This window comes from Durio zibethinus, chromosome 4 (genome assembly GCF_047325235.1).
Source record: "Durio zibethinus cultivar Kanyao isolate XHJ-2024 chromosome 4, ASM4732523v1, whole genome shotgun sequence".
NCBI classification, from domain to species: Eukaryota; Viridiplantae; Streptophyta; class Magnoliopsida; order Malvales; family Malvaceae; genus Durio; species Durio zibethinus.
This window is the reverse complement of record NC_143165.1, coordinates 31,581,103-31,653,191: the sequence shown is the minus strand read 5'-3', so window position 1 is coordinate 31,653,191 and position 72,089 is coordinate 31,581,103. Positions and strand designations below refer to the sequence as shown.

General features: G+C 30.3%; 2 protein-coding genes and 1 long non-coding RNA gene across 3 annotated transcripts; 2 read left to right on the top strand and 1 right to left on the bottom strand.

Moving 5' to 3' along the window:
- The first annotated feature begins 22,997 nt into the window (after positions 1 to 22,997).
- Positions 22,998 to 25,206, top strand: LOC111288020 (polygalacturonase 1 beta-like protein 3). The gene is made up of 2 exons (XM_022878763.2): positions 22,998 to 23,097; positions 23,210 to 25,206. The coding sequence occupies exons 1-2, from the start codon at positions 23,041 to 23,043 to the stop codon at positions 25,034 to 25,036; spliced, it is 1,884 nt and encodes a 627-aa protein (XP_022734498.1). The 5' UTR covers positions 22,998 to 23,040; the 3' UTR covers positions 25,037 to 25,206.
- A 19,969-nt stretch (positions 25,207 to 45,175) lies between these two features.
- LOC111288638 (transcription factor bHLH168-like) lies at positions 45,176 to 46,664 on the top strand. The gene is made up of 3 exons (XM_022879602.2): positions 45,176 to 45,477; positions 45,571 to 45,897; positions 46,411 to 46,664. The coding sequence occupies exons 1-3, from the start codon at positions 45,358 to 45,360 to the stop codon at positions 46,486 to 46,488; spliced, it is 525 nt and encodes a 174-aa protein (XP_022735337.2). The 5' UTR covers positions 45,176 to 45,357; the 3' UTR covers positions 46,489 to 46,664.
- A 315-nt stretch (positions 46,665 to 46,979) lies between these two features.
- Positions 46,980 to 48,259, bottom strand: LOC149519330 (uncharacterized). Its single transcript, XR_016341276.1, has 2 exons — positions 47,950 to 48,259; positions 46,980 to 47,645 (listed from the first exon to the last, which is right to left on the bottom strand). It is a non-coding gene; the product is annotated as an uncharacterized LOC149519330 (long non-coding RNA).
- Between the last annotated feature and the right edge of the window lie 23,830 nt (positions 48,260 to 72,089).

The window sequence follows — 72,089 nt, the reverse complement described above, 5'->3', positions numbered from 1 at the left end:
GTGTATATGGTTCATGTATGGTGTGGATAATGTCTTTAAAATGTTTAAACTCGATAGAATTTTGCATAGCTCTGGAGCCCTCTCCTCTATAGAAAATGCAAGAAACGTGGTCTTCATGACTCTTTTGGTCTGGGCTGGGAATCTGAAACTGATCGAATTGGATACCTACCCAGAAAGCAGGAAACATGTACAGAAAATGCGTGCTCCTCTCTCTCTTACTGTGTCTTCTGAATGATGATTGTCCAATATCAACTCACTAGAAAGCCTGATCAATGGGAACAATGCTCTGCTGGAAAAGAAACAATTAGGCAATCAATATCAAAAAGAGCGATTGGAGCAACCCTTTTTTCTGTTAGTTGAATCTTTTCCAAATTCAGCCTTTAAGTCTTTACCTAATGATAACGATATGTCCAGTGTTCTTTGCGAGGAATGGCATTGCATGTGAGAGCACATGAGGTACATTAAGAAGCTAACGGAAACTTTGAGTTAAACGTCCTTAATCATTCAAACAACTTCATGTTTTTTATTTTCTTTTAATTTCTTCTACAACCATTTTTCATTCTTCCATCGAGAAAAATCCCTTAGAAAGGTTGAGAATCTTTGTCGTTTTCGAAAAGGGAATATCAGTTTTAGCACTAAATCCACAAACATCACATTGAAATTATTGTTTGTTATTAATCACAATCAAAGATATTTGCCTTTAAAAAAAAAAACATTCAAAGATATTTTATATACTTGCTTAACCTTTTAGTATTTCTAATGACAGCTATGAGTCAGAACATGCTCCCTGCAATATGTATTTCCTTTCAACAGCAATCATCTCTACAAGAATGTGGTCAACCCAACTTAAAGATTTTTCTATTAATTTTTTGTTATTCATTTTTTTCAACTCTTGGACCGGCTTAGGTTCTTGGATTACAACATTTTTTAAGCAGTTTAAGCTCTTAAATATTAATTATCTGTGAAAATGAAGTTCTATTCAATTAACAAATAATTAAAGGGAAAAAATAAGTACGACTAAATACAAATATCTGATGAAAGGAGGGGTGTATTTTGTATTTCAGCCTTACTTTTTACCAGCAATTTAATTATCTCTCTGATCTCTGTCCAATTAATAATATCTAAATTATTCTAATTATTCTAATTTGGGATGAATGTCAGATATAAATATGTTTTGGACAAAAGTATAATTAATTATTGTTAAATGCTTTCATTTGTTTAAAGGGTCGAATTTTTATATTACTTTTGTTGAATATGCATTAAACACGAGTACTCAAGAAAAATGAAAAGTTAGAATTATATTAAGTATGAGGATCCTTCTTGTAGGTAATTTTTAAGGATAATAACGATTCAGATCGGATTAAATTTGTTTAAAATTTTTGAATAATGCATAACATTGTAAATTTTAAAATTTGATTCAAATCTGAATCAATTTTTTTTTTTTAAATTGATCCCAGCCAATTCATATTCTACCAGTTTTGTTCTATTTTATTCATTGATTTTTTAAATTTAATGTTTTATCTTTATATATTATTTTAATATAATTTTAATATATTTAAATAAATTTTAAAAATAATTATTTTTATTTTATAAAATTTAAATTATATATAAAAATTAATAAAAATATATAATTCTATTTTATTTTATTTATTTATTTTTTATTTTCTAATCCAAAATATTTATATTTATATTTATATTTAATTTTTAAATTTAATTTAAATCGAAAAAAATCAATTCAGTATATTTTTCTATTTTTTTTTCACACAAAATTACTGCTGATCATATTAGAATTGGTTGAGAGTAAAACAAGTGGCATCCTTTTACACACAGATGCAGACAATTTTGGAGGACCATATTATAAACGGAAGAACATGACTATCCGCAGGGTCTTGGGGGTTTATCTATTCGACATCGGTGGGTCTGGTATGGCTTCGAACTTGTCAACTAGCTACTCATGTTCCGGGCACATGGTTTACAGACATGAAATAATGTAGTCCATTGGTTTGAAAAGGCAGTTTAAAAAATAAAAATAAAAACACCATTTGAAAGTAATGCTATGATATGATTATACGACAATTTGACAATATTGAAAGTAGGAATCAGCTTCCTCTTTTTCCATTTCTTCCTTCTCTTAATCTTTTTGAGTTGGTGGCGAAAGAAAAATACATCAAGCCGTTTGTCTGGTATCACCCAACCCTTTTCTTAGCAAAAGAAAATTGGAATTTCATTAAACCAATTGATATATATATATTTAGTTTTCCATCTCGTTGTGTATTTATTAGGTTTTCATCTCCCAGTCAAACTGTTTTCGTCCAGAGAAAATTGAAATGTTAAGAATTTTCTTGGAGACATAGATAGACCACCTAAATTTTTTAATATATCTTCATGCTCTATCTATGGTGTAGTATATTCAAACTTGGGTATATGATCAAATTTTATATCCTTCTAAATGAATGAATTAAAAGAGTGGAAAGTGTTGCTAATTCCTTCTTATATAAAAACAAAAGAGTCTTTGTCACTAACAAGGGCACGTGAACCAAAAAATTAGTGACATGAAAATTAAGTGGGATTTTGAAATTGATTTTTTTTTTTTATAAATATAATAATTTTAAACAGCTATGATAACGAAATGAGAAAAAAATATGAAAATGATATATGATTTAAAAGTTTAATAAAAATTATATATAAATTTGATAAATATAAAAAAATATTTCATATTTAATATGTTTATATAAATTATAATATAATAATTTTTATGTTTGACACATATTTTCATAAAATAGATCCGATACAAACATATAAAAAATCAAAATTAAAAAAAGAAAAAAGAAAATAAAGAGAGAAATTATACGCAGTTTTCGGGGGATGTCTTTGATGGAAGGAAAACAACAAGATTGTGTGATAAAGATAAGGTAGGGGAACAGTGAAGCTGCTCCCAAAGGGCACTAAAACAATGCAACAATTTCTTTGGACTCATTGGAATATAGTAGTTTATAGTTTTTTTTTTCTTTGCACTTCTCATATACCACACAATAACATAACATAGAACACACACAATTTAAAACATATTATTTATCTATTTTCTTTTTCTACTTATTTTTTCAAATATTTAAATGGTTTTTTTTTTTTTAGCAGCATACATAAATACATGGTAGGATTTTGTTTGGACTTGGATAAGAGATAGAAGATAAGTTCACATGACAATAGTTTGCTATTAGCTTGTTCTTTGTGGGCTCTTGATGAAACTGTATATGAGAAATACGAAAATGGAATAGAAAATTAGCAATAGAAAGGGAAATAGAAAGACATTAGTGGAGAAGACTTTTCTAGTTAGTTTTTCTTAACTAAGTTCTTCATATTTATCAATTTTCTTTCTCTTTTTAAATAACAATCACTCGTGTTCATTGCAGATATCTATTTTTAGCCGGGCTCAATTGGGCTCGTTTTGGTTCGGGCTCAACTAGGCTCATTTTGGTTTAACACAACTAAGGCCATTACAGCTTTGATCCAATTAGATTTTATTATTATTATTATTATTATTATTGTTGTTGTTGTTGTTGTTGTTGTTGTTATTATTATTTTTATTTTTCTATTTTTTTCTACTTAATCTGCACATGAATGAAGATCAAGATCATACTGTTTTTGGGTCAACACAGAATCAAAGTAATACTGCTAAAATTTTGCACCTAAAATCTCGTCTAGACAGAATGCAATCCTAAGTATTAAGCCTAGGATTGATTCTGTTCATTTCTCAAATTGATCCTAGGTTGCTTATAAATTAGACCTATTCTATTAAGTAAGAACACATAGAAGACAGACATAAAAACAAAGAGAAAATCATTGAAAGAAGTTTGGAGAAATTTCGAGCAGAAAGGGTTCTAGAATTTGGTCTTAGGATTTTGGGGTTAATTTATGATTCTAGGAGTGAACTTAGGTTTCTAGGATGAGTTCGGGATTGTAGAAGGTTCATGGAAGGTTTAGAATCATCTGCGAATTTTTTTGAATTTTTTTTTGAATTTTTTTGAATTTTTCTGGGTTTAGTTGAATTTTCTGACGAAGCATGAATTTTTCAATGAAGTTTTCGACAACCGGTTGAATTTTTTTATCATATTCCAGCCAACTTTCCAAAAATCGGTGCTTTTTCAATTTTATGTTGAATTTTTTGGTATTTTTTTCACAAATCGGTGGGCTTTTCGATCCAGTTAAAGTTTTCGACAGAGATTTCTAGAAAGAAGGCTAAGCTTCTCGATCTAGAGAGAGAGATGGCAGAAGGAATTATGAAGCAAAGGTGTTAGAATTGACTTATATAGCTACTTCAAATGACATCGTTTTGGCAAGTCAGGATCCACACGTCGACCCGAAGACCCATGCGTTGACCCGTGTCCTGACCCAACCCGATTGTAGGTTTTTCTTTTTTTATTTTTATTTTATTTTTTGATTTGATTTGATTTTATTTTATTTCTAACCCATTTTCTTTATTTTATTATTTTCTTTAAAAAAAACAAATGAACTAAAAAATAAAACATTTTATTTCTACCATTGATATCTTTTTTTGAAAAATATATTTTAAAAAAAATTTAAAAAAAAGGAAAAAAATATCTTGAAAATAATGTTTTCAAAATAATAAATAAATGAACAAAAATTTTAAAAGGGTTTACTATTCTAATAAAATTCATAAGTTATCTGGTAAATGATAAAAATGAGCAAGGCTTGGATAATTCGAAATCAAACTGGTATTATCCCTTAGATGGGCTCTTTGGGGGTGTTACAACCTTCCTCATGCATAACTGACTTTCAAATCTAATCTTTATTTTACAGATCAGCTTCAATCAGGTAGTCAATCACACCTAACCGAAAAAGATTTGTGGCAACTCATTTTCATTCCAAGTCTAGCGATAGGTCCATGGATCTATACGTTATGACAGCTTGGTGACTCCAATAAGGACATATTAGAAAGTCAAGCTAGTAAAAGATTTCTTATTATCCAGGCCTTGTCTAACAAATTTGAAATTACCTATTACCATTGCTTATATATGCTTTATTATTGTTTATTTATCTGCCCTATTATTCAGTATTTATATTTGACTAAATATCTGCTTATTATATCTATCATTCATTTGCATGTGCACAATATAAGCCTTCCACCCGAGCTCTATCTTTAGGAAGGAGTGAAGTACCTATGCCCTCATAAGATTTCATGTCTCCGTATGGGCCTGCGAAATAGTCTCACTTAGATTGAACCTTTTCCACTTGAAGCCTATGATGGGTGAGGATTGGGGTGCTTTACTAGTCTGTAATACACCGTGATGTAGGGAACAATTTGAGAACCTTTTAGAAATGACCCAAACCACATATAGTTGACTTTAGAAGCCCAACCATAGATAGAGCCTTATTTCCTACCTTTTGTAGATAATCCAAAATTTTAGGTCATGTTGTTATCTTAACTGTTATGTTTTCCCTATATTGAAATGACTAACTAATTTTTTTTGTCTTCTTTTATTTCTTTTTGCACACATTCATGAACATGTTCACAGATTGCATAGTAATCTTACCCCAAAGATATTTGAACAAAAATCTTCATGGATTCCATAGAACGTCAGGTTTATGCCTCATCTATGCTGTTCAAATGTGATTCTCCCATAGAGGTAAAGATTGAATAAAAAAAGAGACAGTTGAAAGAAGGAGATTGTTTGCCACCTGGTCATGTCCCTACACTACCAAGAGAAGTCCACCTACTCCTCAAGCACAATAACTTGAAAAACTTATCAGACATATGGAATGGTATGACTTTTTCAAGGCAAGAGGCTTTTTGTGGGAAGTTTGGACATATAGCATATTTCTTGTTAGTGGAGGTTAACTACTCACTTAGTAGGGCAACGGTACAATTTTGGGATCCCTCATACTGATGTTTCATCTTTAATAAGGTTGATCTAGTAACAACAATTAAGGAGTACTCAACTTTGATGGGTATGCATCTATTGTATCCAGACAGAATATACATGAAAAAAATATAAATCAGGGAGTCACAAGAAGCTGAGTCAAATGTTAGGGGTAGGAAATGAGACTATAGATTCATGCATTCGAGAGAAAGGTGATCACAAAGGTATTTCGTAGAGGGATCTTTGGGATTTCATTATCAAGCATCCAAATGATAACTAAGGAATGAATGCATTTGCTCTAGCCATATATGGGTTGGTCATTTTTCCCAAGTCTTAAAACACATTGAAATAGAAGTGGTGGATCTATTTGAGTAGATTGAGAGAGGTTGTAACCCTTCACCAGTTATCTTGGCAAAAACTATCAAATCCCTAAGTTTTTATAGGTAGATGGATAATATACGTTTCATAGATTGCATACCTTTATTATATGTATAGATAAAGAGCCATTTTGAATTCAAGAAAAGTGCCTTTATCAAACTTTATCTTTACACTCGGAGTCTGATTAGAGAATTCTATCAAAGTACTTGGCCAGAGATAAAACTAAAAAAAAGTGAAAATATTTGCTACAATGACTCACAGCTAGTCAAGTAAGATGGTTAGCTCCATGGATAGGCAAAGAACCTATGCTATACCAATGTGGAGATTAGATAGGGGTCCTACTTCTAGGCATATGAAGGTTAACAAGTTATGCCCGATTAATGGTAAGAAGGTAGCATAGAGCTGAACAATTTATTTTTATGACCTGTAACCTCGACCAGTTCGACTGCTCATATAAGGAACCTAAAACCTTCTAAAAGATTGATAACATGATTAAAACTTGGAAGAAGCTTAAGAGAGTAAGCCCAAGGCCATTCACTAATCGAGTTACTCAGGGGTATTTGGTTTAGAGAAATAAGAAAGGTCAATAGATTGCACTTAGGCCTCGGGATCATCACGTACCAATGAGTCAAGAATTTGATAAAAAACTTTTGAAATTAAAGCATGAGATGGAAAAAGAAAAATTGAGACAAAAGGTCTTGAAGCTGCAGGAAGAAAAAGACCAATGGCAAAACAAAGTAGAAAAACTAAAGGTCCAAGCCCATATAATTTTCAAAGAATATAACAAGGCCCAAAAAGTTGTTAAAGAACGAGATGATGCCCTAAAAGAGCTGAAAGAGTTACAACAGGAACATAAGAGGTTGTGTATATAGGTACAAGCTAAAAAAATAAACAATACTGAGTTGGCTTGTGAAAATGAAGAGTTGAAAGAAGAGCGTGACTACATAGAAAGTGCTTTCATAGAGGTTGAGTAGGAGAACTAATGACTTTCAGACCACATTCTGACTTTGACATCAAAGTTGAATGAATAGAAAAATCATGTCAGGTTCTTTACAAAAAGGCATAAAAAATTATCCCATCAGGTGTGGTACGACAAAAAAGAAGAGTTAGGAAGACAGAGATACATAAAATACCTCACTGCTCAAATAGGCAAGGTTGTGATCCAAGTAGGCAAGATGGTAGAAAAGGTTGAGAATTTGAAAGCTTTGATCACACTAGTAGGGAAGCATGGACAGAAATTGTTAAACTTTATTGAGGAAGCTAAGGACCAATATGAGCAAGTTAGACATTTTTATAAAAAAATAGTAATAGGTTTGATGTAAAACAGACTTTTATGGAATAAATGAAAGTTTCTTTTCATTGGATCTTTTTCAAGGGGTAAATATTTTCCTTTTACTTTCTATTTTCTTTTATTTGCATCACATTCACTCATGCATTCATTATCATTGGATCCTTAATTATGGTACTAAGGTGCAAAAATAGCTACTCATCAATACGATACTCGAGCTCGAGCTAGAAAAATGGAATAGGATAATACAAGTCACTTTGAAAGGATAAAGAAAGCCTAAGAAGCATTAAAGAAAAAATTAAGTCAAATTATGGAGGCCCTGAAAAAGATAAATAAGAGAAAATCAGTAAAAAAAGATAATTCATAGAAAGCTACTAATTCGGCATATCCTTCAGGCTTCGACCCATCACAAAATCAAATTATACTATTTTTTTAACCTCAACAAATAACTTTTTCGAAGTATAATTACCTAGGAATGACCTATCCACCAAGTCATGAGAATGTCCAAAGCTATGATAATCCTGTCTTTGCTGAAAAAGTAGTTGAGCCCATTCAAATCCCTACTACAGATGAGGTAAATGAGAAAGAAAAGCCATAGGCAGTTATACCTTTGAAAAATTCTAAAACTAATCAGGCTATGAATAGGCTCGAAAAAAGACTAAAGGCTATAGAGGGATAGATTTCTATGGATCCATGGATGCAGTGGGACTTTGCCTAGTACCAAATATAGTGATGCCACCAAAATTTAAAGTACCAGAGTTTGAAAAGTATGACGGTACCAAGTGTCTTATCATGCATATTACTATGTATTATCATAAAATGGCTGCACATGCCAGTAACAAGAAATTTTTTATGCATGTGTTTCAAGATAATTTGACTGGATCTATGGTAAGATGGTATGTTTAATTAGATAAGATTCATATCAAGACTTGAAAGGATCTGACCAAATCTTTTATTAATCAGTACCGGTATATCATTGACATGGCTCTCGATCGTTTCTCTTTATAAGAAATGGAAAATAAGGCATCTAAATCTTTTAAGTAATATACTCAAAGGTGATCGAATGTGGTTGCCCAGGTACAACCCCCTTAATAGAGAAGGAAACTATCATGCTATTTATGAGCACTCTAAAGTTACCTTATTATGAGAGGATGATCGAAAATGGGACTAAAAACTTTGCAAACATGGTGATTTCAGGAGAGATCATCGAAAATGTCATCAATAATGGTAAGCTTAAAAGAGGTGAATTTAAAAAAAAAACACCTAAAAAGAAAGAAAACGAGACTCAAGTTGTGAGTCTTAAAGGACAGCAATTTAGAAGCTACACTCGACCTACTTACCCTACATACCATCACACAGTAAATCAAACTTTTACATCTCTTCACCAATCAACTACTCGACCATCTTATCTATATTCTTCAAGATCCTCTACTCACTTAGTCAACACCATAAGTAATACCAGAACCAGAGAAAGACCAACCTTTGACCCCATACCCATAAGTTATATGAAGTTGTACCAAGAGCTCTATAAAAATCACTTGATAGCCCATGTCCCTACAAAATAGCTTGAACCTCTTTACCTTAAATGGTATGATTCAAATGCCTATTACGACTACCATTTTGGGGTGGTAGGACATTCTACTGAAAACTACATTTCTTTCAAACATAGGGTACAGAATCTGATTAAAAAATTATTGATAAGCTTTGATACTAGTGAAAGTTCTGCACCTAATGTCAATGGGAATCTTTTACCTAGTCATATAGTCAATGTTTTGGACATAGGTGAAAAACATGTGAAAATGAGGGTAAAAAAGCTTAAGATACCACTTAATTAGTTATATTAAGCCTTATGTAAAACTAGAATGATACAACCAGTGGTTTCACATATTCGTATGGGAAAACACATCCCAAGTCAAACATGTAAATATCATAACGAGCCACTAGGTCATTTAATTGATGTTTGCAAACAATTTCGTGGTGAAGTTCAGAAACTAATGGATTTTCATCAAATAGAGTTATATAAAGAGTTAAGAGTATCGAAAGACGCTGAAGTGGTTATAACAGATAAGTGAGTGCCAAAACCTGTCACTATACGTTATAAAGAAAAGCCACAATCGGTCAAAAATAAGTTTATTCCCAAACTAGTAGTCATCAAAGCTTCATGCCTATTTCCTTACAAAGATAACAAAGCGATACCCTGGAATTATGAATGTGGGGTAACAATTCAAGGGCAGTAAAAAGATGTGCTAAAAGCTGAAACTGCCCGTGTAACAAAAGTATGAGGCATAACTAGAAGTGAGAGATGTTACATTCTGGAGACTTTGAATAAATAAAAAAAAGTATAAACAAACTGAACTAGAGATGCCAAAAAAAGATACATCAAAATCTATGCTTAAAAAAGAGGCCTGTGAGTTTTTGAAACGAGTCAAGCATAGTGAGTATTTTATGGTGGAGCAATTGAATAAGATGCTAGCTAGAATTTTTTTATTATTGTTTCTTCTAAACTCTGAATCGCATCGTAATGCATTGTTAAAGGTATTGAATCAAGCTTATGTGACCCATAATATTTTCGTGGAGTATGTGAATAATTTAGCAGGCAATTTAGTTATGCCACACCATATCTCTTTCAGTGATGATGAGATTTCACTGAAAGGTAGAAGAAGCACCAAGGCATTGCATGTCACTGTTAAATGTAAAAGCCATATAGTAACCAAGGTCGTTGTTGATAATGGGTTAGCCATTAATGTTATACCTATGTCTATTTTGGTGAAGTTACCCTTTAATATGTCTTTTATCCAAGATAGTCAAATGGTATTCCAAGCATTTAATGGGACTAGGTGAGAAGTATTAGGAGATGTTGAGCTACCCATACAGATTGGTCTATGTGTTTTCAATATAAAATTTCAAGTTATGAATATCTCTCTATCATACAGTTACCTATTAGAAAGACCATGGATCCACAAGACAGGTGCTGTTTCTTCTTCATTACACCAAAAAATCAAATTTAATGTAGAACAAAAATTAGTGATTGTGGCCAGAGAGAAAGATTTGCTAGTAACCCAACCCATAAATGCCCCATATGTAGAAGCAGCAAAAGAATCATTAGAATGCTCATATAGATCTTTTGAACCTATTAATGCAGTGGGTGAAGGACTTAAATTCAATCAAATTATGATTAATTAGATGGTTAACAAGGGTTGGAGTAATGGGTTTGGTCTGGACAAAAATTTTCAAGAGATAAGAGAATTCGTAAGGCTTGAGGACAATAGTGGCACAGTAAGATTGGGTTATAAGATGAAAGAAGTATTAAGCCTTAGCAAGAGGGTAAAGAATAAGTTAACGATTGCTCTCCACTTAAATGAGACTTTCACTTTTTGAGGATACATGCTTTCAAAAGCTGAAGAGGACATAAAAAAAGAACCGAAATGGGAGAAAGCTTTTGCCAAGTTATCCATTTACATGGTGGATGATGGAAGCCAAAATGAGGAAGCCATGGTTTACCCTTGCCCACCAGGATATAAAGTGCAAAATTGAAGGGTCATCAAAATGCCAATTGTTTCTGATTTTTCTTCAATGTAATCATATTTCCTAATCACTTATGCCTAAAAACATTAGGATGAGATCTTATGTTTGGTCTTTTTATTTTCATTATTTTAATAAAAGTAGGAGCATACATTTTGTTTATTTTTTCCATTTCATTCATTCCACCATCAAAATTTCTTACCAATATTTCCTATTCTATTAACTTTTAGGTCCCCCAATGAATGAAAAGATAATCATGACAATAATATGGGGTTTAACTTTGAAAAAACAATTAATACCGATGAACTCGATACTAAAAAAGATTATGAAGAATATAGTTTATCTCTGGATTAATGAGGCTAATTAAATAGGAAGATAAATCCATTGAGCCTCATTAAGAAGTGGTTAAATTGGTCAATTTTGATGATTTCAAAAAAAAAAAGAAGTCAAGATTGGCACTTCACTTTTAGTTGTTGGCCAACAGTGGTTAGAGAATTTGTTTCAAAAATTTATGGATGTCGTCGCTTGGTCCTACCAAGATATGCTCGGACTCAACACCGAAATAGTGGAGCATAAATTACCACTGAAACTAGAATGCAAACTGGTGCAACAGAAACTAAGAAGAATGAAATAAAAAATGTTGTTGAAAATCAAAGAGGAAGTTAAAAAACAATTTGATGTAGGCTTTTTGCAAGTGGCCAAATATCCTGATAGGTGACTAATATAGTACCTATCCTTAAAAAAGATGGTAAGATACAAATGTGTGTAGACTATAAAGATCTGAATAAAACTAGCCTTAAGGATAATTTTTCTCTACCTTACATTGATACTTGGTGGATAATATAGCTCAACACTTGGTATTCTCTTTCATGGATGGATTCTTTGGCTATAATCAGATAAAAATAACCTCAGATGACATGAAAAAGACCACTTTTATCACTATATGGAAGACCTTTTACTACAAAATTATACCATTTAGATTAAAGAAACATTAGGGTAACTTATCAAAGGGATATGGTGACACTCTTCCATAATATGATGCATAAAGAGATTGAGGTGTATGTGGATGACAGATTACCAAGTCCCAAAAAAAAAAAATCATGTAGTCAACCTTAAAAAGTTATTTGAAAGGTTGAGAAGGTTCTAACTTAAGTTGAATCCAACTAAATATACATTTGGAGCCAAATCAAGAAAGTTGCTGAGATTTATAGTCAGTGAAAGAGGGATAGAAGTAGATCCAGACAAAATTCAGACCATTCAAAATTTATCTCCACCAAGTACACAAAAGAAGGTTCACGATTTCTTGGGTAGATTGAATTATATTTCCTTATTCATTTCTTACCTCACTTTTAAATGTTACCCTATTTTTAAACTTTTTTGAAAAAATAATCTCGGGGAATGGAATGGACAATGCCAAGAAACCTTTAATAAAATTAAATAGTACTTATTGAACCTTCAAATATTAGCACCTTTTGTCACGAAAAAACCATTGATCCTATACCTAGTAGTACATAAAGGCTCGATGGGATGTGTGCTGGGCCAACAAGATGAATCCAGTAAGAAAAAAAAAAAGCTATTTATTATTTAAGCAAGAAATTCATAGAGTATGAGTCCAAGTATTTATCACTAGAGAAAATATGTTGTACTTTGGCTTGGATAGCTAAAAGACTCAGGTAGTACATGCTATACCATACAACTTTGCTCATAGCTAAATTGGATTCCATCATATATATCTTTGAGAAGCCTTCACTATTAAGAAGAATCATAAGAAGACAAGTGATGCTTTCTGAATATGACATAGTATATGTGAGTAAAAAAATAATAAAAAAAAGTGTTATTGTTGAATTTTTGGTAGATAGGGCCGCTGATGATTATGAGCCCATAAAGTTGGATTTCTCAGATGGGAAATTAATGGCCATCTCAGAACTAAAAAAAGATGATGATGATGAAGAAACATGGCAGATGTATTTCGATAGGACTGCTAATGCTATGGGGTATTGGATTAGAGCAATTTTGATATCCCCAACGAAACACTACTACCCTATTACATCAAAATTAAATTTCAACTGCACCAATAATGTCACTGAATATGAAGCTTATGTCATGGAGCTGCACGAGGCTTTGGAATAAAAATTTAAAATACTAAAAGTGTTTAGGGATTCAGCTCTAGTCATTTATCAATTGAAAGGTAAATAGAAGACAAGGGATTCTAAACTCATCTCTTATCATAAATACATTTTAAAGCTAAGCAAACAGTTTAAAACAATTCAGTTTGAACATTTACCTCGAGAAGAAAATCAGATTGCAGATGCCCTGACTACCTTGGCTGAATGGTACAAATTGGTGACATTACAGAGATTCAACCTATCAAATTGGATATCAAAGACATACGATATATTATGCTAACTTGGAGGAAGAAGAAAATGGCCATCCCTGGTATCATAATATTATGCGATATCTAAAGAACCAATAATACCCAGACCTAGCCATAAAAAATGATAAAAAAATATTGATAAGATTGGCCATGGGATTCTTTTTAGACTGGAAAGTTTATATAAAAAAGGTAAATACCAAGTGTTATTACATTGTGTAAGTGCATCTGAAGCTACAAAAATTATTGAGGAGGTGTACAGTTGTATATGTGGAGCACATACACATGGGCACATAATGGCAAGATAGGTTATACAGGCTGATATTACTAATTGATAATGAAAAAAGATTGCACCGATTATGCTCAAAAGTGCCATAAATGTCATATTTATGTTGACAAGATTCATGCTCCACCCAATGCTTTGCATGTCATAGCATTACCTTGGTTATTTTTTATGTGGGGCATGAATTTCATTGGCCCCATCCTACCAAAGGCTTCAAATGGGAATAGATTCATTTTTGTGATGATTGACTACTTCACTAAATGGGTTGAGGCTACCTCTTTCATAGCGGTGACTAGACCTGTGGCCTATAAATTCATTAAAAGAGAAATAATTTACAGATATGAACTTTTAAAAAGAATTATATCTGATAATACAAAAAATTTGAATAGCAAGATAATGCAAAAAGTATGTGCTGAGTTTAAGATTAACCATCATAATTCAACCCTATATCTTTCAAAAATGAATAAGGCAATGGAAGCTACAAACAAGAACATTAAAAGAATTCTAGAGAAGATGACTAAAACGTACAAAGATTGGCTACCTTTTGCTCTACATGCGTATCAAACTTTTGTACGCACCTCTACTGGGGTAACTTTTTTTTTTTTGGTTTACAAAATAAAAGCTATACTGTCAGTGAAAATAGAAATCCCATTTTTAAGGGTCCTAAGAGAAGTGGGATTAGAGGAAGCTTAATGGATTCAGAAACGTTATGAGCAATTGAACTTTATTGAGAAAAAGAAATTGATGGCCTTGTGCCATAGCCAGTTATACCAAAGAAGAATGATGAGAGCTCATGATAAAAAAGTTAGATCTCAGTAGTTCCAAGAAGGAGAGTTCGTGTTGAAAATGATTCTTTCAAGTCAACATGATAATAGAAGAAAATGGACCTCAAATTGAAAAAAGCCTTATGTGACGAAAAGAGCTTTTTTGGGATGAGCTTTGATCTTGTCAAAAATGAACAAAGATGAACTTCCTAGTCTTATTAATTCTGACACAGTAAAGAAGTACTTTGCCTAATTTTAAAAAAAATTAAAAAATAAAAAAAGGTCAAATTGAAAACCCAAAAGGGCAATTTGAACCACAAAAGAAAAGAACAAAAGAATAAAAAAATAAAAAAATAAAAATGGAGAAGTTCAAGTTGAAAACTCAAAAGGGCGACTTGGAACCAAAAGAACGATCGAAACTCTGAAAAGCAATTGGAATTGACATATCAAGGACAGTAAATTTTGAAGAGCTTTGAAGTGTTGGGACATCAAGTTTTAATTGAGTTTTTGAAAGAGATTCGAGATTTGTTGTCATAGTTATCTAATCATTTGTCTTAGGGCACTGCTACCCCAAAATAGTCTCTCATGTGCATTCTTTTCCTTCACACCATCACTTGTAATTAAGTATCAAAATAAATGAAAGCCATCTTATCACTATATAAATCCTGTACATTGCTCTTCTTCTTTATGTCTTGCCATGAATGAAAGAAATGCATAACTTGCATACTCATGCTTTGAATTTGGGATAATGATTAATAATTGAACAAAATCTTAAAAAATACATCATTTTGAAAGATTGAAGGAGATAAAGGCAAAAAATGAACAAAAAAAACAAAAAAAAACAAAAAAAAAGAAAAAAAAATTAACTTCCATGGCTATTTTTGGGATAAATAGATAGGCAAACGCAAAAATTCCTTTGCCAAAATACCTTCAGGATGATGAAAAATAGTTTCTTTGCATGCCTCCAAGTTGATAAAAGATGGTTTCTTTGCCAAATATACACCTCTAGATTAATGAAAAATAACTTTTTTGTCAAATATGAAGGGAAATTTCTTCGCTAAAGTGTATAGTGAACATGTAAAATAATATCTGATGATTTCTTTGCTAAAGGTGTATAGAAATGAGAATACAAAAGCTTTAGTACCACAATCAAAGATTCATTTGCATCCTAGATAAGGCATACATTTGCATTATCTCACTCACTTTATCTTGGCTCAATCCAGATCATTTCTTATAATTTATGATTCTGTCTCGATCATTTTTTTTACCTCAACTCAGTATTGGTTGTCTCATTTAACTTGTGGTTCTGTCCCGATCATTTGATATTGACTCAGTCAAGATCATTTCTTATGATTTATGGTTCTATCCCAATTATTTATTTTCGACCTTGACTCGATCTTGGTCGTTTTATTTTGACTTGTGATTTCATCTTGGTCACTTGATCTTGGCTCGGTCCAGATTATTTATTATAATTCATGGTTCCGTCTTGATTATTTATTCTCGACCTTGACTCGATCCTGGTTGCTTTATTTTAACTTGTGGTTTTGTCCCAGTCACCTAATCTTAGCTCAATCCAAATCATTTCTTATGATTTATGGTTTCGTTTTGATCATTTATTATTAACCTTGACTTGGTCTTGGTTGCTTTATTTTGACTTGTGGTTTCATCCCGGTCACTTGATCTTGGCTCAGACCAGATCATTTATTATGATTCATGGTTCTATCCCGATCATTTATTATGATTCATGGTTCTATCCCGATCATTTATTTTTGACCCTTGACTCGATCCTGGTTGCTTTATTTCAACTTGTGGTTTCATCCCAATAACTTGGTATTGCCTCAGTCCAGATCATTTTTTATGATTCGTGATTCTGTCCCGATCATTTATTTTTGATATCGACTCGATCTTGGTCATTTTATTTGACTCGTGGTTTAATTCTGGCTGTTCGACCTTGACTCAGTTTAGGTCATTTTTCAAACTCATGATCAGAGTGGGTGTTTAGGTCTTTGCAACATCTTTTTCTAACAAATATGTACAAAGAGAGGCGACTGTAAATGTCTATTTTGGTCCGAACCCAATTAGGCCCATTTTGGTCTAGCCTAACTAGGCCCATTATAGCTCATTCTAGTCTAATTAGATTTTTTTATTGTTATTATTGTTATTATTATTATTATTATTATTATTATTATTGTTATTTTTATTTTTATTTTTCTATTTTCTTTTCTGCTCAATCTTCATGTGAATGAAAATTAGGATCGCAATATTTTTGGGTCAACACAGAATCAAAGTAATACTGCTAAAATTTTGTATCTAAAATCTCGTCTGAAAATAATGCAATCTCAGGAATCAAGCTTGGGATTGATTCTGTCCATTTCCTGAATTAATCTTAGGTTGCCTATAAATTGGACCTATTTTGCATAACAAGAACACACAGAAGACAGACAAAAAAACAGAGAGAAAATCATTTAAAGAAGTTTGGGGAAATTTCGGGTAGAAAGGGTTTTAGAATTTGGTATTAAGATTTTAGAGTTAATTTTTTATTTTGGGAGTGAATTCAGGTTTCTGGGATGAGTTCATGATTGTAGAAGGTTCGAGGAAGTTTTAGAATCATCTGGGCAATTTTTTGGTTTTTTTAAAATTTGTTTTGAATTTTTCTAAAATTTTCTTGGTTTGGTTGAACTTTCCGACGAAGTATGAATTTTTCGATGAAGTTTCCTGCGATCAATTGAATTTTTCGATCACATTTAGGCCAACTTTCCAGAAACCGATGGTTTTTCAGTTTCCAGTTGAATTTTTTGACAACTTTTTTAAAAACCAATGGTTTTTTTTGTCTTAATTGAAGTTTTCGACAAAGATTTCTAGAGAGAAGGCAAAGCTTCTCGGTCTAAAAAAAGAGAAGGCAGAAGGAATTCTGAAGCAAAGACATTGGAATTGGCTTATATAGGTGCCTGGAACGACATCATTTTGGTAAGTCAGGATCCGCGCGTCGATCCGAAGACTTGTGGACTGAACCGCGTCCTAACTGACCCGATCATAGGTTTTTCTTTTTTCTTTATTTTTTTTTTTGATTTTATTTGATTTTATTTTATTTCTAACCCATTTTTTTTATTTTATTATTTTCTTAAAAAAAAAAACAAATGAACCAAAAAACAAAAATTTTTATCTTTGCCACTGATATCGTTTTTTGAAAAATATATTTTAAAAAATTAAAAAAAAAAAGAAAAAAATTTCTTGAAAATAATGTTTTCAAAATAATAAATAAATGAACAAAAATTTTAAAATGGTTTACTATTCTAATAAAATTTATAAGTTATTTGGTAAATGATAAAAATGAGCAAGGCTTGGATAATTCGAAATCAAATTGATACCATCCATTGGATGGGTGCTTTGAGAGTGCTACAACATTCCCCATACGCAATCGACTTTTAAATCTAATCTCTGTTTTGCTTATCAGCTTCAATCAAATGACCGATCACACTTAACTAAAAAAGATTGATGGCAACTCCTTTTCATTCCAAATTTAACTGTAGGTCAACGGATTTATATGTTATGACATTCATTTAATCAATTCAATTAATTTTAAATCTAATTATTTAAAATTAAATTAATTAATTTATATTATTTTATTTTCGTTAATTGAACCAAATTTATAAATTTTAAAAATTAATTTATTGAATTTAATTCGATCGATTCGGTTAATTTTTTTGATTAATCATATAATAAATGCATTTAAGTATGTGTATAATTTATGTATGAAATTTATTTGTATGTAGTATTTTTGGATATAGGAAGACTAAATGGAAAAAAAAAAAAACTAGAAAAAAAGTATGTGTATAATTTATGTATGAAATTTATATGTATGTAGTATTTTTTTTCCTTTCCCAATATTATTTTTTTCTGCAAGGATTTCACTTTTTTTTTTTTATATAAATCTGTACTTTGCCCTCCTTTCTTTTTAGCCAATGGTCCTCCTAATAATTTTGAAATAATAATTTAATCCACTAAGTTTACTTTTAATTTTTTTATTAATCCTTATTTGACCTCTTAATTTTTAAAAACTTTTATTTTGCAATTAAAATTTTCATACTTTTCATTTAATCTTTCAATGTTTTATTTGAATCAAAACAAATGTTTTGAGTAATTTTTTTTTTATGTATTTATATATATTTTAATAACATTGCTCTTTATATAATTAGTCCCATTTTTCTATCGACGTTTAGAACATTTGTTTTTAACTGACATGTTTGATTTATCTTCGATATAAATATAGTTCTATCAATTACAATTTTCAAAATAAGAAAATGAAATCTAATTTTCTTTGTGATGAGAAAAAACATGTATTCAATGCTAAAACGAACGTCTCAATATTTCATCATAAAATTATATTTTTATATAATTTTTTTTGTGCATATAAAATAAAATAGTACAAGAACTTTTATGCATATAAACTTTAGGCTAATTTATTTATTTTAAATTATATGAATAATTAAATGACAAAAATGATTATTAATTTATTTTTAACTTAGTTTTTGTAAAAAAAAAAAAAAAAACCTTAATTTAATGTATATTTACCTCATTTTATATTTAATCTTGAATCCATCCCTGATTTTCCCTTACAGTTATTATAATAAATAAATAAAGAATTTTCATTTGCGCAAGCAAAATAGTTGATATTTGGTCATATTGTCATTAAAATTTTTGTTGTACGTTTTTGTTTAATCATGATGTATAGTACAATATAGAGTTCAATTAAGAGTGTAAATAATACATTAGTATTCATAAGCTATTTGAGTTTTATTCGAATAAAATTCGAATTCAACTCGATTATTATTGAGTCAAACTTAAGTTCGAGTAGCTCGACTTACTGATCGAACTAGGTTTAAACATTATGATATTTAGTTCGAATAGTTCGCGAGCCTAATCGAATTTTAATAGTTAAATATATTTTTATTATTTTAATTAATAAAATATCTTAAACTCGAGTTCGAGTTCGAGCACAAATAATCAAACTTTTATCGAATATAAAAATCGAATTTATTTTTACATATTAATCGATCTTGATCAAACGATCTTAAATAGCTTAATTTTTATTTCGAATCGAGTTCGAACCAAAAAAATAAAATTTGATCGAGTTTGCATTGAATTTCGAGTCTCAAATTTCAAATCGAGTTTGAGCTCGAACTCGATCAATTATATCTCTAAATTTGACATATTAATTGCATTAGGAAGTTAATAGGGAAAGGAAATTTATAACGTTTACTGTTAAAAAAGGGGGAAGAAAGGGGGAGGGGGAAGAGAATAGTGTAGGATCGAGTAGCTATGAGTTGAAATTGAAAGGATACAAAACCAAAATAATGATCAATATTTTTGGGGTACATGTAATTATGTTTTGGTCATGAAAACGAGCAGCAAACATTTAATTCCCATAACAACTTTTACCGTTCTAAGTTCCCACGTCTTGCAGAAGGACATTGATGAACCTGCAAAAGCATGCAGGAAGAAATTAGGTTGCCCGGTATCATGGCGACCACGCAACCCCGATTTTTTTTTCTTTGTTTTTTTGGGTACATTACGATATATAAAAGTTTCTATATGGTAATAGAAGAAATGTCTTGCTCATGTTTCATTCTATTGATGTCATAAAATTTTACATTGTTATTTTTACTCTTAATAATTAGAAGTATTCAAATTTTAATTTTAATTGAATTAATTAATCGAATCGATTTAATTTAATTAATAAATTAATTATAATTTTATTTTGATTAATTATTAAAAATAATTTTAAAAAGTTTTGTTTTTTATTCATTCAATAAAGAGTTGTTTTTTGTATTTTTTTTATGTACGTGTGTGCACACTTAAAACTATAAGGAACTAGTTCTTAATTTATTGGAGCTAGGAATGTTATCTATCATAAAATTGTTGGCAATTAAAGACTTAGTTGTTGCTTGCATACAGTAGTGGATTTTAACACTTAGTTTTAAGAGGGTCAATTTATATTATAGGGAACCAATTAATATTATATTTTATCTTGTTTTGTCATAAAACTTATTATATCACATATATACATTCAAATAATATATTAATATATTCAAACAATTTTAATTTTGGAGAGGCTAATTTAAATTTATTTAATATATATATATATATATATATATTAAGAGTTGTTAAAAGTTTGGGAGGGACCTTATGAGTTGTGAAAACTTTGGGGGGGACCAAATTCTCTTCATGCTTGAAGAAAAAGAAAAAGTGCATGGTACAAACAATATGTGATTGATATTCAAATTTTGATGGGAAATCTATTGAAACATTAATGAAACCTAACCTTCCAAAATCTCACACTCATCATAAACGAAATGATCTAAGTCCATTTTTCTTAGGATCTGGTTCCTTGACTTTGGTGCCTCTGTTTTATTTATGAAATTCTTTCCTTCTAATAATATATAATTTGCTAACATGGCTCACCAAGCAAAAATTTTGTAATTAATTTGGTGTGAAAGAAAGGTTTTGAGATGATATTCAAAACTTTTTTGATCTTTAATTATTTTTCATGTGACAAAATTCTTTATAGGTGAGATTATCGAGATTAAATTTGATTATTAAAATTAAAATTTTAATATTTTATTAATAAATTAAATTATTATTAATTATGGGATAAAATTTCATTTAAATGTAAAAATGAAATTTATCACTTTATTACAGATCAACTTATTCATAAATATAATTTTAAAAATTAAAACAAGACCAAATAATGGTAAAAACAAAAGTGAAGATAAAAAAAATATTATCCTATGCAACTATCTTGACTTTAACTTGTACTTTCTAATGCAAATAATGTATGCTTTATGATTTTTATTGGAACTGCTTCCTCGTTATTATCCAAATAATTAAACAACACCATCGTATACTCATTAAAGAATTAAGCAATCCGGACCATTGGATTTTTGTTAAAAAAAAAAAACAAAAGCACCTTAGTAAGTTAACTTTTGATAATTGGATCGAAGACAAGTGCTTATTTTTTGGTCGCATGTTATTTTTTATTAATCTAATTGTATCATGAAGAAGCTATGAATTAAAGAAAGATTTCTAATGCAAAAATTATAAGCTAGCAAATCAAATCAAATGAAGATAAAATTCGTAATTACCTGTGGTGGAAAGTAAAGTAGAGGATATTATTTCTTTTTTTAAAAAATAACAATAATAATTATAGTAAATTATATATGTAAAAAATTGATAATATAAAGAATAAATTTTAAAATTCTAAAATTTGACAAAATGCATATAAATTTAATTTATGTGTATCAAATTTAATGTTTACATTAATTGAGGTACTTACGAGAGATTCGTGTAATTGCATTTGAGTAGTCCTCGTCATTGATAAGAGATTTGAAAATGAAAATGAAAGATTCAAATTAATTTTGTGAAAAAAAATGCATCCATCGAATTAAATATTCAATTATATCATAATTAATATGATTAATAATTCTTATACGATTTCGTATAGATTTTTATAAACTTAATCATTCAAATTATCCGTACGGGGTTCTTTTCACTCTCACTATCCTTGTCTCAAGAGTATCTTTCCCAAAATATTAACCTCAAATTTAGATTTGAGCAAACATGTCTACCATTTACTAATAGGTGGAAAACTTAACGTATTCACCTTTTTTTTTTTTAATTGAAGTTCTTTCAATGTAAAATGAAGAAAAGAAAAGAAAAGAAAATATTGATCAATGAGGGAACCATAACTGTCATCATTTCTCGCAAGGTAAATGTGGTGGACAAACAAGAAGATGTCTCAATAAGGTGGTCTCTATATATGCACATTATTTGTCAATAGGTTGCATAAAATTCCATCATGAGTTTCACACTTGAACATGACTAAAAATACCTGGAGAATTGATGGAAATTTTTAGTTGGAAAAAACTTTTTTTTTCTTTTTTTTACTTATAAGAAATTAAACCTTGGTCATTAAAAATAGAAATTTAAAACTCCATTGATAAATTACATAACTCTCGACAAAAAAAATTAAAAGAAAATTAATTTTACCGATAAAAGAGTCAAAAACTTTTTCTTTCTTGTTGAATCAAACAATAAAGAGTTACTTAAATCAAATCTCTTTTGTTTCTAACAAAAAAGAGAAAAGCAAATCAAGATTTTTTTTTTACAGAAGTTAGATGCATGATGTCTTCCTCAAATAATAGGGTTCGAGATATTAGGAGTAGATTAAAATAAGAAAATTAAAAAGAGATCTAGTTGAAAAAAAAAATTGTCTCGTAAAAAGAGATTAAAAAAAAAAAAAGTCTAGAAGAGGTTTTTTTTTTTTTTTTTTTTTTTTTCAAGCTGATGAAAACTTTGTTTGGTTCCTTCTTTTTCTTGTTACTAGTATAATTTAGAATTCATGAAACGGATTATGAGCAATCCTGCATTGTCAAACCTCATCACTGTCTTCACCAACCGCGACTCTCCTTACTTTTTCCCTTCTATAAAATCCTCTCTTCCAACGCAACCAAACAGGTGCTCCAGCATCCTCTTGCAACGGAAAAGAAACCCAGAAAATGCTTCATCTCTGGACTTTTCTCTTCCTTTCCTTTCTTTACTCCTCATCCTTCACCGTAAGCAATTCTTTTTTCTTTTTTAATTTTGGTCAGAAGTTTACTTATTTTTATCTGTCAATCGAAACTCATCTAAGACATGTTTTTTAAAATTTGTTTTCGGACAATGCAGGTTATTTTCGGCGGTGTCGGTGATTCCTCGGTGTCGGAAAATCCATTCACTCCAAAAGCCTCGTTGATTCGTTACTGGAACAAAGAGATCCGCAAAGAAATCTCCAAAACCCATTTCGTACTAGCCAAAGTATCCCCATTAACTGCAGTCGACTCGGCCGGTTTTTCCAAACTCGCTGCCCAAAACGACCTCGGTTCCCGTCTCCCTTCCTTTTGTTCCTCCGCTAAACTCTTTTGCTTCCCCGATTTATCGCCGAGTCTCGAGAAACACCCCAAAGACGTAAATTTCGCTGTCTACGCCAATAGGAACTTTACTAATTATGGCACGGATCAACTCGCCGGAGTCGACTCTTTCAAGAACTACTCAGAAGGCGACAACGTCATCGCCGACTCCTTTCGCCGGTACAGCCGAGATTCCGCAGGTCACGAGGACAAATTCTCCAATTACGCCAGCGAATCCAACGTCGTCGATCAGAGTTTCAACACCTACGGCGCCTCGGCTACAGGCGGTTCCGGAAACTTCAACAACTACAATCGTGAAGTGAACAACCCCAATCTTCGATTTACTTCATATTCCGATGACTCCAATGGTCGTGGGCAGACATTCACGCGCTACACGGAGAATGCCAACGCCGGGAACGGGCAGTCATTTTCGAGCTACGGTAAAAACGGAAACGGCGTTCCTAACGACTTTAGTAGTTATGGTAAAGGAGCCAATGTGGTTGGTTCAGGTTTTTCTGGTTACGGAGAGTCGGCCAACGGGGCTAATGACACTTTCACTTCATACGGATTCGATTCTAATGTTCCCCAGAATAATTTCAAGAATTATGGAGACGGAGGCAATGCGGCGGTTGACAGTTTCTCGAGTTACCGTGACCAATCCAATGTGGGTGACGATTCTTTCCAATCTTATGCAAAAAACTCTAATGGGGCGAAAGTTGATTTTAACAACTACGGCCAATCTTTTAACGAAGGAACGGATAAATTCACCGGTTATGGCCAAGGGGCCTCCGGTCAGTCCATTGGGTTCAAGATCTATGGAAGAAACACTACTTTTAAGGATTATACTAAAAAGGGTGTCACTTTCAGTAGATACAACAATGGGAGCTCCACTGAAACTGCTCAACTTCTGACCAGCGGCAGTGTTGTGAATAAATGGGTGGAACCGGGCAAATTCTTCCGGGAAAAGATGTTGAAGGTAGGAACCGTGATGCCAATGCCGGACATTAGGGATAAAATGCCTGAAAGGTCGTTTTTGCCCCGGACAATTGCATCTAAATTACCGTTTTCGTCCTCCAAGCTCGGTGAACTTAAACGGATATTCCACGCGGCAGATAACTCGTCGCTGGAAACCATAATGCTGGATGCTTTAAAAGAGTGCGAGCGTGCACCGAGCGCTGGCGAGACCAAGCGCTGCGTCGGCTCGGTCGAGGACATGATCGATTTCGCCACCTCGGTTCTGGGGCGAAATGTGGAGGTTCGCACGACGGAAAACGTTAACGGGTCAAAACAAAATATAAGGATTGGAACGGTTAGAGGAATCAACGGTGGGAAAGTGACGAAATCTGTTTCATGTCACCAGAGTTTGTACCCGTATTTACTTTACTATTGCCACTCGGTTCCACAGGTCCGGGTTTATGAAGCGGATATTCTGGATCCGAATTCGAGGCAGAAGATTAATCATGGTGTTGCCATCTGCCATTTGGACACATCTGCTTGGAGTTCAGGTCATGGAGCTTTCCTGGCTTTGGGTTCGGGTCCAGGTCGGATCGAGGTTTGCCACTGGATTTTCCAGAATGATATGACTTGGACGATAGCTGATTCCTGATTAGAAAAGTTTGGGGTTTTCTAATTTAAGCCTTTGGGAGGGTAAATTGCTAAATTTGGTTTAGAGTCATTGGTTAAGATAACTTAGCCAGTGGTGAAATTAAGAAATTTCTATTTGTTTTTATTTTTCTCTTTCAATTTAAGAAGTGCAATACACAAATATGAATAGTATTTTTTCTTCTCCCTTGGTGATGCTTAATTACCAATGACTAATTTTACATTAATATATTATTTTAAATAATCAAAATTTAAACTATATTTATTAAAATTAAAATTTTAATATTTTATTAATAATTTATACGATTATAGTCACCTGGTTGTCGTTGTCCAAACTTCTTCATTTTTCTTTACTTATAAAAAGACAGTAAAGAAAAGTCATTTAAATTAATGCAAAAGTTTAACACAATAAATTAAAAAATTAATTTAATTGATTAATGTAATTATTTTATTAAAAATAATTTTTAATAAATTTATATTCAAATATCAACATTTATATATTTTTTAATTTTCATATTAAAAATAAAAAAGAAAAGTTAACACAACATAAGGGTTATCCACCAAATGTGTCAAAATCTGTATTATTAGTAAGATAAGTTTCAAAAAGCAAAGAAGAAGATCTACGATTTTCTGTCACATCTCCCAAATCTCGCAACCCTTCAAGAGTTAGGAGTCAGAGGTCGCTTTAATTTTGCATTCAAATTTAAGCTTCAAGGTAATAGTCATCATATCAATGGAGCTAAAAATTTGAAAAGGAATAAAAGACACTGATTAGGCTCAGAGTCAGAGAAAGATAACGGTAACAATATGCCAACCTCTATATTTCTGTTGAAAAGAGAATGGTCAGCTAACATAGTATATGATTTCTTCGATCTTAGTTAAATTAATTATAATCTCAAAATACATAATAATTATGTACTTCACAAGTTAGTGGGACTCTATCTTGTCGTTTATCGAACTACAATTATTAAGACTTATCCAATATTTATGTAGGGTAGGAAGGATGACTCAAGCACCCCAATCGGCAAATCAATTCACAATTTGCACATAAACAAACCAACATGCTCAAAGCAAAAGAACGTGTATATGTACAGATTTGACCGATGGATAAAGGGTTGATTGCTAGTGAAATGTAGATTTGCACATTCTTTTAGTACAAAGGGGAACCAAAAGCTAATGGGAAAGGAGAATAAGGTTGAAGTTTGAATATCAGCTTTATGGAAATCTATGGTTTAAAAAAAAATAGTAAATCATTTAGATCAAACCCCAAATTTGTTTGCATGTTTTTGTTTATCTCCACAATGTCTTGTAAGAGGTAAACACGCATATCTAGCCTCAGGATTTTATAAGAAATTTTAACAAAAAATTGTGCTTTTTTAAAATTAAAGAAAAGAAAATACAGGGCAATTTCATGAGTCATGGCCCCTTTTTTTATTTGTTTCCTCGACTTAATTCTCATTTATCTCGATGCTCTATGGGTAAATTTTATGTCTCACCTTCCACAAGTTTTTGCATTTTTATAACATCAATGCAGGCCAATCTAGTAGCATGAACGAGAGAAGTCACTGCTATTTGAAGGCCAGAAAATTCATTTACACCCCGAGAGCCTACTTATAGTTGGTTTGGCTTCATGTCAAGAATTGACCAATATGACCGTTCATGTCTCTTAAAAAAAAAAAAGCCCTCCACTGTGCAAATTCAACTCAACCAGACTACTGGTTCAACCTCATTTCCCCGGCACATTTTCCGATTAGACCAATTTTTTTTCTTTTCAAGCTTTAGATTTACGTTTTATTTCAACAATATCATAGGTTATGCTCAAATTAAAGCAATTTTATGGATCCAAGTAACGAAAGCCAATAAATAATTAATCATGGTGTTGAAATTCGTAATTTCGATTACTTAAATCCCACTTGGATCCCCAGTCATACTAGTGCTTTTGCAACTTGGAGATCATGTTCATCTATAACCGGTGGAATTTTTTATTGATAGAAGTGTTCGACTTATCCCAACGAATATATATATATAAATATATATATATAATATTAAAGTAAGAAAATTTGATGTTTAATTTAATTAACTCATTCAGTTATTTTTAAAAGATATTAAAAATTTTCAGCACATATATAACTTATTTTATTACTTTTAAATTACAATTTCTTATATAAAAAAGAAAAATTCGAATTTACTCTTCAAAAATATATGTATATATATATTTTTATTATTGAATCAAATATTTATTAAGTGCAATCTAACTAATATAAATTCTAATAATATGTATTATACTTAATAAATTATGTAATTATTTTTTATAGTCTAATTATAATTATTAGTCCTTTTGTTGAGAAATGTGTTGGAAAAAATTATGATTATACGGGGATTTTTATTTATTTATTTACTTGTATAAAGTTAACTGATAAGTAGCTTTTAAATCACATGGATGCATGCAGCCTCCGGTTTGTCAACTTTTGCAAGTCATAGTTCAGGCGAAAGTCCAAGAAAAGGTTAGGCATCATCAAGCATGAGATTTGATGATGAGCAAGTTTTGACAATACTGACATTTACCTAATGTTGTCTCTGCCGTCGTCAGTGCCAATGTTGGAGCTCTGCTCTGTTCGCCAACAGCATCATTTTTGGTTAAAATAAATTAAACAAAAAATTCTAATTTCTTATGCATCCGAGATTGATGGATCTTCTATGGACCTCAAAAAGAAGTGTGAGTGTGGCTCCGAAATAGCAATGGGTTCATTGAATTGCTTTGCTTTTCTAACAAACCCTATTTTGAGTTGTTTTGAAGACGATTAATAGATTCAAAAGGAAACTTATTGAAAAGTTTTTACCTACTTACTATGCAAGAACATTTCAAAATAGCAAAACGAGTAATTTCGCAAGACATCACATTGATCAAACCACACAAAGCAGAAAGAGAATGTTAAAGCTAAGATCACCACCATCAAAATTTGTAAGCTATAGCCTACATGACAATAATTTGAGAGCAAATTTTTCTGATCTTATATCTTCTTAGCGTTATGACATTGAAACTGTGAAAGGCCTTTCTTGACACAGTGGCCTACAGCTATGCTGCTTGAAACCAATTCCCCAATAAACGGGAAATAAAGCCTCTGAATCTGGATTTCATCAAGTAAATTTGTTAAAATTTGGTTCATTGTAGGCAGGAAATGATTAGCTAAACATGCTTCTCCTGCAACAAAAGTATGAGCCATAATGGTCACAAAAATATCCTCATAAGCCTTTTATTATGGCTGTTAGCTGCCTATCCTATGCATTGATCAGTCAAATAGCTAGTGCTTCCTTTAGGGTGGGGAAGTTCCACAGGGTGAGGGCTATTGCAGGAACTTGCAAATGGTTGTTTAGGCTTATTGCATTAATAGGTTGCTTTTTCTGCAGAGAAATGGAGAGAGGTGGATAAAATTTTACTCTGTCGTATATTGGAAAGTTCCTTCATTTCTTTGAAATAAAACTAGGTTGTCTCTTTTTATAAGTTGCTTTGGTTGTCTTTTGTGCAGCTTTGGGACACGGGCCTGAACCAGCAGGGAAGCTAACTGGAATAGAAACTGGGGTTCTGCCACCCAATCGGACATGGACCACCACTCATGGCATTGGTTAGGAAGCGATGCAAGTCTCATTCATGCCATTAATTAGGTAGCTTGGAGGCCATTTAAAACAGCATCCAAAACCAATCATCACTCCTTTCCCACCATATAATATATATGCACAAGCCAGGCGGCCATGCCCCATTGTATTCAGAACTTGCCATTCACCGACTACTCTGTTGAATTATGAACATGACAAAATTTTTTCTTTTTTTTTTGTTTTTGAAAATCCTTAAAATGGATAGAAGCCTACATGGAATAAATACACCAACTCCTTTCTCTAGCTGTAATGTTATTCTCTAAAATTTAATACAGGGCCCCTTGGGATGGTGAAACATGCATAATACTCAGAATTTGTTAATTCTCAAAAATTCAACTTAATGACCGATGCGAAATTGTTGACATAGCTGAAAATTTTCGGCCTTCAATCAAGCACTCCTGCGTCATTTTTCTGAAAAATGTAGTTATTGCATTGTATAATACTCAGAACAGAGCTACAAAGATCTGAAACATTGGAGGTGGTGATGAAGCTACTAGTCTACTACTCTCTCCATAGAGTGATATGGAAGGGCAAAGAATATGGCACTTCTCTCCATAGAGTGATATGGAAGGGCAAAGAATATGGCACTTTTCACACTGATGTCCAGTTACCATATATATGAAGTCATGTTGACATTGCCTTGGTACTGCTATTCAAAGATTTAAGGACTGAAGAGGATTATGATTCATGACATTTCCTAGGCACAATAAGATTTTGATAACCCTTTCAGTAGATCTCATCTTAGCTTTTTTGTCTGCCTTGGAACGCTTGTATTTTTCCAGGAAATGTAGCTCAAAGGTGAAACCATGTGGTGGTAATTGCACATAGCTACCTACATCTTCACAAAACAACTCATCTGGTATTGTCGAAATCAAATTTTAGACATGGGGCCAAATTAAGAAAGCTGTTGAATAATAAGTGACATTTCCAGGTTCATGCTTTCCTGACCTGTCTTCATCCAGCATCGATCCAGCAGCCATATGAACCATGTAAAATAGTTACCTACATCTCAATCACATGTTCTTATCCTAATTATCATATGTGCACAGCTGATATAATTGCAGGCTCTATGATATTAATAGCCTGAATGAGGCGAAAGGTAGCCGATTAGGGCTGTCAGCATTACTTTGTTGTCGCGTTACAATTCCATTGTTCTTGAATCTTCATTTGGCAAATACCTCTGCTTGGTGGTTATAATCTTCATTGTGCTTATTGCTTATTTTTTATGGGGTGTTTGGTTAACGAAATTTTAAATTTTGAGAGAAAAAGTAATTTTCGAGAAGTATAGATTCTTGGCAATAAGGTATTCTTCTTGTTATATGAATATTAAATTTTTATATTTAGTTCGTGGAATTCATTTTACATAATTAAAGCTTTTTATTATAATATCTTTTATTATATGTTAATAAAATGTGAACAACATTTTAATTGTCAATTATGTTATTAAAATTAAACTTATGATGACCATTAAGCAACAAAAATAAAGAAAGTTTTCATTTTAATAATATTAAAAATAAAGTGGTTTATTATGAATATATATATATATATAATAAAGTCAGAGACTACTTTTTTTTTATTTTAAATTTAAACACTTTTTTTTTTGCTAAAAATATAAAGTCAAATACTATGTTTAAATAAGTAAAATTTACGTTTTTCTTATATAAATGCAATATTTATAATAAACACTATGTTTCTATGAAAATAAATATTGCGTAAATAATAAACACTACGTTTTAATAAGTAAAAACTATGTTTCTTATGTTAGAAAACAGTTAATAATATTAAACACTACGTTTTTTACATAAAAAACGTAGTTAAAACATTTAATCAAATATAAGTTTATTATATTATTTTTTATTTATTATCAATCACGTTTTAAAACAAAAAATGTGATTTTTGATAGATAATCAATCACATTTTAAAAATAAGAAACATGATCTTTTTTAGCAAATAGTAAGTTTCCTACATTAGAAATATTACATTTTAATAATTAAAGACTATGTTTCTTTACTAAATGACTGCGTTTAATTAAAGATGATGTTTCTTAAAGAAGAAATGCAATTTCTGACTTTAATCAAAAACTATGTTTATACATGTATAATCATAGTATTTGATTAAAGATGACGTTTTGTTTTTTAAAAATATAGTTTTTGATTGCAAAAAAAAAAAAAAAAGTTTGCAAACACTACATTTATGAAAATACAAACCAGTCTTTGCTTTATAAAACTCTACTCACAATACTAGTGAAAAACCTAATTCGATTTCTTGAAACCTAAAACCCTTCATTGTTGATTGCTGCCAGGTTTCTTGTCCATTTGTTGCCGTCATTATCATCGTTACCGTCATCGTTTCAAGTAACAAATTATTTTTTGCTAATGTTCTTATATTAGGAAGCAATATCAATCAATAGGATTTCAATTATGAAACAATATAAATAAATATATGTTATGAACAATATAAACAATATAAATATTTATTATGAAACAATATAAATAAATGTTCTTATTTTATTTTTGTTTTTCCCATTCCATATTTATTTTTATAGATTAGTTGATATAATAGATCTTGAAGAATAAGTGTCTACCTCAATCGAACATGAAGAAAAACATTTGGTTGACAGATCATGTTTGAAAAAAAAAGTTAAGGGATAATCAAGTTGCTTCAAGTAATTGGAAAGAAAATACATGTTAAGTTCAATACAGATGGCTAGTCTATCTTAAGTGATACGTTGAAGATGGCTAGCCATATTAGATGTCTCGTCCAAGAGACAATATCCATTAATTATAATAGTTAGAGAAATGTTCTAGCAGAGAAAAATGACCATCTATGAGAATCGGTTATAGTAAGTTATATTAATCAAATTGAAATGATTGATCATTGATATCTGTTGCTTATGGAATACAATTACATTTACCTTATTCAAATATTTTAATTTATTCTTTATAGGAATGCTTTGATGTCCTAATTGAGTATTGTAATTTGCTAGATTGAAATTCAAAAACTTTAAAGGTAAATTGATTCAGAAATATATACTACCTAATGCTAGCAATTCTAAACTATTGTCTTATCCTCCAACCACATATTCAAATGTAATTAGTGATGCCAAGTAGACCAAGTTTGTTTTAGCTTGGTTATTAGATGAATACAATGTTATATAACATTTTTTTTTTTTTGCATAGAAAATTATTAAAGCTGGGATATTTATTCCATGTATAATTAAAATTATTTTTTTTATATGTTGAATTTGTTTGTTATAGAAAATAAAAGAAGCTCAATAGAAAATAAGGGCCTAAAAAAGGTATAATCATCTAGTATCAAGAAAGGGATATGCAAATATGAAGCATGAACATGTCAGTATTCTTTATTGTGTATCATACACTTGGTTTTTGGAATTTGAAATTCAATTACTTTCAAGTTGCAAACTTATATTTTTATATGATTACAAGAAATATTTGAATCAAGCAACAAAATATCAAGATCAAATATTTGGAAAAAGGCACATGGATCCAAAACTAGAGAGTATACTGATGAAGCAACTGAAAAAATGACTAAGAAGATGATAAGTTCATATTGGATTTATATCTCGTTTGTTACTTTCATCTATTTGTGCATGTTAATATATCATATTTATTTATGTAAGCATTTTGTGTTTTAGGACGATATAGCTATGAGATGTATATCTGGTGAAATTGAAACTAGTGATGACGTAGATATGCTAACCTTAGCTTTTGGTTCAAAAGATAGACTTTTTTGTGTTAAGGATGTTAGGAGCTTTGTTTGTTTAACAAATTATTTCAAAATAAACCCTAAACCGCATACATCCAAGATTGCTGAATATTTATCCATAATAGCTTAGCAAATGAACGAATTGTTGAATTGGAGGCACAATTGGCAACTATGACAATTAACATAATGGGTCAGTCATTTTATAGACATTGTAGGAAATAAATTCGTGGATAACAGTTTTGACCAATCTTCTTTTCCAATAATACATGTTCTGAACTAATTAATTGGATAATTTGGAACTTGTGAATTGATTTTATATGAATACACTTAAATTTTGTATGTAACGGATTTTTTAGATTGAGATTATATAAAATCCATCGACGAAATATAGTATGCATGCCCTTCTTAATTATGCGAAATAGAGTTTAGTAAGAAGATCGCTTATAAATGTAAAAATCGAGGATGAATTATTTAATTATCCATCATTAACATGGATTAGGCAAGAAGAGATTATTAAATTTTGTTCGATGATGGAGATATTAGTTATAAAAATATTGGCCCACATGAGTTTAGCTTATATATTCATTTAAATATATATATATATATATAATATTTATATATAGTATGTACCAATATTATAATTGATTTGTATTTATCATGTAACCTCGTTTACAAACGTGTAAAAGAGAGATAGATAATTGATGCTTATAGATTTACTGACTCTAGTCATAAGTGTTGTCAACTTTCCATCTAAGATCATTAGCCAAAACATATAAGCATTGGACAAGAATGGCATCATTCGCTTTTGTTTAAGTGTGGTTACTTATTGATGAGGTTTGTTTTCCTCTTTTGAATGTACTTCTCATGTTGGCACCAAATAACAACATTTTGATATTCTAATAATATAGTTAGACATTATGCAACAAAGGCATATCAAATCAAAAATCAATGAAGATGAACTAATTATTAGTGTAGAAAGAAAATCACTAGACATGGTAACATAACAAAAATTATTGCAAACAATAGTTAACTACTTCATACACTTAACAAAAAAAAAAGGGAAAACAAATATAAAACAAATGTAGAAAACAAAAAGTACACTAAACTATATCGTACACATATCAATGTTAGCAATCAAATGAAAAAATAAAATAAAATAATATCCTTAACTATTGGATTGCAACCAATTCATGAACTCTTTTATGCTAGGTTGTCTTTAGACTCAGTTCAAGTATCACTTGGCTCAATGTACCTAATCAAATATTAATGCTCGTTTTCTTCTGCTTGGCTATTACTCACTTCAACAATATGACTTTCAATAAGATTAATTAACATCTAAAACCTAATAAAATTATAAAGAAGGCAGCAAGCAAAAATTATTCTACACAGTTTTTAATTGGATAAAATGATTTCTCCATTAAAATTACCCATTTAGGTTTCAATATATCAAAACATCTCTCGATGTAATTTCTTGCTTGAGAATATTTCATATTGAAGTATTCCAAGGGTGTTGTAAGTTGGTATATTGGCTTCTAATTATTCAAGTGGTATCTTTGAACTTTATAAAGTATAAAAAAACCTTTCTTATTTGTGTATCTAGTATTATACAAATAGTAAAAACCTAATCAAGTGAAATGTGTTCCATGCAAAATAAAACCAAAATATTAAAGCTAATACCTTATGGGATATTTAAACCATTTCTATATGTAATGACATCTTTGAGTACTCTGCTATTTGCTGTAGAACTTTTCTATCCTGGTAAAACATAAATAAATTACACGTATGGTGTACAAACACCAAGAACATTAGTAGCATTTTTATTTTTCTTAGTCCTATACCTAGGCCTATCAACTGAGTTTACATTTACCCTTATGTATGGTCCATCTAGGGTACCCAAACAACCTTAAATCAAACAACTCTAATTAATACATTATACAAAATTGAAATTTATTAATATTTATTCAGTGCAACAAATGATTAGCGCATTACCTTGAATTATTTTCATCTATTATCTGTTGAATTCTTTAGTATTAGTTTGGGTTTTTGAAACAATAAAGAATATAGTTTTAAAATAGAATTCAACAAAGTATGAAATTGCCTACTAATTATCTCTCTAGATTTAGCTACTTGACACTTTATAAACCTATTTTTTATATGATGACCAATGATGTGGAGGAAGCTAATAACTATTTTTGTATTAGCATATGACTAGATGCCTTTAATCTTTATTATGTTTGAAGTAATTGATATAATTTTGCACGAGATCTCTATCCATTTTAGAATTATCTGCACTCTATATATCATTCTTAAAGACCATTTTGTTTAAATTCAATTATCTACTTTGAAGCCTATTATAAGTTTCATTAGCATATGATATTTTACGTCTTTTTTTAAGTTTCATTGCAATTAATGCCACAGCAACAATAGGCAACAGTTGAAATATACTTTTCATTTAGTTCATTTGCAAAATAAGCATTGTTGCCAGTTGTACCTTTTTTTCTTATTGATAAATGAGGCATAACTATTTACAAGAAAGATTTTTATTTATATTGAAAATATATCTCGAGAGCAAAAATGTATGTTTAGTAGATCAAGATCTAAGCTACATCCACTGAAAAACAAATCGCAAGAAAACATTTGATGAGACTAAGAAATAGCAACAAAACATTTGTGGATTAAGAACAAAAAACCAATAACAAGAATACCTATGATAGATCAGCAACTTTTCAATCAAGATCTAACTTGGAGTTATTAATATAACAAGAAAACATTTGTTGCAAACAAATAATGTAGAATAAATCGTATAAAACATAGAAAGTAAACTAATAGCATTCTGAAAAAGATAAGCTAAAATGAACCACACGAAAATGAATCACAAAGATTGAAGCTGATGTTATGTGAAACAGAAAAGAAGGGTTTAGTTAGAGTTCTACAATGTTATTTAAAAAGAAAAAGTGAGTCATATTGTATTTAAATGTTAGTTTATTATGTTATTATTTATTCATTATCAACTATGTTTTGAAACTAAAAAATGTGATTTTTAATAGATTATCAATCACATTTTCAAACTAAGAAAACATGGTTTTTGTTATTTTACAAAGACTACGCTTCTTATATGAAAAACATAGTTAATAATATTAAATACTATGTTTCTAAAATAAAAAACGTAATTAAAACATTTAATCAAATGTAAGTTTATTATGTTATTTTTTATTGATTATCAACCACATTTTGAAACAAAAATGCAATCTTTGATAAATTATCAACCACATTTTCTAAATAAGAAACGTGGTCTTTGTTATAAATATTACATTTTTGACATTAAAAACTTAGTTAAAAGTATGATATAATATTATTTTATAATATTATATAAATTAATATCTATTTTATTTTGTTATTATTTTAATTGATCTACTATATTTCATATATAAAAAATGTAATGCTTTTTAAAATAAAAAATTCAAAAATATAAAATTACAATTATTTACTACATCTATTTTTTTAAAATGTTATTTTTATTATATGTAATATACTGTGTGTCCAATTGTGTGATTTGGATTGGACTTTTGATCAATCATATGGCTATGAATGTTTATTTTTGTGTGAGAATATATCTTCATTTATCATACAATTATGTTAATTTTTAAGAGCAAAATATATAAAAAAAATTTATTATTAAGATAAAATGTGGGATAAAATTAATTTTCCTCCTTTGGTATTAAAAACTAATAGAGAGAAATGAGCTTATAATTTTGAGAACATTATTGAGAATTTTAAAATAATCTAAAAATTAAATATTATGAATTAAACGTAAGAATCAAATTATAAAAAATAAGTTTATTAAAAATAATTTAATTTATTTTGAACCAAATACCCCAATAAAATATTCTAATTTCCAATTATAAAAAAAAAAAAAATCCAATTTCCCTGCGGCCGAATTTTATAACCCGTCTGATCAAACTCATCACAGCTAAAAAGATGTCTGCAGGCTAGGTCCAGACTAGCTTCTAGATTATATTAATTACTTCACCATCTTCCAAGGCCCATCGACTATTCTAAGAAAATGGAAGCTAAGCCTACTTATAACCCATAATGGGCCTAAGACTTGAAATTTTTAAGAAAAAGTACCTTAGCCCCAGCATGATGCTCACCCAACTTTGATCATGATACTATTTGTCAAATACAAATTTTGGATGTATGCGATATAATTTTAAATTGTGATTAATTAATTAAATATATTAATATAATAATTATAGGCGATATGCTGACGTTATCCTGTCGTGGCAATTGGGCTACTTTAACGAAAGGTATACTGGCGGTAGCAATCAATGAATGTTAGCTTTGTTGAGCATGTCAACGACGACAATCGCCTCACACTTTAATTTCGAGCAATCTGTTAGCTGTAAGTAATAAACCCAAACCATCCCCGTACAATGGATATGGCAAATTTCAATAACAAGCTGCCCCAAGACAACTCCATCTGCCCCCGTCTCCTGGATTAATTGACAATGATATAATTATGAACCCCTCTGATGATTTTAACCCGTCAAACATGGTTTCTCTGGTGGTTTCCTGGAAATTGATCCCGAATTCCGGCTTTCAGACAGCACTTGGCTGCTACCTGCTAACTGTAAGGAAACAAATCAAAACTTCAAGGCCGCAGTTCCAATAGTCTTTCATGGGTTTTCCTTCCCTTTTATTAACGACGGACGAAGTTCTCATTGAAATTAAGTGTCCTTTGCGTCCATTTGCCGGCAACAGCTTTTTTTTTTCTTTTAAATTTTCCACAAATTTTTAAAATTGTGCAGAGATATAAGTGGATAGAATGGTTGGTGAGCCTCACAGTCGTTTTGTATTTAGATCATTATAGTAATAAATTTTATATTTATGTGTAGTACTATTATTTTCAAATGAATTTTAGCACATAAATGATGATTTTGTTTACAAATTCAGGCTTTTGCTTGTTTTCGTGAATGTTTCGTAACTCAAATTCTTTGCATTTATTTAAATAAAGCGAGGTGGAATTTGTTTGAAGTCGATAAAAAAAATAAGTTCGTTCTCAAATGGGCTTTTAAATATTAAAATTCATAAATTTTAATTTAGAAGTTGTGTTTATATAATATTTAGGTGTTTAATATGAGATGATGCATGATTCTAAAAATTATGATAATTTATATATGATGATTAGATCATTATATTTGATAAATATTTGATAATCATATGTGATGGTTATATTGAATTATCAAGAGTGATCAAATCATTGTCATAAAATGTGATATAATTTCATCTAAAAAGAAAGGAAAATTTTTGTAAATGAATTGAAGTTATATATGCAAAATTAATAATAATCAAGTATTATTTATTTAATATATAAATTAAAAATTTATTTCTTTTCAAAATTATAATTTTTTTATATTTTAATTTTTTTATATTTTCAAATTATATTCATCGTAACAAATTCAAAAATAATTTATATGATTTCTTTTAATTTTTTATTGTTTTATTGATAATAAAAATTAATTTATTTATCAATAAATATATTTGTTATTATTAATTTAATTATATTTTTTTATGCAGTAAATAAAATGTTATTAATATTTTACAAATTATTATATTTAAATAATATTAAAATTATTAACTTGTGTAACAATGTGCATGATTATTTTGGTACTTTAAAAAAATAATTGTAATACCAAACACGATGAATTTTAATTTTTAAAAATTAAATAATTATTAATTAAATAAATAATTTTAAATTACGAGTAATAAAATCACTTTAATAATAAAATTACTTAAATGATTAAATTATTACAGTAATATAAAAATGATACACCTAACAATACCTTAAAGATTTGAATAATATAATAATCATTAAGGATTATAAGATAAAAGAAAAGTTAGCTCTCGTAGTATATTTAAAGTTCAATGAACTTCTTTATTAATGAACTGTAAAATTTAGGTTTCGATTTTGTTTTTGAACATTTTTTCTTGATACTTTATTTGATTAGCTAGGGTATTAGAAATTCAATATTTGACTCATTTACACAAAAAAAAAATGATTTTATTTATTCTATTTTGATTGAAAAATGGAAACTAATAATTTCACATGTAATAAAAAGATTAAAAGAACATATAGTTATTTGTTGGCAGAGAATTAACGTCGGCTTAAACATAATAATTTATGAGAATTGATTGATCTTGATCCTGTTTCTCATTCATTAGTGATACTACGACCTTTTTGCTTCAAAAATTTTCTTTCATAATCATTCATCAGCATCTACTGGAGGGTACTATACATGAAACATGTAACACATGTTTGAACATAACATGGTCTACATATGGCGCGCATGCATTTGGACCATCAACTTGGTTGTTTTAGTCACACATTTCAGTTGAATTAGGTGACCTCTTAGTCCAGTCGTTATCAAGAATATAAGGCCCTACAAAAACACAGTTTTATTTTCCTATAGGCACGTATCTAGGCATGCAATTCGTGGATACTTGGCATGATCTCCAATTATGCAAGTGTCCCAAGTTTTGAATCATGCACGCGACACATGTCTTTTACTTAAAAAATACGTAAGTGATTGTTGAGTTAAAAATATTATAATTTTGACTTCCCAATCCCGATGATATGAGGTAAATGGGGGCCATGACGATGAAAATTTGTACCAACAACCGCATCGCTTGTTGAGAAAATGTTAGAATTTTAGTTTTTATTATTCAAATCTTAGCAATTTCAATTATAAAAAAATAAAAAACAAAAACAGGTGTTTATTCGTAATAAGAGTTTTATTTATTTACATACGAAAGATGTGAAAGCTTTGAACTGAATCAGATTCACTTAGCGGCTTCTGAGTATTAGCTAGATTAAGAGTACTGGGACGTAAAAGGAAGGGTAATTAATTTGATGAGTTCTCCCTATCTTTCCAATTCAATGTGAAACATGACATGACAAATATAGGAATTTGGATGTTTTTGAAAAACTATGAAATTTTCTTTTTGAACTAATCATTTATCAGTGTAACTTATGATTGGTTATGACGATCTTGGAAGAATCTAATTCAGTGACGTACCCCTAATTTACATTAAAAGGTTGAGTGTAACTTATGATATAAAGTAATCTATTATAAGGTTGAGTTTATCGTAGTGTAACTTATGATTGGTTGTGATGAATATGTTATGTAGAGTATAACTGTTATCTTAACATTGATTGTCTCTTTGCAAAGTAAATTTGCTTTAATTGTCCCAAAAAATATATTAATTGGTGTTATTATTATTAGGATTAAAGATGACTTAATAAGAATTGATTCAATATTTGATGTGAATAATAATATCAAGCGCATTTTAGAAACAATGTATAGTGATATTCACGTTTATGCAGCTTTATCTGGTTGGCTCCAAGAACTTGGATTGGGAACTGTAATACCCGATGATACAATATTAGTAATGTGCTTGATACTGCTGTAACCAACAAAAGGGCATCACATAAAGTGTTAGCAAGCTGTAATATTAGCAATATATATTGTCCGAGTCGATACAGCTTGCTGATATTTTTGGGTGTACAACCAGCTCATAGTGTAAGAATCGAGGTTCCTTGCTGTAAACTATCTCTTCCCTGCCAGAGCCAGAGGAGCTCCAGCCCTTTGTTTTTGACTTAGCTGGCTTTTCAATGAAGCTATCTTTATTAATAAAAAAGTGGAAGGAGAAGAAGAAGATGATGCTAATACTATGATTTAATTCAATTAAACTATAAAAAGATTTACATTTTTCATAGCAATGTTCTTTTATTTATTTAAGAAAAGCAGATAGTGATAATAAGTTTCAATTCCCTTTCTTGGTGAAGATCATTTTGTGAATTGTTCGAGTATTGATGATGGAGCAATCGGCCTTTATATTGTTAAAGATCATCGCAACTCTGATACCATTTGTTAGGAAATCAACACCATATGCAGAACTTAGACACAAAATAACAAGTTCAAATCAAGAATAAAAATACATAAATATATTTAGTTCGGCTCAACTCAAAATGACCTACTTTAAACCCAATCCACTAATAAATAAATTTTACAACTGTAAGACTTTTAGAATAAGAAAAGTCTCTAAAAACTCTTTACTCAAAACTTAACCCAAAACCCAATTACACCCTTTTAATAGCCTACTCATTTAGCTATTCTTTTGATATCTAACTCTCTAGAATTATCAAACCAAAACTAAAACATCTTATTTATAAGGGTGAAACTCTTTATACCTTTACTAAACTTTCGATGTGGGATACAAGACAAACTCAAAACTCTTATAACTTTCGATGTGAGATTTTGAGATTCAAGGTAGATCTCGACAAATCTTCCCTTGACTTGAATCTCCAAACACTTTAACAGTATCTACAAAGCTAACACGCTTACCTTTCTTCTTCTTTTTCCTCACAGGGATCCCAATAACTGAGCCTCCATCAAGCATGTACAAATGATTTTTGATCCTATTCCCTTGTAGAATTATACTACCATTCTTGTATACTTTCAACGAATCATTACTATTATAGTATATGTACCCCTAAGAAGCTAACTCACCTAAAGTAATTAAATTGTAGCTACAACTCCGTACATACCTTACATGATGAAGTCCTAATAATACCATTGTGAGATCTAAGGCAAACACTCCCAATGCCTTGAATCTGCACCTTTTTTTTGTTAGCAACAACAATATCTCCATACTTCTCATTCTCATCCAACTCTACAAAGTAACTCTTATCATTGTAAACATGAACTGTAGCAGCTGAATCTAAAACCCAACCTTTATCACCTTTTAAAGTTTGAGTCTCAGCCACACGAGTTGTCAAAACAACATCATCATCATCAGACATGACGACAGTAGTATCATTCTTTTATTCATCTGATTTCTTCTCATTATTTGTCCTTTTAAAAGTAGCCATATCCCATCTCAACTTCCTACAGCGCACTTAGATATATCTTTTTTCACCACAATAATAATATTCTATATTACTATAATCTCTATCTCTTGACTTGGATCTCCCTCTTGATCCATCAATTCTCTTTTAAGTCTTTCCTCAATCAAAACCCTCTACAGCTAGTATACTTCCTCTAAGTGATAAGTTTTGAGCTTCCATAAACCTTTCATTTTCACACAACAAGGTAGTCACATCATCCAACTTCAATGTAGACCTACCTACCAATAAAGTCTGAACAAAAGGCCTATAATACTTGGGTAAAGATGACAGCAAAATTAAAGTCTTCTCTTCATCTTTTAACTCATTAACAAAAATTGCTAACAATTGAAAAACCAATATATTAAATTAATTCAGGTGATTGTGAAAACTCGTACTTTCTTTCATTTTTAAAGAATACAGATTCATTTTTAAACATAATCTGTTAGTCAACAACTTTGATGCATAAATACCCTCAAGCTTATCTCACAAACTTTTCAGAATACTCTCAGTCAACACATTATACTTTACCTCTGGAGCTAGCGCCAATCTAATAGTACTAACAGCTTTTTTCTGAATCCTATTCCAATTAACTTCAGACATTCCCTCAGGCTTACTACTCTTTAATGTCTGATCCAACCCTTGTTGTACTAATAGATCTTGAATCGTACTTTACCATAACATGAAATTACTCTTTTCATCAAATAACGAAATCTCAAACTTAGGCATAGGCATACTAGACATACATTCTTCAGACATCTTGAAACACTGCTTCATGATCTCTTAGGCCCACAAACTTTAAACTTCAAACCTCGCTCCAATACCATTTATTGAGGATCACCACAACTCTAATACCACTTGTTAGGAAATCAACACCATACGTAGAACCCGGATACAAAATAGCAAACTCAAATCAAGAATAAAAACATACAAATATATTTGGTTCGATCCAACTCAAAATGACCTACTCCTAACCCAATCCACTAACAAATAAATCTTTATAACTATGAGACTTTTAGAATGAAAAAAGTCTCCAAAAACTACTTACTCAAAACTTAACCCAAAACCCAATACACCATTTTAATAGTCTACTCACTTAGCTATTCTTTTGGTGTCTAACTCTTTAGAATTATCAAACCAAAATAAAAACATCTTATTTATAAGGGTGAAACCCCTTATACATTTACTAAACTCTCGATGTGGGATATAAGACAAACTTAAAACTCTTATAACTTTCAATATAAGATTTTAAGATTTAAGGCAAATTCCAACATATATCACCCCTTTAAATCTAATGCCTTAGAAGGAAAAAATACATTGTAAATAATGAGACTTCATTTATAATTAGCAAAAGATTATATATACACTTATTTAATACACATGTTTTACATGCTCACAAAATTCTATTATAGCCTTCAACGATTTTAGTATTTTTCTTAAAATAAAAATGAATATATGAGTGAAATACTTTAGTGCATGTAGCATTATCCTTATAATTAAGATGGCACATGAAGTTTTGTTGCATTAAAGTCAATTTCGCTTTTCATAAAAACTAGGTACGAGATTTTCCTAACCCCCATATTAATTCCTGGACGCGAACACCTTTTGATTGGCTTTCGTCTTAGGAAATTTCAAATCCTCTTTATACAGAATTGTCCAAGTACATTGATGAACTTTCTCATAGTTTTTTTATGAAGAAACTTGTCATAGTTGAAAACTTGGTCAGTTAATTTTCCAGCAAAATTAAGTATATATGCTCTTGATAATCCTCCTAAAGAACTGGGAATCTTTGTCATTAGCCTGATGCTAATGGCATTGCTTTGTTTTGCTTAGGTAGCATTGTCGATTGTAATAAAAGATTAAAAAAAACCTCCCATGGTTTAAGGAGAAAAACTTTGTAAAATGTAACTAAAGCTAATTTCATTCTTAATTTAAAAATTGGCATCAAATTTATTTTCCAATAATGTTACTATTAGGATGAGACATATACTTCTTGATATCTGTAAAATTTCAACACTTTTGCACATGCAGCTAAGCAAAAGCTTTTCCGTACTGCTTTATCTCCGAAAAAAAATCCGTCTTTGGTCAAGATGTGACCAATAAATGTCACCGAAAGAGTATTATGTTCACTGATTCGTTTTTCTCATGACTTATAATTAAGTTGATTCATGTAAAGCATTGTTGTGGTTGACATATGGATACTGTTCTTTGAAAATGCTATTTATCTTCCCCTCTATTCTCTCTCCCCTCCCACTTAACCAAAAACAATAAATAAAAAATTTATTCTTTTTTTTTATTATTTTTATTATTCATACTTTGATTTTTTTTAACAAAAGAATTGCAGTATCAAAATAAAAAAAAATTATAGGTGTTAAAATTTGAATATCAAATTTATTGAATGTCATATTTTAAAAGTAATTATATTATCAATTGGAGTAAACATTGTGTATTTATAGTTTGATGTTATTCATGTGACATCTTAATTTTACATTGAAATATTTTGAGAATCAGATTATGATATATAAGTTGAGACTTAAACTCATACCTATAAAGTATTTTTTGTGAGATAAAATTATAAGATTTTTCAGTTAAAATAAATAAATATCGTAAGTTGGTTACGACTCTCTAGAAATAATACCAGAATAGCTACCAATTAAATGTGAGCTAAGCACTATATTGTGGAAGTAACTTTTAAAATCTCAAAGGAGCTCAGTGCTATACGATAAGAGTCACTTTTAAATTTCTGATATCTGGTATAATCTTAATTCTATGATTCTATATGTATTTTATGTTAAGTTTGAATGAGATGCCAAGTTTTAATGGAGAGTTTGTGAAGGCTCCACTCTTACATCATTATATTTTAAGGATCTACTATAATAGATAAATTGAAACTTAAATTCATACTTGAAAAAAAAATTTTATAAGATAAAATTATAAGATTTTTAAATCAAAATAAATAATACCTTACAAGTTAAATTTGAATCTTCATAATTCATGTATCGATAGTTTTTACTTAATTTGTAAATAAAATATGAAGGGATAATTAATTTTTTTTAACTAAATATTTTGGACGGGCCGGAGAAGTTTTGGTATAAGCATGATGTTATTTTCAAGTTATCAAACCGATTGCAATATTTAATCACTTTCAATTCTGTCGTCCCCACTCCGGTTCTCATAGTCCTCTCTCATCGGCTTGCTTCGTCATTGAGGTAAGTTTATTTCGTGGTGGGTCATTGTTGAAAGAAAAAATTTTACCGAAATTTATAAAAGATTTTATTAAATATAAATTCATTTGGTAGCTCTATAAAACAAAAAAAAAAACCTCTTAATTAATTAATTTTATGAATATTGAAAAAACAAGATTCAACCAAATCTGATTTGGTTTTACAAACAATTAATATCTCTATATGTATGATGATTTAGGACACAATCTTAGATGATGAGAATAGATTATCTATAATCATTATATTATAATTAGTTAATAATAATTCAAAATTATGTTAAATAAATCAAAATTTTATATAAAATCCACATTTAAATAATTATATAATTTTAAATTGTGATTTGACAAAATGCTTCTACTTCATATATTTGATTAAATCAATTTCAGTATACCGTATTGTTAATTGTTCTAGTTAAGTATACCAATATTGCACCTTGACCCTCGAAATCCTGAAAAGGATTGATCAGCGTTGAACCTAACTACGTATACCAATAATGCACGTCGACCCTCGAAAACCTGAAAAGGAAAGATGCAGCCTTGAACCTACAGCCTATTCCCGGACATAGTGAACCAATGTTGCTTTCAAACGTTCTTTGTGTCGTTTTATTTCCCTTTCCACAAAGCAAGAGAGAAAACAAAAAAACAAAAAGAGAATCTATGAAGATCTGGAATATACCCAAGCTATATGTATAGATGTGTTCATCATTGATCTCCAACTTGCACCTATTATTTCTCTAGGTAGAAGTAGGAGACTTAAGTGTGGAGGGGAGAGTAAGTCATGGAGAATGGCAATGAAGCTTCAAGAATCAATCGATGTTTAATTGAGAGACAGCGAAGGCAGCACATGAAATCGCTCGTTTCCAAGCTATTTGCTCTACTTCCTCCTCGACCAAACAAGGTATTCTATCTTTAATTCCATCATGATTCTTCGTCCCAATTTGTCTGATTTTTGCTTGAATTTTGAAATTAGAAGCATCGATTCATGTTATAGATGTCGGTGCCTGAGCTGGTGGATCAAGCTATAGCCTATGTGAAGCAGCTGCAAAAGAAATTGGAGCAATACAAGCAAATAAAGGTGCAATTGGAAGACAAACTTGCCAGTGCTACAGCTTGTACAACGAGAAACAGAATGATAGTACCCCCAGTTCTTAATATAAGAGATTTGGGTTCTAACTTGGAAGTACATTTGATCACAGGGTTGAATTCGGAGTTCGCATTATCTGATTTTATCAGTATTCTTCAGGAAGAAGGAGCTGAAATTATAAGTGCAACTTGCCATCATGCAGGAGATAGGGCAATCTATAGAATTCTTTCTCAGGTACATATATCCCTTTTTAAAAAAAATTAAGTCAATAATCATATCCCTCAAAAACAAAGATAAGCATATTAATTTGATTGTATATGACACCTTATATTAATTGAAGTGTTTATAAAGGTTAGGTTAAAAATAAGGTTTTTTTTAATGTATTTAGCTTGATCCTATCTTAGCTGTCAATTACACTTCTTATCATAGTTTAATTGGCTTTTGCTCATTTATTATCAAAATGTTTGCTCTTTTATTCTTTTTAGTCTTTTCATATCCAAGTAAAACCACTTGATAGGTTTATATCCAAGAGTGCAATATGATTAGGGTTTCCATTCATGATTATTTTTTCGATTGAAAGAGAGATACCGGGAATTTTGTCACCTACTCAATAAATTGATTGTAACCTAGTTTGGATCATCTTATATTTGTATATATGTATTTCACAAATGAATCTTTTCATCCATCATTCCATGCAATAGTTGCATGCCCTTCCACACTGATGGTATTGGCATATTATTTTTGCAGGCTATCTATCCTAGAATTGGCATTGCAACTTCAAGCGTGCATGAGAGATTGAAGAGTCTAACGTGTTTAAAAAAGTAACATATTCCTACTGCAAATTAAAGGTGCAAGTGCCACGTTGTACGGCATAGATGCTTTGGATAGATTCAATGTTCAAATAATAGTGTTATTCTCTTGCGTGAGAGGGAAGAAGAAATTGCACCCATGTAATCGTTGGAGAATCTCAATGGAATAATGTTTTTCCTTTTTTGATGAAATATCAAAACTCTTTGTAAATACCTTATTTTGTTCAGTGTCATTTAAAATATTTCGAATCTCGAATTAGTGTCGAGATATTAATTCATAATGGTCTAAGCTCTAAAGTTTTAATTGAGCTTTAAACTATCCTATTTGATTTTAAGTTTACCATTGGAATTTTGGGCTTAGCTCCGATTTTGAACCCAAAACAAGCCCATTCATTGTTTTATAATTGTTTTATTTGCTTCTATTATTATTTTTCCCAAAGATAATAAAAAGAGGGATAAGTGAAATGATAAGCTACGGTGTTTGAATTTGGATTTTTGGATTAATGTTACTCCAAAGATAAAGTTGTTGGGATTAAAGTTGAAATTGAAGGAAATAATGCATGGATAGTCTCATTGAACCGAATCCCATTTTTGATCTTGGATTCCATGGAGACTTATTCCTCATTTAAGCAACACGATCACACAAATATAGGGACACACTGCAAGATACTACAATTAACAGATGTAGAAACATTCCCAACATCACAGAGCCTACAATTGTCCTTACTTCCATCAGCCAGAAGGCAATTGAGCAAGAACACTCCATCCATCAGCCTAGTTTCCTATCTCAGCAAACCAATCAGCTAGAAAGCTTAATCCAACAACCACCACCTCACCATCCCACAACCATTTCACCACCTTTGCCAAAGCACCATTACGTCATCATTTTGTCGCCTCCCTCACCATCCCATTGCCAAATAGAACCCACATTTACCACAATAACTATCTTTGAGCTTCTTCAATAACAAGCATAAACACACTTGCCACCGGACCTTTTTGTTCACTAGCCTTACCATCAATACAACCCCATACCTGATCACACTCAAAACCAACACAGACTCAAAGAAAACCCAAAACCACACACAAAAAGCAAATAACTCTTTGCTTTTCCAAACTCGAGCCTATAGTATCTCATTGATCATAACAGTGCGCACCACAATCATTAGCCAAAAGCTGGAAAGGAATAAAAGAAAGGAAATTAGGTTACGGTCAGAAGGAAAGAAAAATATCGAAACAATGATGACCAAAGCGGAGCAGCTGTGGTGGTCAATGGCGGTTGATGTGATTTTGGGAGATCCAAATAGTGAAGAGGAAGAGAATTGTGTGTACAACAACATACTAAAAATTTAGAGAGATCGAATACAGGAAGAGGCTGAAAAGGCAGAGGAAGGCCGTGACTTAATTTCCAGATTTATGCCATTAAAGGTCAATTTCGAAAATTGGAGCTTAGATCCTAGACAAAGAGGCTGAGACGAACCTTAGGACAAAATTTAGGCTCGAACGAACTCCAATCGATGGTGGCCGGTGGTGGTGCAGAGACATGTGACAGTGGCTAGAAATCTAAGGGAAAGAAGCACTTTAGAGAGACTCTGAAGAGAGAGGAAAAGAGGGGAGAAGAAGAAAAGAGGACATGTTAATTTTTTTGGGCAATTTATGCATCGGGAAAAACGATGTCGTTTTTCCTTATGAATAGTGAACCAAGTTGAGTCGACTTTGAGCCATCAAGCCAAGCTGCTAGCCTAGCCAACCAGAAAAACAGTTTAAAGCCATGCCTAAGTTAAGCCGAAGCCAAGCCAATAGTCTTTTGGTAGTTTTTTTCTTTCTTCTATTTATTTGCTTAATTAATTTATTTAAAATTTATTTATTCACTTTATAAAAAAATAAATTTTTATTAAAAATATTTTAAAAAATAAATTCATGAGTTGTACCAAACTATTAGAGGGTTTTTATGGACTAAAATTTATTTCAAAATTATAAATTTTATCAAATTATTGGAGAATTACATAATAAAATTTTATTAAAAATAATTTATCAATCTTATCAAACTATTGGAAGATTTAAATTTCATAGTTAAATCTTACCAAGTTATTTAATAAATAAATTTTCAAGTAAAAATCCCATCAAACTTTTGGGGAAAATATTTCAAAAAAAAAATCTTGCTAAACTATTAGAGGATTTTATTGATTTTTAAAAAAAATTAATTTCTTTAAAAAAATATTAATGAAATCGAAGACAGAGCTTTTTCAATGGGGGACACTAGTCTCCATGAATACTTCTAATGTAAGAAAATTATCTTAAATTGTTAGCAAATTATTGAAGTAATTTTAAAATTAGTTTTAAATATTAAATTTACTTGGTAAAATTACAAACATGTTTTTAGACTTAAATAACATGAAATTAATAAGTACCATTTTTCGGATGGGCATTATAAGGGTGCTATAATCTTTTACACATAACCGTATTCTCAAACCTAATTCTAGTTTCGTACACTAGAATCTACTTTTTAAAGATATCAAAGTTAAGCTTAAGATATCTCTTTAAAATGAAACAGATTTAGTTATGTGACCAATCGTATACCTAAATAAAAATATTGGTGGCGACTCCTAAACTCAGATCTAGTGATAAGTTTATAGATCTATACATTATAATAGTTTAGCAACTCCACTAGGGTTTGGTGACTCCATTTGGGATTGTCGAGAGTTAGGCTAGTAAATGAATTGGTGCTATCCAAGCCTAACTTAATAAGATAAAAAATTTTCTTTAAAGATTTTTTTATTTATTTTCAACCATGCTATATTCTTTCTTTTACTTGCATTTTATGACATAAGCTCTATGTCCACGCTCCGTCCTTAAGGAAAAAGTAATGTACCTATGCTTTTGTGAGATTTCATATCTCCACATGGGTTAGCAAAATACTCTTACTCAAATTGAATCTTTTTCGCTTATAGCTTATAATGGGTAATGATTAAGGTGCTTTACTAGTTTGTCATGGATAAGGATGTGAGAAACAATTTAAGAACCTTTACATTGTGAATCTAAACCACATGTAGGAAAATGTAAGAAAACCAACCTTAGGTTAGAGTCATGTGTACCCATAATTAGAATATAGCCCTAGTTAGGACATATGAGAAGACTTTTATTTAGTTTTTTATTTATTATTAAATGGTTATATGTCAGACTTTAATGCATGCGTCATTAACATATGCATTCATTCATACTTCATAATATGGCAAATAGTAGCATATGCATGCATTTACTCCTTCATGCATTGTTATGCATACATTTATGTATTTATACATCATAATTTGTTAAGTGTCAAGCATTTAATGCATACATTCATTTATGTATATAGGATTCTTAGCAAGTTAGGATAATATTGAAAACTTCTTTACATAAACACCTAGTAACATAAGTATGCTAATTATGGTACACAAAGTTTAAGCAAACTCAATTGTCTAAGAATCCAGCTAAACCTACTTGTTATCAGTACAATACTTAAGCTCAAGCCAAACAAATGGAGTAAAAAAATACAAACCTTTTTGAAAAAATAAAAAAGGTCAAATAATAGCTTGAAAGAGAGTTACATAAAATTGTAGAAGCTTTGAACAACTTGAATTAAGTGAAAATTTATAGAAAAAGATGCTAGCCTCTAAGACCATCCATCATAAGATGTTGTTGGCCCCTTGTATCTTTCAAGTATGGTCAATCTTAGGCCCAATTCACTCAAAGAATTCATCGACAATATTTTATATTCTTGGTAGGATATGTTTATCCGAGGATGTCATTCGTATCAACTCAGGGGCAGTTTCAAAGATTCATTAATTTTGTTTTCATAGAAAAAATAGTTGAACCAATTCTAGTCCCTAACTTAGATTTTACAAAGAAAAAATATAAGTTAAAAGGAGTTGAGACTTTAAAGGATTCAAAAACTAAACAAAAGATGAACCTGTTAAATGAGAGGTTATGAGTAGTTAAAGAGATAGACTTTTATGGCTCTATGGATGTAGTTGGCCTTAACTTGGTCCCAATTGTTGTAATCCCGCCAAAATTCAAGGTCTAAGAGTTTGAAAAGTATAATAGTATGAAGTGTCCAATAACTCACATCATTATATATTATAAGAAACTAGCTATCTATATTAATGATGAAAGCTATTGATGTATGTGTTCCAAGATAGCTTTACAAGCTCAACTACAAGGTGGTTCATTCATTTAGACTAAATCTATATCCACTATTAAAAAAAAGATTGCTTGTGCATTTATTACATAATATCGTCACATTATAGACTTGGCTCTTAATCATCTTTCTTTACAAAGCATAGAAAAAAAAGGTGATAGAGTCATTTAAAGAGTAGCCCAAAGGTGGAGAGTTATAGCTACTCAAGTTTAACCACTTTGGATTGAGATAAAGATTATGGTACTATTTGTTAATACCCTAAAGGCACTTATTGTAAAAAGATGATAGAAAATGTGATGAAGAACTTTGTCAACATAGTGATCTTAGGGGAGATTATTGAAAACGCCATCAAGAATGGCAAGTTTAAGGAATGAAAGACCACTAATATGAAAAAAAGAATGATGCCAAAAGGAAAAGAAGTTGAAGCCTAAGCTGTGAGTTTAAAAGGTCAACAATTTAAAAGTTATGCTCCATATCCATCATTTATTTATCTTGCTTACTATCCCACTGTTAATAATATTGCACAAGTCCTTTTCCAACCTATTCCATAACCACCACTTGTTTATCAACTAACTTTTCAAACTTTCACATATGTGCCTAGTCCAACCTGTACACCAACTACAAGACTAGTTTTGAGGTATAACAACCAATCAAGTGGTTCGTAAAAACCTCAAAATAACCAAGAAAGAGCCCACATTGATCCTATTCCTATGACCTACACTAAACTATTCCTAAGTTAAGAATCACTTGGTATCACCGATTCATCTAAAACCATTGAAGCCACCTTATCCCAAATGGTATTATGCTTATGTCATATGTGATTACCATATTAGGAACATGAGTAATTTTATAGAAACCTACCTTGCTTTCAAGCATAAGGTGTAAAGTTTGATTCGAGTAGGCTTAGTGAGCTTCAATAAACTAGAGAGGCCAAATGTCAATGCAAATCCTTTACCTAATCACACGAAGCATAATTTTAAGAAGGATATAAAAAGTTAAGGCTAGCTGGAAACTACTTGTCAATTTAATATTTTTTAAAAAATAATGCTAGGATTTCTTTTATGTAATAAGATTTTATTTTTTTTGTTGTTTTAATAAAAGAGCAAGTATGATGCAATTTATTATGTTTTCTCTTTAATCCAAAATACTATTCTATGCTTTGTTATTTCTTGTATCCCTTTTATCACCACTTTTAAATTTCAAACGATAAATGTTTAGATAATGAGAACAATAATTTTAGAATTTGATTTTTGGAAACTCATTCTTATTAATGAGCTTGATTCGTGGTGATTATTTGAGTAAAAAAAGCAAGTAATGAGAATAGATATCATTCATGGAAAAATGAAATAAGCATCCATCAATTTTTCTTTATTCAAAATATGATTTTCAAAAAAGGCATTCACATTTAAGATGAAAAATGACCATATTTTTTTTATCATGCATGAAAATGAAATCATTCATTGCTACTTATTTTGAGCTTATTATATTTTCTTTTTCTAAAGAATCCTAAACAAAAATCATCCTCCAAACTGGGGGTAAGTTTTAAGAAGAGACTTATTCTACAAAAAAACCAAAAAGTAAAATGTCATAAAAATTCTCAAAGATAGGGAGTAAGAAAGAATAATTAGCCTTTTTACAAAAGAAAAAAGTGAATTCCATAAATGACTTGAGGGGCAGGGTAGAAAAGAATCATTTTGTGAGTGAATTCCTTTCAAAATGAAATAGTGAAAAAACGAAAAGTGCAAATGAAAAATGAAATGACAAAGATTGGGGGCTAGGGGCCCAGTCGCTCTACATAATGAGAAATGATTTTGTGGTTTGAACCCTTTAAACACATATTTTAAGCCTATTTTATCCATTTTTTATGACCTCTCACTATAGCCTATGTTACATGCCTTAAAAGTCCATTTTGATTAAATATGAATACTTAAATTGAAAGATCATATATTGAACTAAAGCATGCGAGTGATAGGACAATAAGATTCTAACTTGTTATTGTATTCTAGAGACTTATTCGAATGTGTGGGAGATATTAATAATAGATGAAGTGAAAAGAAAAAAAAAGAAAAAAAAAAAAGGAAAATCGTGAACAATAAAAAAATGAGAGAAAATGAAGACTTAAATTAAAAACCCGAAAGGATGATTTAGATAGAAAATATTTGAGTTGAAAGAAAAAAAGGCAGTTAGGCAAAAAATCCTACTAAATTGGGACAAGATTCAATGAGCTTAAATGATTTGGAAATTCAATGGAATAAGTTTTTGAAAAAATTTTAGACTAATTTGAAAAATTTTTGAAAAATTTATTATTTATAAATGGTTATACCATTAAAACATTTATCCCACTGGTATGGTTTGAATTTGTTCCTTTATGTATTTTTTTTTTTTACCATACTTGTTCTTGTATGAAGTATCCGTTTCTTTAAACATACCTTATTCCTTTTCAAGTTTGCATCCTTGAGAATAAATTGAGAAAATGTATAATTGCATTATATTTATCATGAGTTGAAATGATAATGAATAAATGAATGATAATGTCCATAAAATATTTTTCCATTCTTTTGAAAGAAATCTAGGATGATAGGGGTAAAAAGAAAAAAAATAAAAAAAGACTAGGAAGTTGACTTGAAAAAGGAAAATATGGTGACTAAGTGATGAATATGGTGATGATTAGTCCATGTAACCTATGAATCGTGACCAAATAATGGAAATAATGTGGATCGATTGACAGAATTTGTAAATTAGTTTTGAAATTGTTAGTGCTGATAAGCTAAAATGAAAAATATGAGATGGTAGAGTCTTGAGAACCACAATTGAAATTTTATGGTATTGATTTTATTGATTCATACATGACATGCATTGCCTTTGTATTATTGTTTAAACCATACATGTACATAATTTGGTGAGTATATAAATCATTGTTTATAATGTTGCACTTGTACCATTATTTGAACTATGCATTTGCATTATTTAATGAGAATCTAAATTGTTGCATTTGCATCATTTAGAAGACATTTGTGTTATTATCACAACATTCATTACATACAAAATTTTAGCTTTGGTGAGAGATTAAGAATTTTCATGAGAAGAAATTTAGAACTCTTGAATCCTTAAATGAGGAAAACTTTTCAAGATAAGATTTTGAATACTCAAATGAGGAAAAACTTTTACAATTTTTTTTTGTATAAGAAAATTTTTTTAAATTTTAAAGTTGTTGAGCCATTTTTATTATTATTTTTTAATGTGAAGGATGATTTTTACAGCCTTTAGGCATAATTGTTAAAACTTTTTAAATGTGAATTTTTGAAATTTTAGATTTGAATCTCAAAAAAAATTTTAAATGAGAATATTTGAATCTTGGATGTGAATCTTTAAGAGTTTTTTGAATGAGAATTTTTGAAATCTTGATGTGAAATCCTAAAGTTTTTCAAATGAAAATATTTGAATTTTGTGTGTGAATATCTAATATTTTCCAATGTAAATATTTGAACTTTGGGTGTGAATCTCTAAAATTTTAGAATATTAATATTTGAATTTTAGATATGAGCTTTTAAATTTTTGATGTGAATTTTTGAATTTTTTAAATGTGAATATTTGAATTTAGGATGTAAACCTCTAATGAAAAATTTTCAAATGTAAATCTTTAAATTTTGGATGTGAACTTAGAAATTGGGATGTGGAATACTAAAAATTATTTGTGAATCTTTAGAATTTGAAACTTTGAAAATCTCTTGTGAATCTTAAAATCTTGGAAATTTTCAATTCTTATAAATCTTCAATTCTTGTAAATTTGAGTTCCTACGAATTTGAAAACTTGCGAATATTTAGTTCTTATGAATATTCAATTCTTACGAATTTGAAAATCTTATGAATTTTTAATTTTTGTGAATCTGAGTTCTTGAGAATCTTAAAATCTTATAAATTTTCATTTTTTACAAATCTGAGATCTTGCAGATCTGAAAATTTGCCAATATTCAATTCTCGCGAGTCTGAGTTCTTGCGAATCTTAAAATCTTGTAAATCTTCAATTCTTGTGAATTTAAGTTCTTGTGAATATAAAATCTTATGAATCTTCAATTCTTATAAATCTACGAATATAAAAATCTTGTGAATCTTAGTTCTTGCGAAGTTTTAATTTCTTATGAATCTTTAAAATTTACAAATCTTTGAAATCTTGCAAACCTAGGAGTTCTTGCAAATCTTTAATTTCTAAGAAACTTTTGAATTCTTGCAAATCTTTGAATTTAAAAAATGAGAACTTTTGAAGTTTCAAATTGTGAACTTTTGAATTTCAAGTCAAAATCTTTTGAATTTTGAATCTTTGAAACTTTTGTACATAACCAAATTATGAATCTATATTTCAAATAAGAATCTCTAAATTTTTGGTTTGAGTCAAACGCAGATGTAACGAGTATTTATATTTTTATATAATTTTTATTTCACAAAAAATACAAAAAGAAAGACAACCGTAAACACTTTATTTCATTTAAAGTCATTTGAAATGTTCTTGAATCTATCGTGTTTTCTTTATAGTCTAAGCTTTAAAGTTCTAATTGCGCTTTAGGCTATCCTGTTTGGTTTTGTAATCGTTTTATTTGCTTCTATTATTATTTTTCCTAAAGCTATTAAAAAGTAAACGAAATGGTAAGCAAGGTGTTTGATTTTGGATTTTTGGATTAATGTTACTTTGAAGATAAATTTATTAGGATTAAAGTTGAAATTAAAAGAGATAATGCATAGAGGATTCGATTGAACTGATCCTATTTTTTATCTTGGATTTTGTAGAGACTTATTCCTCATTTAAGTAACACGATCACACAATAAAGAGGGGGGGACATGATAAAATTCACAGATGTAAAAACATTCCTAGCATCACAGAGCCTACAATCGTCCTTACTTCCATAAACCAGAGGGCAATTAAGCAAGAACACACCACCCATCAACCTAGTTCCCAATCTCAGCAGATCAATCAGCCAGAAATCTGAATCCAACAACCACCACCTCACCATTCCGTGACCATTCACCACCTCTGTCAAAGCACCATTACATCATCATTTTGCTGCCTCCATCACCATCCCATTGCCAAACAGAACCCACCTTACCTCAAGAGCTATCTTTGAAGTTCATAAAAAATAAGCATAAACACACTGCCACCTGAACTTTCATTCATTATCCTCAGCATCAATACAACCCCATAACTGATCGCATTTAAAACCAACACAAACTTAAAGGAAACCCAAAACCTCACACAAAAAAAAATCAAACTCTTGCTTCTCCAGGCTCGAGCCTACAGTATCTCACTAATCGAAATAGTACCCACCACGACCATTAGCCAAAAGTCAGAAGGGAAATAAAAGAAAGAAAATTAAGTTACAGTCAAAAGAAAAGAAGAATACTGAAACACTGACAATTGAAGAGACATAGTTGCGGTAGTTAGCAATAGCTGATGTGATTTTGGGAGATCCGAACAGTGAAGAGGAATAGAACGTTGAGCACAATAATGTATTGAAAATTTAGAGAGATCGAATGATGGGAAGAGGTCGAAATGGCAGTGGAAGACCGTGACTTCATCTCCAAATCTACGTCATTAGAGGTCGATTTTCGAAAATCGATGCTCAGCTCTGAGACAAAAAGGTCGAGATGAACCTCGGGACAAAATTTGGGCTCGAATGGACTGTGATGGTCGGCAGTGGTGTACAGACAAGTGACGGTGGTCGAAAATCTTAGAGAGAGAAGCTCTCTAGAGAGACTATGGAAAGAGAGAGGAGAAAAGAAGAGATGAGGACATTTTGATTTTTTTTGGCCAATTTATACCTTGAGCAAAATGGTGTCCTTTTTTCTTACGAGTGGTGAACCATGTCGAACCGACTCTGAGCCATCAAGCCTAGCCGTGGTCCTAGCTAACCAAAAAATCAGTCTAAAGCTATGCCTAAGCCAAGCCGAAGCCAATCCAATAGCCTTTCGGTTTTTTTATTTATTTGCTTAATTAATTAATTTAAATTTTATTTATTCATTTTATAAAAAAATAAAATTTTGTTTAGAATATTTTAAAAAATAAATTTATGAATATTATCAAACTATTAGAAAATTATATAATAAAATTTTATTAAAAATAATTTGTTAATCCTATCAAATTATTGGATGATTTAAATTTCAAAATTAAATCTTACTAAACAATTAGAAGATGCAACGATTTTTTTTTAGATGTATTCATAAATATATTTTCAAGTAAAAATCCTACAAAAATATTGGGGGATCTACCTAAATAATAAAATATCACTAAACTATTAGAGAATTTTATTGAGTTTTAAAATAAATTAATTTATTGAAAGGAAAACATTAATAAATTCGATGACGGAATCTCTTTAATGAAAAGTACTAGTCTCCATGAATGCATTTAAAGTGAGAAAATTATTTTAAATTACTATCATATTATTGTAATAATTTTAAAATTAATTTTTAATATTAAATTTACTCGATAAAATTACAAACATATTTTAAGGCTAGTATAATACAAAATCAACTGGTAGCATTTTTCAAATGGGTGTTATGAGAGTGCTATAATCTTTCTCACGTATAACCTTACTCCCAAACCTAGTTTTGGTTTTGTAAACTAGAAACTACTTTTTAAAGATACCTGAGTTAAGTATAGAACATCTCTTTAAAATATGATAGATTTAATTAGGTGACTAATCGCACTTAAACAAAAATTATTGGTGGCAACTTCAAAAATCATGTCTAGCGATAGTTTTATAGATCTATATGTTATAATATTTTTTCACAATATAATGTCATCTAATTTCCTGTAAACATCAAAATTTAAGGACTTCTTTCAAGTATATATATATATATATATATATATATATATATATACTAATATTTACATCCCAAGATATATTTTAACTTCTTTTTTATATAAAATTACAAATACAAATAAAAATTACAATAAAAAAATTTCAATATATATCATATGTATAGTTAATATATCCGAGAGAAGAAACTAATTAACTAGTATACAATTGAATAAATCTAACATAACATTTGGTGCAACTTGAACTTGGTCTAAGAATCACCTACTTGTAATTCAAACAAGGGATATGCTAACTTTTTCAATTCTGACATTTGGTTCCTAGAAAGAACGACAAAAAAAAAACTCAAAAGGATAATATATATGATCATCCAAAATAAAAAGGAAATCTCTGTTCTAATGTTTAATATATGGAAAAGAATAAAAATTATTAGAAGCAGACAATGTATTATTTTACTTGATAAATCCTTTTTTATGTTTTAAATCACAATGTAGAAAGATAATCTCCAAAATTGAACACACAACTGTATGTCTCTACTTGTACTATAATTATATCATCTTTTCACTCTTAACCTTTTTATGTTGGTGTGGAAAAAGCAAGTAATGGACACAACACATTCATTTCAAGTTTAACAATTAGGGATCTCAATTTTACTCTAATTTTGTTGGAATTTAATAGAAATTGATTCTCAATATATCTATTGAGGAGGGTTCAGGGATAAGAATTTCAAAATGGGGTGAAGATGGGAGCATGCTCTATTTGGTTTGAGAAAACATTTCATGTTTTTATTTTTATTTTCATTTTTTAGAAAATAGTTTTTATTTTTTATTTTTTTAAAAATGTAGTTGATAAGCAAAAATAAAAATTACTTTCTAAAAATGCAAATATAAAGAAATAAATAAAATATTTAATGATATTACTATTAATGACATCTAGTTATAAATATAATATATATTTATTAAGTAATGAAAATAAAAAGTGTTCAAATATGATAACTTGTAAAACAAAAGGAAAAAAAAATGTACATCTCCTGTTTTCACAATTGAAAACATTTTTTTGTTTTCATATTTCAACCCATTTTCCTTTTAGTTTTTTAAAAATTTATTTTCATTTCTAATTATCAAACATGTTGTCATTTATGTTTTTTATTTTTCAAGAAAATAAAAATAGAAAATGACTATTTTTTGAAACCAAATACCATATAAAATTTTAATTAGGAATGAGAATGGGAATAGGTAATATAGCTCTTTTCCTGCTTTCGATATGTATAATATTTAATAAATATGTATTTATATATTTTCATACTATACTTTTACAAATGTATACTTATTAAATGAGAAAATACCAAAATGCTCATTATAAGTAATTGGATATACATTGATGCTATTAAAAATATTTTATATATATATATATATATATATATAAAGATGACACTTTTTGTTTTTTGAAAGGCTAAAAAATGAAAAAAAGAAAATATGGCACTTTTATAACATAAAACTATTAAATGTTAAGGAAAAAAAAAGAAAAATAACAATTCATACGAGTATTTTCAGTCCATAGCAAGGTTGTTAATCTCATTTTGGTATCGGTTATATTGGTCAGTATGCTTTAATTATATTAAAATACGGTACACTTAAGGTAATTTTTTTTATACCGAATTTTGTATAAGGTAATACATGTTGTTTTTGTTGGCTTCAGAGAATTTTGGTAGATTAATAATTATCGATTGACATGTAACTGTAAAACATGTTTAGTAATTTTGTGACTTATCTTTTTTATTATTATTATTATTATTAACCTAATAAAAATTAAAGAACAAAACAAAACCCTTAAAAGTTGAAACTTGAGTTGCCTCTCTCTATTTTTTAGAGCAACTCTTGTTTTTTTTACACTTGTTTTCTTCAAACAAATGTTCATAGTTATTTCAATCTTTTTCAGAAAAGCAATAGTGGTCTCTTTCTAAGATTTAATAATCCTAAGACCAAGGTTTTTTTTTTTCATCTCTTTGTTTTTATTTTAATATGTTATTACATAAAAATACTCATTTAAATATCATATAATTGGATTGAGTGTTTAAAAGTATCATAATCAATTGATAGTATTATTTCTTATATTTTAACTTATTTATTTGATATTTAAAGATATTATATATTTATTTTGTATATTGTAAGTAGTATTATTATGTAAAACTCCATGTATATTATAAATGTATTTATACTAAATCAAAAAACCCGAAATAATATGTTGAAATAACTAGTATCAACATATATTATTTTTTTTCATAAAACCAAAATTTTATCCTATCATAATTGTTTTGGACTGCTAGACGATTTAAAAAAAAAAAATAAAAGGAGGCATCATCAATCTTTTCTTGATTAAGTATAATTGGTCACCTAATAAAAGTTATCATGTTAATAAAATCTTAAAATTAATTAAAAATTATTAAAAAGATAATTTGTGGATCTGTGAAAAGAATTTAGGTTCAGGAGTATAGTTATGCATAAGAAAGGGGTAACATCCTCATGACGTCTACTTTTTAAAATGATACCAATTAATCATATGTTAGCCTTTAACCTTGACAAAAAATTTTTAATTTTGATATTTAAAAATAATTTCCTTAATTCACTATTATTGTCACAATTTTTTATTTTTTATTTTTTCACAAAAATTTTCTCCTTTTTTTTCAAAAACATTATTATTGTCAATTTTTATTTGAAAATTGAACTAGAACCTTATTGTTGAAAATTTATCAAAATGTTTCAATACATCACTAACATTTGAAAAAACATTTGTACTTAGAGATTTTTTAAGGATCACTACTCGGATTTTCTTAAAATCCCATTATCAGAGGTTTGTGTTTATTTTCAAAATTAATGATGCATATAAGATGCAAATAACAAAATATAATATTTATGCATAAATAATATATATACTTTCATTCATTTATTTATATATTTCTTTATTTCTTTATTCATATTGTTTTAAAAAGTTGGTTTGCTGATTTTTTTTTTTTTACTTTTTAGTCCTTTTTACGAGTAGGAGAAAAAAATTTCTTTTTTTTTTGTAATTAAAATTTTTTATAATTATAAGAATGCTCTAATGATATTTTAAAAAAGTCTTTTCAACTAAAGATTCTTAGGAATCATCATGTGGATTTTCTTAAAATCTCATATTTGAAAAAAGTTTTCTTTTTCTTTTTTTTATACTAGGAAAAAGTTTTTTTTTTTTTTATAAAGCATAAATAAGTTAACTTTATTATTTTTGAAATCTAAATTTTATTATTATTAATATTATTTTATTTTCTAAAATAATTAAATATTTATTTTAGAAAATTGGAATTTTGAATATACAAAGACAAAAAAACTTAGAAAATAGAAAAAAAAGTATCTAAAATGATAGGTTAATGTCAATCAACGGTTAAAGGCCAATGATCAATGGTTCAACAACGATTCAATTCGCTTGTCCAAGTACTAAGAGTGGATCGAGAGCTAAATCTCAAGTCGGCCTGGATCTATACATAAAACTGGGCTTTTTTTTTGTTATTATAAAACCTAAAAATTTTTACGTCTTTATTTTCCATTTCTTTTTTCTCTACAATCCCTCTCTCTAACTCTCTTATAAACACAACCAATAATTACCATTATTTTCAGAATTCGACAACCCTTTCACTGATGTCATCTTTCCACTATTGGTCATTGTTTGTTGGCATCCGTTCTTCTCTAAATTTCAGCCTAGTCTTTATTGGCCTCTTTTTTTCATCCTATAGGCTTGGTTTTTTCTTGAAAAAACCTAAATCTATTCCTTAAACTCGTGGTTTCCAACACTAAAAAAAAAAAAAAGCTTCTTTGTCACATCAAAGGCTGTTGCCTAAAACTATGTCCTTCTAATGGGTGAGACCTTTCTCACCTATTAAGATATAGTTCCCAAATGCCTTTCAACTCCCTAAAGTAAAAAAACCTAATAGACCCCTTCTTAACTTTTTTTTCTTGCTACTTGGTGTTATAGCTTTTTTTGGGAGGAATGGTTTTTTTTTTTTTTTCAGTGCTTTGGGGTAAATCTTAGGTGATAGGTTTCTTTATGGGTTGGTTGTAGTAATGAAAGGTTGCTGATGGTAGGGGCTTTGGTATGTTGAGTTGCAAAGAATCGGTGTTTGGTTTTTTTTTTTTTTTTTTTGAATTGTGGTTGTTTGATAGTTAGCTATTAATTTGTTGTTGGATTTTTTTTTCTTGTTGGAGTTTGAAACATTGGTGTTGGCTGTGAGAGAGGTATCAAGTGTTGGTGGTTTGGGTATAAAGGGTTTCAAGTGTTGGTGATTTAGGTGCTAGAGGTTCTAGTTAGAAACAGGAGGTGGGTTTAGGCATTTAGGGTTTCAACTGGTGGGTGGTAAATTGGTGGTATGTTAGGATTTTGGGATTGGGTTTGTGGTGATTTGGTGTAAAGTGTGGCAGTTGGAGGCAATGGAAGATGGTGTTTTTATGGTGGAGTTAGGATTTTTTGGAATAAGTTCGATGGGGGTTTTTTTTGTATGGTTTTTCTTTACTTGCTTTAAAAATTGGTGCTCTTTGTAATTTGTCAATTTAGCTCTATTTGAAGAGCAATGAAAATCAGATCCTAAGTGTTAGGGGCATTTTTAGGTCCAAAAAGCAAAATCATCTTTTTCCTATTAAAGACTATTAACAGATAGTCATGGGTATTTTTTACTTTTGGGTCAAGCTGACATGTCAAGCCAACCTGATTTCATGGCATTACATCAACTTAGCCACCTCCCCAGTTTACCAGTAGGATACTAACTTGTCATTCATTAAGTGAACGGTCAATGTCTAGGTTAGCTCGGTCTATCAGGTCATCTTAAGCCTTAGGGTCGATCTCTAGTAGCCTAGATTGCTTATGTCCCTCTTTTTGACAGGTATAAATAGGTCCATTTATGTATTATTTCACCATCTGGCTTTCTTTTATTTTTTCTATATTCTTTTTTCTATTATTCTCCTTTATTGATCTCTAACTTGAGTGTTGAAATACAAATGTTAGGACCATGCCCAGTCTTTATCTTTAACCACTTTTTTTCTTTCTTTCTCTTTCTTATTGATTTTAAGGTTTTACCACTTAATATAGCTTAATATAAATATTTAGCGTGTTAGGTAGAGGCATCATTTTCCTGACTGAGATAAAACACTATGTCAATAAGAAAAAAAGTTACTGAGAAAAGAGAACTAGTTGTTGTAGTTGGGATAAAACCTAAACCAGCCAACATATAAATCAATTTGAACCAGTAGAACCAATAATGGAGCAATTTTAACCCTAAACCAACAATTGTAGTCATTTAATGAGTTGAACCAAAACCTCACTCGATCATAAACATCCAAAGTACTTGACCTTATCACCTCAAAAAACCCATACCAAGAAAAGCTATTGAGTTATGATGACACTGAAGTTTTTTAGCTTTAAGAGAAAAAGAACACACCACTTCAGTTAGTCATTACTAAACCCCCACCTTGACACAAACCACCTTTTAAAAGTTCAAATTGATTATCCCTAAGCCTCAACCGAACAAAAGCCTAAAAGTTTATATGTAGGTTATGGAAAAAAATTGAAAAAAAAAGCTATTGCATTCGAAGACGAGCTAAAATTTTTAGAGACCTCACCCTTTACTGAGGAAATAAATTAGACCATGCCTCCCAAAAGTCAAAAGATAACCTTGGAGATATATGATGATATTATTGACCCTTTCGATCATTTAGAGCTTAATCAGACTAATATGATGATATAGGGATTTGATAAAGCTTTAATGTGCAAAGGATTAGCTACTATACTTAAAATGGCAGCTTGATCTTAGTATTACAATTAGAGCCAAAGTTTATAACTATGTTCAAATAGCTCAATCATTATTTCCTACCCAATTTGTCAGAAGTTGATGAATAAAGAAAATTATAGTTAATCTGATGTTGATCTACCATGGCAGAAATGAGTTTTGGAAAGACTACATTAACGTTTTAATGCAAAAGCCCTTCAAGTGAAAAAGTTAAAACCAGTAGTTGTTGTTGTTACTCTGACCAATGGATTTAATGATAGAGAGTACCATTTCAAAGTTACCCTTTCCTTAGAGCCACCAAAAACATTGGCCAACATGCTATTTATTACGGAGAAATACATCAATATTAAACCTATAATAAAAAATAGTCTAGGTAAGAAAGGCTTATCTCCTTTCATTGGCCTAAGAAAAGAGAAAAAAAGCTATGATCCCTCAATAAAGAAAAAATTAGGGTACCCAATGGCCAGGAGTCCAAGCTAATAAATAAACTACACTATGTTAAATACCTCATGAGAGAGGATTCTGATGCACATTGAAAGGGATTTTAAGCTCAAATGGCTAAATCCAATAAGGCATAACACTAAAAAGACCATACAGAGAGGTGTGCTTTCTATAAAGACATTGGTCACAATACCAAAGATTGTATCAACTTGAAGAATGAAATAGAGAATATGATAAAAAAAAAGTCACTTGGGTAGGTTTGTTAACCAAACAAGACATGGTTAAAAAGGAGTAGACTTTAGAAAGAGGAATAAAAAAAAAGATAAGAAAAATTAAGCAGACAGAAAAGATGAAAATAGAGGTGGCGAAAACCAGAAGAATAAGTAGGAAGAAGAAGGACTAGCTATAGATAACATGCCTATTGTGAAAACTGTCAATATGGTAACTGGAGAGAGCTCTACCTTGACCAAAAGAAAGTTTAATTAGAAAATGGTGATGGCAATATGATCTTGGCCAAGAAAAAAAAGTTAGAAAAATGAGCTGACCTCTTCTACATTAAAAGATACGAAAATGATTCAATTCCCACATGATGATGCCATTGTAATTATGGTTATTACGTATAATCATGTGGTGATAATGATCTTATTTGATAATGGGAACTCGATAGACATTTTATATTATGCCATAATGTTAAGAATAGCCATAAAAGAGATGTTAAAGTCATACACCACCACATTGATTGACTTTAAAAATGAATAGGTATTAATGAAAGGGACTATCAAGCTGCTAATCTCGTTAGGTATCGAGCCAAAGAGTATGACCTCAGTTATTGAGTTCTTAGTGGTAGACATACCCTTAGTTTACAACATAATTTTAGGTCGATCTAGTCATTCTATTATGAGAATGATTTGCTGAGCTCCTCATAAGAAGATTAAGTTTTTGACACCAAACAGGGTTAAAGAGGTCAAAATAGACTAGTCCGTGGCACGATAATGACAAAGGTAAGACTGAGAAGTAGGTTAATAGTTTGGCCAAAGCTGAGAAACTGCAAGGTACCCAAGTAACATGGGTAAAGATAAGAGAGATTGAAAAAGCAAAGCAAGAAAGTCAAGGTAAGAAGCAACATGAAATTGAAGAAAAAAAACAAGCATGCTTTTAAGCTACTCTAAGCTTTTAAGCTTGACACTTGCACATACTACAATTTTTTAAAAATTTTGAATGGATTTGCTAAAGCCGAGCTCTTAAGTAGGCACATACACATGTCAATAGAATCGAGCTCTTAAGACGATTAAAGAAATACAACAACTATATTTTGATTAGTTTACATTTTTATAATGTGCCATTTTACTAAGAAATCAATTAACTACCATATTAGGATTCATCCTTCTCGTAGGAAATGGTCTCAACCTAACCAAACAAAATGATATCATCGATTAAAGACTTGAAGTTGATAACAACCGACTAGAATAAGCAAAAAATCTCATCTCTGTGCCATTTTGAGAGAATAATTATGAGAAATGCATGTAAATTAAGGCAAAGCTTGACCACAAAGAGCAATTAATTCATTTCTTAGAAATAATGTCAATCTATTTGTCTAGACTCCATTTGTCATGCCTAGGATAGACCTTACAGTGATGGTCCATTAGTTGCACATTAATCTAAGTATGAAACCAGTTTGACAAAAGAAAAGAACTGTTGCTCCAAAGAGGCAAAAGGTAATAGAAAAAAAGGTCAGCAAGTTGTTAAAGGCAAGCTTTATTAGGAAAGAATATTACCTCGATTTGGTTGTCAACATCGTAATGGTAAAAAAGCATAGTGAAAATGAAAAATGTGCATGAATTTTATCGACCTTAATAAAGCTTATCCAAACTATAGTTTTTCTTTACCCAACATAGATTGGTTGGTGGATGCTAGTGCGAGCATAGCTTATTTAACTTTATGGATGCTTACTTTGGCTATAACCATGTCAAAATGTTAAAAAATATAAGGAAAAAATAGCCTTTATAATTAAGAAAGGTCTGTATTGTTATAAAATAATGTATTTGGCCTAAAGAATGATAGGGCAACCTATCAAAATCTAGTTAATAAAGTCTTGAAGGATCAGATCGATTGAAATGTTGAAGTGTATATACACGACATGATTGTGAAGAGCAAAAGTTTGATTGACAATTGAAAGAACTAGATGACACTTTCAATACTCTCAAAAAATATAATATGAGGCTCAATTCGAGCGAATGTGCCTTTGAGGTCATGTTAAAAAAATTTCTCAACTATATGATTAACAAAAGATAATAGAAGCAAACATTAAAAAGGTTAAAGCCATCATTGGCATAAAATCACTAACCTCAATAAAGGAGGAGCAGAGGTTAATTAAGAGAATTGCTATTTTGAGCAGATTCATGTTCAAATTGATAAATCGATGCTTGCCTTCCTTCAAAATTTTTAAAAATATCTAAGATTTCAGATGGATACCTCAATGTGAAAAAGCATTTGAAGAGTTCAAAGAGTTTTTTTCCTTTCTATTTATTCTTTTTAAATTAAGGATCGATGAGGTACTTTATTTGTATATTGCTATAATCGACTAGGCTATTAACTCAGTATTGGTTAGAGAAAAAGAAAAAAGACAGAGATTGATATATTTTATAAGCAAAGTACTAATAAGGTTTGAGGTGAACTATTTTAGAGTAAAGAAGTTAGCTTATACTGTTGTCACATTGATCAGAAAGCTCAGTCTATATTTTCAAACTTATATGACCAATGTTTTGACTGGTCAGCCATTTAGGCAAATTCTACAAAAGCTTAAATTATTTTAAAGACTAATCAAGTGGATAGTAGAGCTTAGTGAATACTACCTGTATATTCTACATAGATTAGCCCTAAAATTATAGGTATTAGCAAAATTTGTCACTGAATGCACCTTAGCTTAAATGATGAATAGCCCAAAAAGGCTCATGAAATAAAAGAAGAAGAAATGTGGAAACTTTTCATGGATAGGACAATTACTAATAAGAAAAGTGGGATTAGGTTAATTTTGATTAGTCTAGAGAACATGCAATTCCAATATGCCTTAAAATTCAAGTTCAAATCTTTAAATAACAAAGTTGAATATTAAACACTAATTGTTGATCTAAGATTGGCTGCCTAGCTAAATGTGAGGGACATAATTGTGTATAATAACTCTCAACTAGTCATCAATCAAAATAAATTAAAAATTTAAAGCCTGAGAAGAGGGAATAAAAAAATATCTAGACAAAACAATGGCACACTTGGCCATATTTTCTAAGGTCGAGGTAAAAGAACTACCAAGATAAAAACATACCCTGGCTGACTCATTATCTTATTTGGCATCAGAAGTAGCAACCGACAGCTCAGTGGAATAGCTGAAAGAGAAAAGCATGGATGAAAAATCGATCAACAAAATTGAAGAAAAAAAGGTCATGGATGACCCCAATTAAAGCTTACTTTATGTTTGGTGAATTACCTTAAGATGATGTCTGAGCTAAGGCTTTAGTGAGAATAGTTTCTTGGTACACCATGATTAATGAAAAACTATACAAAGATCTTTTAGTTTACCTTATCTAAAATGTGCAGATGAAGAAGAGGCAAACTGTATTCAAGAAAATCTATGAGGGAATATATGCTAATCATCTTAGATCTTGATCGTTGGCCTATAAAGTACTTAGACAAGATTAATACTGGTTAACTATAAGCAAAAATGCGATGACCTGGTGAAGAAAAACAATATCTGTTAAAGGTTCACACATGTACAACAGTTTTCATTAATCGAACTAACTTTCATTATTAGCCTTTGGCCTTTTATATAGTAGAGGATGGATGTCCTCTACCCTTTTATCTCAGCCAAAGGGTAGAGGAGATTTATGTTGGTAGTAGTTGACTATTTTACTAAATGGCTTGAAGTCGAGGCACTAGTTATCACAACTAAGTTTCAAGTCGAAAAGTTTGTTTGAAAAAATATAGTTTATTGATTCAGTTTACCTCGAGCCATAATAATAGATAATTGGAAATAGTTCAACAATATGAAGTTCATGTAATAGTGCTCCAACCTTAGCATTAACTTAAGGTTCACCTCAGTTGCATATTTTCAATCCAATGGTCAAGCCAATGCAGCTAATAAGACCATATTAGAAGCTCTTAAGAAAAGATTGGATAAAGTTAAGGGCAAGTGAACTAATGAGCCACTTGGAGTGTTATGGGTTCTCAAAATGACTACAAAAGTTCCTACAAGAGAAACCTCTTCCAATTTGGCCTTTAGGATAGAGGTCATCATGCTCCCAAGTCTTCAAGTTGAGCTAGGAACCAAAGAAGGAAATGGGAAAGCCTTTAAGGCTAATTTGGATTTGATAGAATAGCAGAGAAACATAGCTTTGACTAGAATAGTAGCTTGCTAGTAAAACGTGTCCAATTTCTACAATAAATTGGTTTGATGAAAGAACATAAAAAAAGGGTTACCTACTGCTTAGGAAAGTAAAAACCTCAAGAGTTGATGACCAAGTTAAAAAATTAGCCCTGACTAGGAGGGTCATTACATTGTCAAAGGTCATCCATAACGCAACCTCTAAGTTGCAAAACATGAATGTTATTTCCATTCCAAAGACATGGAATGTGAACTACCTAAAAGTTTATTACCAATAATAGCCATAAGTTCAAGCTACCACTTGTAACTCTAAAGAAATACTTGTACTACTTATTCTCTAAGCTAAATAAAAGCTTCAACTCTATTCAAAACATACAAATATTAGATTTAATATTATACATAAAGTCTAAAGCTCAGGCATGAACTGAGCTAACTCTTATACATTTGAAATAATAATAAAGTTTGAATTTACAATGAAGTCTGAAGTCTATTGTTCAGGTCAGTAATAAAGTATGAAGTTTGAAGTCTATTGATCAGGTCAGCAAAATAAATTGATTGACTTTACACTAAAAGACTGATCAATTAAAAAACCATTACATAAAATTTGCTAGCATTGAAATATTGATCTTGAGAAACATATTTATGATTTTAGTAGGAACCTTGGTCATAATACTATATATACCTAATTGGCACTGATACAATTTAGATTCTTAAGTAAATTTGTGTAACTATTTTATAAAATACCAAGCTAAGACTTGGTTATTGGAATTAAAGAAAAATAAGCTATGACGTAAAAGAAAAAAATCAGAGCTAAAACTTATGCAAAAAATATATTTCTATTTCACCAAAAAATTATTATATTTGGGTAGGAACAAAAATTATAAAGTTATAAAAAAGAAAAAAAAAAAGAAAGCTATCCTAAACATCTTTCTTTTTGGCCTCTCCCTCTTGCTCCTTAAAAACTGGTGTTAGAGACTCACCAACTTCAATCTCAACCACGTGCTCCTTAGTCTTAGCTTTGAAAGAAGCATCAATAGTAACTTTCATCTCTGTGTCCTCCTTGTTTTCAATGGCATTAGTAGGTGCAGAAGCTTATTTGGACTTTAGGTTATGAAGGTGGATCCTAGACAAGTCCAAGTTAAAATAGAAAAACTTCACTTTTTCGAACGTTGAGTTAAAAGAGCCAAAGAACTAATCCCAAGCAAACTTTATTTGTATATTGTAGTTATCATCAAACACTAGAAAATCTTCCACTACTTGCTGCTTGGCTTTCTTTTCAGCTTCAAGCTCTAACCGCAACCTTTCAACCTTGGCCAAAGCCTCACCAACCTTAAGGTTAGCCTATTGTTGTAAGACTTAACTATAGCTTTTTGGGCTAACATGTCCACAAGCTTTTTGTTAAGCTTTTCATTGGACTTCTTCATCTTGACATAATGGGCATTATGTTTTTTATTCACTTTCATGGTAACATGAGGTCCTAAGCATAGATTTTGAGGTCTTCCTTTATTTTGTGGTAGTGCATAAGAGTTTGATAGACACTTAGTAAACCTTGCCTTATAGCCTGAGAGATGAAAGTCAAAAGCTATTTAGAGATGACAAAAGATAAAAGTCGAGCTTAAATTTAGAAAATAAAACAAATCATAAAACAAGAATAAACAAAGCTAAAAGTCATACTAACATTTCTTCAAGAGGGTAACTTAAGTAATCTTTCTGACCACCTCGGGGTCCTCAAATGTATTTTTCATGGAGTCAAACTCCATGTTTATTGTCACCTATTTTGAGGTGGGTTGTAGTTTGGTGGTTAACTTGCAAAGGGAAGCCTTAGACCTTTGCTTCTTTTGAAGCCTCTGCGTTATGCTCTTATGCCTCTTTTAAGGTGCAGTAGAGCTTGAAAATGGTTGAGGAAGAGATGGATCAATTATTTTGATGCCCTTTGTGTTGATATTTCTATAAAAGAAAAACAAGTTAGGCGTTGGTAAAATAATTTGGTAAAATAAACACAGTACAAAGTTACCTCACACCTACCATAATACTTAACTCCCTTGACAACATTAGAGGAGTTCAACTCATAAACATCAACAACCAGCTCTCTTATCTTGAAGAAGTTAATTATTTTATTCTAAACTTTGAGCTCTCTGTTGGTGAGAGGGCTGACTTGGTGTCTTAAAAAAAGCTAGGCCCATTATTTACCTTATGTACCCTATTATTTTCTTTCTTTATGCAGAGGAAGAACAGCTTCTAACTCTTTATTAAGCTCAAACAATTCATAAAAATCTTCTTAGAAAGTTGAGTTATCAAATAGAACAAGTTCTTATTATGTGGATGCTTCTTAACTACAAAAAATTTCTTAAATAGAGGGACAGTAAAAACTAAGTTTAGCTTTCTATAAAAAATAATAAAACCTATAATGTATTGAAAAAAATTTGAAGTGAATTGAGTGATTGTTATCATAAGAAAGAACAATAGAAAAATATAAATGGGACCTCAAACCATCCACTATAAACTCCTAATAGACCTAAAATTTATCCTCATCTAAAGAAACAGTGACTCGATTGGCTAAGGTTGGTGCTATTATACTATATCCTTTATTTGAAAATTCAAATTTAACCTTTCAAAAATTGGAATGATGCACTAAAGACGTTTTAAGGCAGTCTTCAAGGTTGGTCTTATCTTTTAAGCTCTATATCACATTTTTCAAGATTATATCTAAGTTGTAAGGGATGTAGACTAGGGTAAGGTCTTTTACATCATTGCCTTGGGTAACCTCATCTTCTCTTTCACCTTTACCTTTTTTTCTTGGCTTGGTTGGACCTTTTTGCCTATTTTTTCCCCAGAGCTTGCTCAGTTTTAAAATATTATTATTGGATGACTTAGCTTTTGAAAAAGAAGTAGGGCTTTAGGTTTAAGCAAGAGCTAGGATCTCCACTACGTCAAAAGAGAAAAAAAGTAAAGAGAAGCCAAAAGACCCTTTCAGGCTTAAAACGTGAGCCAAAGTTAAAACTTGCACTTAGTTTAAAGGGTTATTAGGAAAAAGTAAAAAGGTAAAAAGGGTGAAGATGACAAGGAAAAAAAGTAAAAGGAAAAAGAAAATTAGATTGTGATAGAGAAAAGTTTGAAAAAAAAAGAGAAAAATCAACTAGAAAAACTGAATTGATCTTTGGCATTGAGCTCGAAGGATTGTCTTCGATTTGTTTTTAGCCTGTTCTCCCCTTATGCAAACATTGTCTTTAATTTGTTTTTAGCTTTCAACAGACGTTAGATTTAACCAAAAAGTAGCTCGTTATACTCTCTTTCTACAATAACAAAGGGACTTCATCATTTGAGGAAAGGAGAAATATTAACGAACGAGCTAACCTCCCCTTACTTCTACCATAAAATTCTCAAACATATTAAAATTAAAAGACAAAAAGAAAAAGGTTAAGAGACATATCGAAGAATGAAAAATAAGAGAAGGTCAATTGAATAAAGGTTAGAAATATTGGAGGTTAGTTAAATTAGGTCAATTTGAGAGCTAAAAAGTTATAATGTAAGAAATGAAGGCCTCCAAAGATGTTTTATATAGCAAACACAAAGATCAGATAAGCACTCCAAATTATGCCACATAGCCAAAATGGTTACCAAGGATGACCCTTCATAATTTCAGGCCTAATTCATTTTGCTACCTATTTTTCTCTCTTAATTAAATGTAAAAATGGCATACTGATCATTTTAGTAAAGACCATTTACATTAGCTAAACACCTACAATATGTTAGATCAACGATATACTAATATAAGAAATTAAAAAAAAAGAGTCCCATGTTAGTCATCAAAATAACGGGTCGACAAATGATAGCCAAGCGTGACATTAGATACATAAAACACACTGGCATTCACCCATATGCTAGCTTGATCTGATCCTCATTCATATTGGCATTTTGGTCATTCACTTTGGCAACTTTAGATCAGACTAATTGAATAAAGCTTTTAAAGCCCATGCTTAAGAATTTAAGCTCGGTATTACTCAACACATAT

Coding starts and splice junctions, on each gene's coding strand:
- LOC111288020 (XM_022878763.2), top strand. CDS start 23,041: ATGCTTCATCTCTGGACTTTTCTCTTCCTTTCCTTTCTTTACTCCTCA. Junction 23,098..23,209: donor TTTACTCCTCATCCTTCACC/GTAAGCAATTCT, acceptor CGGACAATGCAG/GTTATTTTCGGCGGTGTCGG.
- LOC111288638 (XM_022879602.2), top strand. CDS start 45,358: ATGGAGAATGGCAATGAAGCTTCAAGAATCAATCGATGTTTAATTGAG. Junction 45,478..45,570: donor TTCCTCCTCGACCAAACAAG/GTATTCTATCTT, acceptor TTCATGTTATAG/ATGTCGGTGCCTGAGCTGGT. Junction 45,898..46,410: donor TCTATAGAATTCTTTCTCAG/GTACATATATCC, acceptor TTATTTTTGCAG/GCTATCTATCCTAGAATTGG.